Below are 72089 nucleotides of genomic sequence, written 5' to 3' on the forward strand. Positions count from 1 at the left end.
AATTACAAACATATTACCAAAAAATGTACAGGTGAGCACAAAACAATAAAAATAGATTCCATAAGAGATATAATAAGATATAATAAGACTTTTAAAGATGAAAAATTCCCCAAGAATAGGGATTAGTTGTAAGAAATGTGTACTAAATTTGATCATAGGTTTCTAGAAAGCCAGTGGTAAAGAGCTGTCAGGGGGAACTATTGTGTTTTCTAATTCCCACTTAATCATTTATGAGACACATATCATCATCTTTTTCTTGATAACTGCAGAGTTAACAGGGATCCCAAAAATGAATATTGGAATTGTCTTTTGATGTTGATAACCATGACCTAATGGGATCAAATGCTTTAGCATTCAAGAAATGAAGGAAGGAGTCCAATAGCCCTATTTACTGGTCCAAAATGTCTCTAATTTTGGAAACTAGTAGAAATATTAATACTATTAACGTTAGAAATAACAAGTAACTAGTATGTTGGTCTATATATTGTAAGAACCTTGAATACATAATTAAGGATCCTGAAGAACAACCATCTCAAGATGACAGTCAGGTACTTCAGTCACCATAACTTCTTTTTAGTATATACTCTAAAGAGTGCAACAAAAAATAACTATTTGTTTCATTTTTGATACTCTAGAAATTACAAGTATATAAGTGTGCTGTTGTTCTCTTAAATTAGTTATCTTACACAGTTTAAAATGCAGACAGTGCTCCAAATATTAATAGAGCATTAATAGGAATTGCCTTTAGAACTAGTTTACAAGAACACAGGCCTTATATTTTACTAAATGCACGGTATTCCATAGTCATCTTTCTGATTTTTATTAAAGAGATGTAACAGCAACAGTATGAATTTGGAAGCCACATAAATCTGGTTTTTGAAACCTAAGTCCACTACACATTGCCTGACACAGGTCACACTACTTAACCACTTGGCACCTCTGGTTCATAGTCTGCACAACGAAGGTAATAACACAGACCTTGAAGACTTTTGTGAGGGTAAAATTTATGTATAAAGCGCTATTCACAGTCTCTTACACAGAGCTGCTGCTTAAGAAATATCTGTCCGTACACAAACTCTCCACAATTATATAAAATGCAAGAGCTGAATCATTTCTGAGTTTAATTCTGGAGATTATTTTACTAATATTGCTACTGATAAAGGTAATACTAGTGGCAAGAGGAAGTTTTTTTTTTATTACCACTATCAATGAAATTCTATTTTATTTTATAATTTCCTTGGTTCCTCTCTACTTCACTTTTAGCTTCCTCCAATTACACATAATCTCCATGCTTTTGCCACAACACAATTATTAATGAGGGGAGGTAGAAAGAAAGGTAAACTAGTATGTCTCTTGGTATCAACAAAAGCATGCACTCCTAAAAGAAAATCCAGCCACAAGTTAAACCAAATACTTTCAGCAAATCAATATATTTTGAAGCTGTGGCATTTGATGACACCTCAAAAAGTAACCTTTTAACTTTCTAATCATATTATTAAATGACTCCCAACAAACACTATAAACATAACCTTTACCTTCTAAGACATGGTGAAAGTAAAACATAAAGTGAATGTAAGAAATATCTTTGTATTCAGTTTTAAATATCTTTGCATTCTACCTTTACACATCAAAACAAGCCTCATCAATTTATCCTGCTTTATTCAGCAAAAACATACAGCTCCCCTTCTAAAAGTATCTGATTTTAAAAAAAACTTTTGCTATTAGGATGCTAGCAGATAAAAGACCACTCTGTGAACAACATAAATAGGGTTAATAGTATGTAATAATGGTGTCAGTTAATGGTTCTCATGGACACCTTTTATATTAGAGGAATATAAAGCATTATGCATTACCGGTAATAACTTCAATTGTGTTTATGGTAATTTAAATATTTAAAACATAAATCCAAATATAAACTCCTTACCTAAATATAAAAGCAAAAACATACAAATTAAATATGAACAAAGCTATAAAAGCAATAAGTTAAAATTAATATTAATTTAATGTAATGTCTGATGATGCTTTGCCTTAGTCAAATTACCAGATCCAACATTACTGGCTGCTAGAACATAGTTTCTCTCGCATTCAGTTTAACTACACAACTGCTTTGTGTAATGACTTCATTTTCCCACTACTTTCTGAGATGCCTACTAGCCACACAAAGGGCATGACTGGTAGGCAACTGGACAGAGGAGTCCAGAGTTCAAGGAAGCGGTTTAAGCTGAAGATGCCAAGCTTATAGTTGAACACAAATTTTGTGATATTTTGTGAGATCATGGGAGGAATGAAAGTAGTTTGAGAAGAAGAGGTCTCATAGCAAAAGAATCATGATAGGAATCATGATAAAATAATGATTCAAACTCAAGAGAAATAAATGCCTCTGTGTGTCTAGGTCCCCCTGCTCCTTTCACTACTTGTTTATGGGTTTACCTGTATCTTTACTTCAAATTAGTGAAGTTTAAACTACAGGAAGAGGTAACTAGAATCTACAGAACTGTCTCAGCAGGTGACAGTGTGGAATTGGGAGAACTAAGGGAAGAGTGACAGGCACTTCAGCTCACTACCATTGCCTCAAGTGTACAGGACTTCATTTGCTTTAAAATATAAGGAAGCTAAAAAATATTTCACTTAAAGAATTGGTTCTGTTGTTAGAAAAAAAAAATTCTCATTGTATGTCAAGAAAGAGAGACAGGGCTTCCCTGGTGGCACAGTGGTTGAGAGTCCGCCTGCCGATGCAGGGGACATGGGTTCGTGCCCTGGTCCAGGAAGATCCCACATGTCGCGGAGCGGCTAGGCCCGTGAGCCGTGGCCGCTGAGCCTGCGCGTCCGGAGCCTTTGCTCCGCAATGGGAGAGGCCACAACAGTGAGAGGCCCGCGTATCGCAAAAAAAAAAAAGAGAGAGAGACAAACTTGAGTTATATAACAGGAAGTGTGCTGTGAGGATACATGGACATAGCTACAGAAACCCAACAAGCTGGTGCCTAGAGAATAAAAGCCCTGTAACATGGCAGAATCTTTATACCGGTGTTCTGGCTTTACCTTAACTAGGCTACCTATCTCCATTCATACAACTAGAGACAGATTTGCTATCCTTTCTCTTCTTGGTAACTTCTGTTTACTCACAGTTCTGCCTCCTCAGAACTTTGGCTTGTGATCATCACTTAGGGTTCTAATTTTAACCCATGACATCTTTCAATTTTTGCTCCCCTTATTAACCACTAATTATTTCCCTATTTCCCAATCAGTCAAATCAAGGGGGCAGAATTCCATCATCTTCACAAGTCAGATTCTTCAGCAATGGCTGTGGACAGGTAAGACTGACCTAGGAAGGATCATAGTTTCTCACACATCAAGATTGACATCTATAACATAACAATAAGCATAATTTACTCAACATATACCTTGAATGAGAATGAAGACAAAAGTTTATATTTTAAATAATTTACCAAAGGACAACTACTCATGGCACAGTAAGAGAATAGCTGTGACAATAACTACTAGCAAATGTATTAATTTTATCCCAACATAACCTGATCTCAGTGAAGTTTGTAACTGTCATGCTGCCCACTATAATTTGAGAAGCCATTTATAAAAATCAATATACTATACAGGTGACTTCTTAATGAGGCCTGGTATATTTCCTGCCTCAAATGGAAGGGATTTAAGGACCTCAGATCATGATAATATGGGATCACTAAGTCATATCCAAATAAACAGAGAAATCACAGCTGCCAAAAAATTAAAGTGAATGCACTATAGGAATTTCACAATAGCACTTCATATTCATTCCTTTTCATAAGAATGGTTGAGTACGAACAAAAATAAATCAACTTTTTGGCCATGGTAAAAATCAATTTTTAACAAAGATAAATGCTCTAATTTAGAAATGCGAGCTGAGGAATCAAGTGTGGAAGCATTTTTTCGGGGGGGGGTTGCTGCATTGGGTCTTCTTTGCTGCATGCAGGCTTTCTCTAGCTGCATTGAGTGGGGGCTACTCTTCATTGCAGTGTGAAGGCTTCTCATTGCAGTGGCTTCTCTTGTTGTGGAGCACAGGCTCTAGGTGCGCGGGCTTCAGTACTTGCAGCATGGGAGCTCTAGAATGCAGGCTCAGCAGTTGTGGTGCACAGGCTCAGTTGCTCCGCAGCATGTGGGATCTTCCCTGACTAGGGATCGAACCTGTGTTCCCTGCACTGGCAGGAAGATTCTTAACCACTCTACCGCCACCAGTGAAGTCCCAAGTGTGGGAGCTTTTAACTTAGATATAATAAACACAAAAACTTCCATCCCTACTGCTTCCAGGAACTCTAAAAATCTTCTAATCCTGTATATAGCAAAAAAAAGTAACTCCAGAAAAGGATACAATTTTTAAATATTTCAATTTCAAAATAAACCAATTTGGGGCAGTGTTTCCTTAAAATTCTATTTTACATGAGTGGTCATTAAACATGTTGAATGTACAGTAGGGGGCATGAAAGTCTCTACATAATAAAAAATCTTCTCAAGCAGGTGAGAACTCCATATCTTTTGAAAACAAGATTATTTCAATTTATTGTGAACATTGAGCCTTAGTGTTGGAAGTATTTTGATCTCATTCTCCTTCCCTAAGAAATGAGGTCATATTTGTTAGTCACTGAATTCTGTGTATACATTCAATAAGAAACTTCTATTTAACATATATTTGTTCTGTTCACATAGAAGATTGGTATATAACATTTGGCATAATTAGCCAAGAGCCTGAAAAGAGAAACAAGCAAATCAAAAGGAAAAATCAGAATGCCTTTGGAGTGTGCTTGAGGAACTTGTTACCTTGAGAAAGCACACGTCATTTTTTTTTTTTTTTTTTTTTTTTTTCGGTACCCGGGCCTCTCACTGCTGTGGCCTCTCCTGTTGCAGAGCACAGGCTCTGGACGCGCAGGCTCAGCGGCCATGGCTCACGGGCCCAGCCGCTCCGCGGCATGTGGGATCCTCCCGGCCTGGGGCACGAACCCGTGTCCCCTGCATCGGCAGGCAGACTCTCAACCACTGTGCCACCAGGGAAGCCCCACAGGTCATTTTTTTGATAAATACCATCACGCTGGTGTCATGTTATTGCTGCTATTTTCTCATTACTGCAGTTATAACAGCAATATCACTACCTCCATTTCATTTTACCTTTACATGTTTAATGAGTTTTTTTTAATTATGCAAAGAAATTATGAATGGGTGTCATAGTCCCACCCATGAGTTATGTAAATATTTTTATGTTTGTGGTTCATTTTTAAAATCCATATTTGGGAACAAATAAAAGAAGTACTTCATTACCTGTTGATAACTGCACACATGGAACTCATTATCCTCAAAACGTTATTCAACTTGGAACTCTGACAAAGTTTGAGTTTAGGTGGATTCACAGATTGACTCCATTACAAGTTATTTAAAAGATAATATTCTTGGCACAGTGTTCAAGATGGCAGAGTAGAAGGACGTGCACTCACTCCCTCTTGTGAGAGCACCGGAATCACAACTAACTGCTGAACAGTCATGAACAGGGAGACATTGGAACTCACCAGAAAAGATACCCCAAATCCAAAGACAAAGGGGAAGCTGCAATGAGATGGTAGGAGGGGTGCAATCACAATAAAATCAAAGTCCATAACTGCTGGGTGGTGACTCACAAACTGAAGAACACATACCACAGGAGTCCACCCACTGGAGTGAATGTTCTGGGCCCCACATGAGGCTTCCCAACCTGGGGGTGCAGCAACGGGAGGAGGAATTCCCAGAGAATCAGACTTTGAAGACTACCAGGATTTGATTGCAGGACTTCAACAGGACTGAGGGAAACAGAGACTACACGGTGGGAAGGCACACACAAAGTAGTGTGTGCATCAGGACCCAGGGGGATGGAACAGTGACCCCATAGGAGACTGAACCAGACCTGCATGCTAGTGTTGGAGGGTCTCCTGCAGGGGGTCGGGGGGGTGGCTGTGGCTCACCACAGGGACAAAGACACTGGCAGCAGAAGTTCTGGGAAGTACTCCTTGGCATAAGCCCTCCTGTAGTCTGCCTTTAGCCCCACCAAAGAGCCTATAGCCTCCAGTGTTGGGTAGCCTCAGGCCAAACAACCAACAGGGAGGGAACTCAGCCCCATCAGTCAGCAGACAAGAGGATTAAACTTATACTGAGCTCTACCCACCAGAGCAACACTCAGCTCTACCCAGGACCAGTCCCTCCCATCAGGAAGCTTGCACAAGCCTCTTAGATAGCCTCATCCACCAGAGGGCACACAGCAGAAGCAAGAAGACCTATAATCCTGCAGCCTGTGGAACAAAAACCAGATTCACAGAAAGATAAACAAAATGAAAAGGGAGAGGACTATGTACCAGTTGAAGGAACAATATATAACCCCAGGAAAACAATTAAGTGAAGTGGAGATAGACAACCTTCCAGAAAAAGAATTCAGAATAATGATAGTGAAGATGATGCAGGACCTCTGAAAAAGAAAGGAGGCAAAGAAAAAGAAGATGCAAGAAATGTTTAACAAAGACCCAAAAGAACTGAAGAACAAACAAACAGAGATGAACAATACAATGACTGAAATGAAAAATAAACCAGAAGGAATCAATAGCAGAAACACTGAGACAGAAGAACGGATAAGTGACCTGGAAGACAGAATGATGGGATGCACTGCCACGGAACTGAATAAAGAAAAAAGAATGAAAAGAAATGAACACAGCCTAAGAGACCTCTGGGACAACACTAAACACACCAACATTTGCTTTATAGGGGTCCCAGAAGGAGAAGACAGAGAGAAAGGACCTGAGAAAATATTTGAAGAGATTATAGTCAAAAACTTCCCTAACATGGGAAAGGAAATAGCCACCCAAGTCCAGGAAGCACAGAGAGCCCCAGGAAGCAAAATCTCAAGGAGAAACATGCCGAGGCATATACCAAACAAAGTGAAAACAATTAAAGACAAAGAAAAATTATTAAACGCAACAAGAGAAAAACGACAAATAACATACAAGGGAACTCTCATAAGGTTAACAGCTGATTTCTCAGTAGAAAATCTACAGGCCATAAAGGAATGGCACGATATATTGAAAGTGATGAAAGGGAAGAACCTACAACCAAGATTACTCTACCCGGCAAGGATCTCATTCAGATTTGACGGAGAAATCAGAAGTTTTACAGACAAGCAAAAGCTAAGAGAATTCAGCACCACCAAACCAGCTCTACAATAAATTCTAGAGGAAATTTTCTGAGTGGGAAACACAAGAGAAGAAAAGGACCTACAAAAACAAACACATAACAATTACGAAAATGGTAATCGAAAAATACATATCAATAATTCCCTTAAATAGGAATGACTTAAATGTTCCAAGCAGAAGACACAAGCTTGCTGAATGGATACAGAGACAAGACCCATATATATGCTGTCTACAAGAGACCCACTTCAGACCTAGGGACACATACAGACTGAAAGTGAGGGGATGGAAAAAGATGTTCCATGCAAATGGAAATCAAAAGAAATTTGCAGTGGCAATACTCATATCAGACAAAATAGACTTTAAAATAAAGAATGTTACAAGAGACAAGGAAGAACACTAAATAATGATCAAGGGATCAATCCAAGAAAATATAAAAATTATACACATATATGCACCCAACATAGGGCAACCTCAGTATGTAAGGCAAATGCTAACAGCTATAAAAGAGGAGATCAACAGTAACACAAAAATAGTGGGGGACTTTAACACCTCACTTACACCAATGGACAGATCATCCAGACACAAAATTAATAAGTAAACACAAGCTTTAAATGACAAAATAAACCACATAGATTTAATTGATATTGATCAGACATTCCATCTGAAAACACCAGATTACACTTTCTTCTCAGGTGCACATGGAACGTTCTCCATGATAGATTGTATCTTGGGTCAAAAATCAAGCCTCTGCAAATTTAAGACAATTGAAATCATATCAAGCACCTTTTCTGACCACAACGCTATGAGATTAGAAATCAATTACAGGGAAAAAAACCATAAAAGACACAAACACATGGAGGCTAAACAATATGCTACTAAATAACAAACAGATCACTGAAGAAATCAATGATGAAATCAAAAAATACCTAGAGACAAATGACAACAAAAACATGATGATCAAAAACCTAGGAGATGCAGTAAAAGCAGTTCTAAGAGGGAACTTCATAGCAATACAATCCTACTGCAAGAAACAAGAAAAACTTCAAATAAACAATCTAACCTTACACCTAAAGGAACTAGAGAAAGAAGAGCAAACAAAGCCCAAAATTAGTAGAAGGAAATAAATCATAAAGATCAGAGCAGAAATAAATGAAATAGAAACAAAGAAAACAATAGCAAAGATCAGTAAAACTAAAATAAGATAAAAAATTAATAAATCTCTAGTCAGACTCATGAAGAAAAAGAGACAGAGGACTCAAATCATTAAAATTAGAAATGAAAAGGGAGACTTTACAATGGACAGTGCAGAAATACAAAGCATGATAAGAGACTACTACAAGCAATGCCAATATCTATGCCAATAAAATGGACAAGCTGGAAAAAATGGACAAATTTGTAGAAAGGTATAACCTTCCAAGACTGAACCGGGAAGAAATAGAAAATATGAACAGACAAATCACAAGCACTGAGATTAAAACTGTGATTAAAAATCTTCCAACAAACAGAAGTCCAGGCCCAGATGGCTTCATAGGTCAATTCTATCAAACATTTAGAGAAGAGCTAACACCCATCCTTCTCAAATTCTTCCAAAAACTTGCAGAGGAAGGAACACTCCCAAACTCATTCTGTGAGGCCAACATCACCCTGATACCAAAACCAGACAAAGCTACTACAAAAAATGAAAATTACAGACCAATATCACTGATGAATATAGATGCAAAAGTCGTCAACAAAATACAACAGAACCCAAACAGCACATTAAAAGGATCATACACCATGATCAAATGGGATTTATCCCACGGATGCAAGGATTCTTCAATATATGCAAATCAATCAATGTGATACACCATATTAACAAACTGAAGAATAAAAACCATATGATCATCTCAATAGAGGCAGAAAAAGCATCTGAAAAAATTCAAAACCCATTTATGATGAAAACTCTCCAGAAAGTGGGCATAGAGGAAACCTACCTCCACATAATAAAGGCCAGATACAACAACCCCACGGCAAACATTATTCTCAATGGTGAAAAAATGAAAGCATATCCTCTAAGATCAGGAACAAGGATGTCCACTCTCGCCACTATTATTCAACATAGGTTTGGAAGTCCTAGCCATGGCAATCAGAGAAGTAAAAGAAATAAAAGGAATACAAATTGGAAAAGAAGAAGTAAAACTGTCACTGTTGGCAGATGACATAATACTATACATAGAAAATCCTAAAGATACCAGCAGAAAACTATGAGAACTAATCAATGAACTTGGTGAAGTTGCAGGATACAGAATTAATGCACAGAAATCTCTTGCATTCTTATATACTAACAAGGAAAGATCAGAAGGAGAAATTAAGGAAACAATCACATTCACCATTGTAATAAAAAGAATAAAATACCTAGGAATAAACTTACCTAAGGAGGTAAAAGACCTGTACTCAGAAAACTGTAAGACACTGATGAAAGAAATCAAAGATGACACAAATAGATGAAGAAATATACCATGTTCTTGGATTGGAAAATCAATATTGTGAAAATGGCTATACTACCCAAAGCAATGGACAGATTCAATGCAATACAGATCAAATTACCAATGGCATTTTTTACAGAACTAGAACAAAATATCTTAAAATTTGTATGGAGACACAGAAGAACCTGAATGGCCAAAGCAATCTTGAGGGAAAAAAACGGAGCTGGAAGAATCAGACACCCTGACTTGAGAATATATAAATCAATGCAACAGGATAGAAACCCAGAGATAAACCCACACACCTATGGTCAACTACTTTAGGACAAAGGAGGCAATGATATAGAGTGGAGAAAAGATAGTCTCTTCAGTAAGTGGTGATGGGAAAACTGGACAGCTTTATATTAAAGAATATTCCCTAATACCATACACAAAAATAAACTCAAAATGGATAAAAGACCTAAATGTAAGACCAGACACTATAAAACTCTTAGAGGAAAACATAGGAAGAATACTCTTTCATATAACTCACAGCAAGATCTTTTTTGATCCATCTCCTAGACTAATGGAAATAAAACCAAAAATAAACAAATGAGACCTAATGAAACTTAAAAGCTTTTGCACAGCAAAGGAAACCATAAACAAGATGAAAAGATAACTCTGAGAATGGGAGAAAATATTTGAAAATGAAGCAACTAACAAAGGATTAATATCTAAAATGTATAAACAGCTCATGGAGATCAATATTAAAAAAAATAAACAATGCAATCCAAAAATGGGGAGAAGACCTAAATAGACATTTCTCCAAAGAAGACATAAAGATGGCCAAGAGGCACATGAAAAGCTGCTCAATTTCACTAATTATTAGAGAAATGCAAATCAAAACTACAATCAGGTAACACCTCACACAAGTTAGAATGGGCATCATCAGAAAATCTACAAACAATAAATGCTGGAGAGGGTGTGGGAACCCTCTTGCACTGTTGGTGGGAATGTAAATTGATGAAGCCACTATTGCGAACAGTATGGAGGTTCCTTAAAAAACTAAAAATAGAATTACCATATGACTTAGCAATCCCACTACTGGGTATATACCCTGAGAAAACCATAATTCAAAAAGACACATGCACTCCAATGTTCAATGCAGCACTATTTACAATAGCTAGGTCATGGAAGCAACCTAAATGCCCATGGATTGACAAATGATAAAGAAATGTGGTGCATATATACAATGGAATATTACTCGGCATAAATAGGAACGAAATTGGGTCACTTACAGAGACGTGGATGGACCTAGAGACAGTCATGCAGAGTGAAGTAAATAGGAACGAAATTGGGTCATTTGCAGAAACATGGATGGACCTAGAGACAGTCATGCAGAGTGAAGTAAGTCAGAAGGAGAAAAACAAGTATTGTATATTAACGCATATATATGGAATCTAGAAAAATGGTACAGATGAACCGGATGGCAATGCCGAAATAGAGACACGGATACAGAGAACAAAGGTATGGACACTAAGGGGGGAAACCAGCCTGGGGGGTGTTGGGTGAATTGGGAGATGGGATTGACATATACACACTAATATGTATAAAATACATAACCAATAAGAACTTGCTGTATAAGAAATAAATAAAAATTGAAAAAAATAATAAAAGATAACATTCTTGAGCTACAGAAAAATGTTACAATGACAGTACAGTATCATCAGCTCTTCCCAAAATGTAGTTTGTGTGCTATTGCTATAAACCAAGAATCATTATATTCTAATGTTGAAAAGAATGTTACTGATTTTCATTCTTAATTTTCTTTTTTTTTAGCATCTCTATTGAAGTATAATTGCTTTACAATTTTGTGTTAGTTTCTGCTGTATAACAAAGTGAATCAGGTATATGTATACATATATCCCCAACACCCTTCCCTCTTGCGTCTCCCTCCCACCCTCCCTATCCCACCCCTCTAGGTGGTCACAAAGCACCAAGCTGATTTCCCTGTGCTATGCAGCTGCTTCCCACTAGCTATCTGTTTTACATTTGGTAGTGTATATATGTTGATGCTACTCTCTCACTTCATCCCAGCTTAACTTTCCTCTTCCCTGTGTCCTCAAGTTCATTATGAACCTCTGCGTCTTTATTCCTGTCCTGCCCCTAGGTTCATCAGAACCATTTTTTTTTTTAAGATTCCATATATATCTGTTAGCATACGGTATTTGTTTTTCTATTGCGGACTTACTTCACTCTGTATGACAGTCTCTAGTTCCATCCACCTCACTACAGATTGCCGAGTAATATTCCATTGTATATATGTGCAACATCTTCTTTATCCATTCATCTGTTAATGGACACTTAAGTTGATTCCATGTTCTGGCTATTGTAAATAGTGCTCCAATGAACATGGCGGTACATGTCTCTTTTTGAATTATGGTTTTTTCAGGGTATATACCCAGTAGTGGGATTGCTGGGTCATACAGTAGTTCTAGTTTTAGTTTTTTAAGGAACCTCCATACTGTTCTCCATAGTAGCTGTATCAGTTTACATTTCCACCAACAGTGCAAGAGGGTTTCCTTTTCTCTACACCCTCTCCAGCATTTATTGTTTGTAGATTTTCTGATGATGGCCATTCTCACCAGTGTGAGGTGATACCTCATTGTGCTTTTGATTTGCATTTCTCTAATGATTAGTGATGTTGAGCAACCTTCCATGTGTTTATTGGCAATCTGTATATCTTCTTTGCAGAAATGTCTATTTAGGTCTTACACCCATTTTTGGATTGGGTTATTTGTTTTTTGATATTCAGCTACATGAGCTGTTTATATATTTTTGAGATTAATCCTTTGTCAGTTGCTTCATCTGCAAATATTTTCTCCCATTCTGAAGGTTGTTTTTTTGTCTTGTTTATGGTTTCCTTTGCTCTGCAAAAGCTTTTAAGTTTCATGCGGTCCCATTTGTTTATTTTTGTTTTTATTTCCATTTCTCTAGGAGGTGGGTCAAAAAGGATCTTGCTGTGATTTATGTCATAGAGTGTTCTACCTATGTTTTCCTCTAAGAGTTTTATAGTGTCTGGCCTTACATTTAGGTCTTTAATCCATTTTGAGCTTATTTTTGTGTATGATGTCAGGGAGTTTTCTAATTGCATTCTTTTACATGTAGCTGCCCAGTTTTCACAGCACCACTTATTGAAGAGGCTGTCTTTTCTCCATTGTATATTCTTGCCTCCTTTGTCAAAAATAAGGTGCCCATGTGTGTGTGGGATTATCTCTGGGCTTTCTATCCTGTTCCATTGATCTACATTTCTGTTTTGTGCCAGTACCATACTGTCTTAATTACTGTAGCTTTGTAGTATAGCCTGAAGTCAGGGAGCCTGATTGCTCCAGCTCCATTTTTCTTCCTCAAGATTGCTTTGGCTACTCAGGGTCTTTTGTGTTTCCCTACAAATTGTAAAATTTTTTGTTCCGATTCTGTGAAAAATCCCATTGGTAGCTTGATAGGGATTGCACTGAATCTGTAGATTGCTTTGGGTAGCACAGTTATATTTACAATGTTGAAAATGGTATATCTCTCCATCTGTTTGTATTGTCTTTAATTTTTTCACCTGTGTCTTATAGTTTTCTGCATATAGGTCTTTTGTCTCCTTAGGAAGGTTTATTCCAAGGTATTTTATTCTTTTTGTTGCAATGGTAAAAGGGATTATTTCCTTAATTTCTCCTTCTGATCTTTCGTTGTATGTGTATAGGAATGCAAGAGATCTCTGTGCATTAATTTTGTATCCTGATACTTTACCAAACTCATTGTTTAGCTGTAGTAGTTTTTTGGTAGCATCTTTAGGATTCTAGTATCATGTCATCTGCAAGCAGTGAAAGATTTACTTCTTCTTTTCTGATTTGGATTCCTTTTATTTCCTTTTCTTCTCTGACTGCTGTGGTTAAAACTTTCAAAGCTATGTTGAATAACAGAGGTGAGAGTGGGCAACCTTGTCTTGTTCCTGATCTTAGAGGAAATGCTTTCATTTTTTCACCATTGAGAATGATGTTGGCTGTGGGTTTGTCATATATGGCCTTTATTATGTTGAGGTAGGTTCCCTCTGTGCCCACTATCTGGAGAGTTTTTGTCCTAAATTGGTGTTGAGCTTTGTCAAAAGCTTTTTCTGCACCTATTGAGATCATCATATGGTTTTTATTATTCAATTTGTTAACATGGTGTAGCAAATTGATTTACATATATTGAAGAATCCTTGTATCCTGGGATAAACCCCACTTGATCATAGTGTATGATCCTTTTAATGTGCTGTTCGATTCTGTTTGCTAGTATTTTGTTGAGGATTTTTGCATTTATGTTCACCAGTGACACTGGTCTGTAATTTTCATTTTTCATGACATCTTCGCCTGGTTTTGGTATCAGGGTGATGGTGGCCTTGTAGAATGCGTTTAAGAGTGTTCCTCCCTCTGCTATATTTTGGAAGAGTTTGAGAAGATAGGTGTTAGCTCTTCTTTAAATGTTTGACAGAATTCACCTGGGAAGCCATCTTTCCTGGGCTTTTCTTTGTTGGAAGATTTTTGATCACAGTCTCAATTTCAGTGCTTGTGACTGGTCTGTTCATATTTTGTATTTCATCCTGGTTCAGTCTCAGAAGGTTGTGCTTTTCTAAGAATTTGTCCATTTCTTCCAGGTTGTCCATTTTATTGGCATACAGTTGCTTGTAGTAATCTCTCATGATCCTTTGTATTTCTACAGTGTTCGTTGTTACTTCTCCTTTTTCATTTCTAATTCTACTGATTTGAGTCTTCTCCCTTTTTTTCTTGATGAATCTGACTAATGGTTTATCAACTTTATCTTCTCAAAGAACCAGCTTTAGTTTTATTGATCTTTGCTATTGTTTCCTTCATTTCTTTTTCATTATTTTCTGATCTGATCTTTATGATTTCTTTCCTTCTGCTAACTTTGGGCATCTTTTTTTCTTCTTTCTCTAATTGCTTTAGGTGTAAGGTTAGGTCATTTATTTGAGATGTTTCTTGTTTCTTGAGGTAGGATTGTATTGCTCTAAACTTCCCTCTTAGAACTGATTTTGCTGCATTCCATAGGTTTTGGGTCGTTGTGTGTTCATTATCAATTGCTTCTAGGTATTTTTTGATCTCCTCTTTGATTTTTTCAGTGATCTCGTGGCTACTTAGTAGCATATTGTTTACCCTCCATGTGTTCGTACTTTTTACAGTTTTTTTTCCTCTAATTGATATCTAGTCTCATAGTGTTGTGATTGGAAATGATACTTGATACGATTTCAATTTTCTTAAATTTACCAAGGATTGATTTGTGACCCGAGATATGATCTATCCTGGAGAATGTTCCATGAGCACTTGAGAAGAAAGTGTACTCTGTTGTTTTTGGATGGAATGTCCTATAAATACCAATTAAGTCCATCTTGCTTAATGTATCATTTAAAGCTGTGTTTCCTTATTTATTTTCATTTTGGATGATCTGTCCATTGGTGAAAGCGGGGTGTTAAAGTACCCTATTATGATTGTGTTACTGTCAATTTCCCCTTTTATGGCTGTTAGTATTTGCCTTATGTATTGAGGTGCTCCTATGTTGGGTGCATAAATATTTACAGTTGTTATATCTTCTTCTTGGATTGATCCCTTGATCATTACGTAGTTTCCTTCTTTATCTCTTGTAATAGCCTTTATTTTTTAAAGTCTATTTTGTCTAATATGAGTATAGCTACTCCAGCTTTCTTTTTATTTCCACTTGCATGGAATATCTTTTTCCATCCCCTCACTTTCAGTCTGCATTTTTCCCTAGGTCAAGTGGGCCTCTTGTAGACAGCACATATATGTTTTTGTATTCATTCAGCCAGTCTGTGTCTTTTGGTTGGAGCAGTTAATCCATTTACATTTAAGGTAATTATTGATATGTATTTTTCGATTACCATTTTTGTAATTGTTTTGGTTTGTTGTTGTAGGTCTTTTCCTGTCTTGTGTTTCCTGCCTAGAGAATTTCCTTTAGCATTTGTTGTAAAGCTGGTTTGGTGGTGCTGAATTCTCTTAACTTTTGCTTTTCTGTAAAGGTTTTAATTTCTGTCGAATCTGAATGAGATCCTTGTTGGGCAGAGTAAATTTGGTTGTACGTTTTTCCCTCTCATCACTTTAAATATGTCTTACCATCCCTTCTGTCTTGGAGAGTTTCTGCTGAAAGATCAGCTGTTAACCTTATGGGGTTTCCCTTGTATGTTATTTGTTGCTTTTCCCTTGCTGCTTTTAAGTTTTTCTCTTTGAATTTAATTTTTGATTGTTTGAATAATATGTGTCTTGGCATGTTTCTCCTTGGATTTATCCTGTATGGGACTCTCTGTGCTTCCTGTACTTGACTGCCTATTTCCTTTCCCATGTTAAGGAAGTTTTCAGCTATAATCTCTTCAAATATTTTCTAAGCCTCTTTCTTTCTCTCTTCTTCTTTTAGGACCCCTATAATTCAAATGTTGGTGCTTTTAATGTTGTCCCAGAGGTCTCTGAGACTGTCCTCAATTCTTTCTTCCTTATTCTGCTCCACAGTAGTTATTTCCACTCTTTTATCTTCCAGATCACCTATCAGTTCTTCTGCCTCAGTTATTCTGCTATTGATTCCTTGTAGAGAATTTTTAATCTCATTTATTGTGTTGTCCATCATTGTTTGTTTTCTCTTTAGTTTTTCTAGGTACTTGTTAAATGTTTCTTGTATTTTCTCCAATCTATTTCCAAAATTTTGGATCATCTTTATTATCATTACTCTGAATTCTTTTTCAGGTAGGCTGCCTATTTCCTCTTCATTTGTTTGGTCTGGTGGGTTTTAACCTTGCTTCTTCACCTGTTGCATATTTCTCTGTCTTCTCATTTTATTTAACTTTCTGTGTTTGGGGTCTCCTTTTCACAGGCTGCAGGTTCATAGTTCCCGTTGTTTTTGGTGTCTGCCCCCAGTGGGTGAGGTTGGTTCAGTGGCTTGTGTAGGCTTCCTGTGGAGGGGACTGCTGCCTCTGTTCTGCTGGGTGGGGCTGGATCTTGTCCTTCTGGTGGGCAGGGCCACATCCAGTGGTGTTTTTTGGAGTATCTGTGAACTTAGTATGACTTTAGGCAGCCTCTCTGCTAATGAGTGGTGTTGTGTTTCTGTCTTGCTAGTTGTTTGGTATGGGGTGTCCAGTACTGGAGTTTGCTGGCTATTGGGTGGAGCTGGGTCTTAGTGTTGAGACAGAGATCTCTGGGAGAGCTCTCGTCGATTGATATTACATGGAGCTGAGAGGTTTCTGGTAGTCCAATGTTCTGGAGTCGGCTCTCCCACCTCAGAGGCTCAGGCCTGACACCTGGCCGGAGCACCAAGACCCTGCCAGGCACGTGGCTCAGAAGAAAAAGAAGAGAGAAAAAAAACAAGAACAAAAAAACAAAAACAAAAAAATGAACTGACAAAACCCTAGGTCAAATGGTAAAAGCAAACCTATACAGACAAAATCACACAAAGAAGCATACTTATACACATTCAAAAAAAGAGAAAAAGGAAAAAAATATATATTTTTAAAAAATGAAGACGGCAACCAAACCAATAAACGAATCTACCAATGATAATAAGCAGTAAATCCTATACCAAGATAAAAAAAAAAAAACAGAAACAAATTAGACGCAGAAAGCAAACCCCAAATCTACAGTTGCTCCCAAAGACCACCACCTCAATTTTGTGAACATTCATTGTCTATTCAGGTATTCTTCAGATGCAGGGTTTATCAAGTTGATTGCGGGGATTTAATCTGATGCTCCTGAGGCTGCACAGAGTAATTTCCCTTTCTCTTCTTTGTTCACACAGCTCCTGATGTTCAGCTTTGGTTTTGGCCCTGCTTTTGCTTGTAGGCTGCCCCAGAGTCTGTTCCCCATCAAGACAGGAGGAGGTTAAAGCAGCAGCTGTTTAGGGCTCTCTTGGTCATTCAGGCCGGGGGAGGGAGGGCTATGGTAGTCATAATTGGAATGCAGGGCGAGCCTGAGGCCGCCAAGGCCGGTGTGACATTGCAACAGCCTGAGGTGTGCCATGTGTTCTCCCGGGAAACTTGTCCCTGAATTTCAGGACTCTGTCAGGGGCATGCTTCACAGGCTACCAGGGGTGTGGACAGTGACCTGCGCTGGCACAGAGGATTCTTGGTGGCAGCAGCAGCAGCGTTAGTGGTTCATGCCCGCCTCTAGGGTCAGAGCTGATAGCCGCATCTTATGACTGTCTCTGGACCTCGCTTAGGTGGTGCTCTGCCTTCTGTGGGCACACTGGGAAGGAATACCCTCTCCTCACGCACACTGAAACAAAGGTCTCTTGCCTCTCTGGCAGGTCCAGCCTTTTTCCCAGACTCCATCCTGGCTAGCTGTGTGCAATAGCCCTCTTCAGGCTGTCTTCACGCAGCCAACCCCAGACCTCTCCCTGGGGTCTGACCTCCTAAGCCCAAGCCTCAGCTCCCAGCCCCCACCCGCCCTGGCAGATGAGCAGACAAGCCTCTCAGGCTGGTGAGTGCTGGTCAGCACCGATCCTCTGTGCAGGAATCTCTCTGCTTTGCCCTCTGCACCCCTGTTGCTGCGCTTTTCTTCATGGCTCCAAAGCTTTCCCCCCACCCACCCCCAGTCCCTGCCAGTGAAGGGGCTCCCTAGTGTGTGGAAACTTTTCCTCCTTCACAGCTCCCTCCCAGAGGTACAGGTCCTGTCCCTATTCTTTTGTCTCTGTTTTTTCTTTTTTTTTTTTTGGCCCTACCCAGGTACGTGGGGATTTTCTTGCCTTTTGAGAAGTCTGAGGTCTTCTGCCAGTGTTCAGTAGGTGTTCTGTAGGAGTTGTTCCACATGTAGATGTATTTTTGATGTATTTATGGGAAGGAAGGTGATCTCCACATCTTATTCTTCTGCCATCTTGAATGTCTCCTCCTCTTAATTTTCATATTTCACTGATGGGGAAAAAATAGCTTTTAAAAGCTTAAATAATTTTCCCAGTGTCAAATAAGTGGTGGTGGAGTCTGCCCAGGAATTCTTGAGTATCCATCTGATTAGAATTTAAAATCTAGATGGACTAATTCAGCAAGCATGTTTCAAAACAAAATGAAAATAAGAAATCCTAGATAATTTCTGTAGAGGAAATGGTGTCTTGATGAGTGTATATCAATTTTTTTTTTTTTTTTTATAAATTTATTTATTCATTTATTTATTTTTGGCTGTGTTGGGTCTTCGTTTCTGTGTGAGGGCTTTCTCTAGTTGTGGCAAGCGGGGGCCACTCCTCATCGCGGTGCGCGGGCCTCTCACTGTCGCGGCCTCTCTTGCTGCGGAGCACAGGCTCCAGACGCGCAGAGCTCAGTATTTATAGCTCACGGGCCCAGCCGCTCCGTGGCACGTGGGATCTTCCCAGACCAGGGCATGAACCTGTGTCCCCTGCCTTGGCAGGCAGACTCTCAACCACTGCGCCACCAGGGAAGCCCGTGTATATCAATTTTAAATGATGGTAAAAAAAAAAAGGGTTCTACATTCCTTCTTCCTTTTAAACTTTGTATCGTAACTGTTTCATAATGCTTTATATTAAAGCAAATGGGAAGATAAGCTTTCTTCTGTACTCAAGTAATGTGGTGTTATTATCACTATCCAGAAACGGCCTTAAGAGATCATTAGTCCTGCTACTTATGTAGTACAAGGAAAAAGAGGTAATAAATACTTAACATAACATAAAACGAAACGAGAAATGATATTTGGCATAAATTCACCACTTTTTATGTCAGAAATTGCAAACTAGAACCTTTCAAGTGGACTCTGGCCTTCAACTTTGATTGTCTGACCCACTCGTGTTTTATTTCTTATAAACAATTAATTATAAACATTCAAAAACTGGAAGGTTTTAAAGAAAAATACAGATTTTTCCAATTCAAATTCAAAAACACTGACAGTACTTAGATTGCATTTTCATGGTAACAATTCATAGGAGCTGAGCAGCTGCCCTGTAAGGCAGATTATACCCTCTTCAGGTACCCCACAGTCCCCATTACACATTAAATATATTAACTGCCTGGACCTTGTATTCTTATGAGGTTGTAACTGATTTGGTAATCAGTATCTAATAATTACACATGTCAGGTCACTTTGTTCAACTCCCCAGAGATATATGCAATGGTTAACAACATCCATTAGTATATTTTCAGCAGCAAGTAAAATTAATATCCAATTAGAATTGATTAAATAATATAGACATTTATTATCTTGCATGTAAAGAAAGGAGTTTTAAACTCAGGGTTCTTATGTTGGCTAATTCAGCAGCTCAACAGTATCTCAAGCAACTAGAATGTCTCAGTTTCCTGCTTTGCCATCCTGAGTATATAGCCTTGGTTTCTGTGGCTATCTCCTCCCCTCATTCCAAGTTGATGAGCACTGGTCCTGGTGTCACACCAGCCAATGAAGTCCAGAGTGATAAAAGAAAGGATCTCCTGTCTTGTATCTCCTTTTACAATTGAGGAAACATTTCTCAAAATGTTGCCAGTAGAATTCCTCTAACATTTCCTTTTCACCTCTTGACTAAAAGGAAGACCAACCTCTCCTGAAGCACATGGATACTGTATTAGTCAGGGTTCTCCAGAGAAACAGTACCATTAAAATAGATTTACTTTAAGGAATTGGATCACATGATTATGTAGGCTGGCAATTCCAAAATCTGCAAAGTGGGCTGGAAAGCCAGAGATCTAGGAAGAGCTGGTGCTGAAGTTCAAGTCAAAAGCTGTCTGCTAGCAGAATTCTTTCTCAATGGAGTGAGGTAAAATTTTTGTGCTTTTCAGGAACAATGTTAATCTCATCCAAAAAATCCTTACAGGAATACAGAATAATGTTTGATCACATATCTGGTCACCATAGCCCAGCCAAGATGACACATAAAATTAACCATCACACTATACAAAACTTCAACAATCAAGAAGGAAAGGTGGAGATGGATGATGGCTATAGGAGGCCAAAGGTGATTCAGCCTGAAAGACAGATGCATCAGTTGGTTGTGTTGCTTAAACTAGAAGTTTCAAGAATAATCAAAGTGGAAAAAAATGCAAAGGCTACCTTTTTAAATAAAATTCAGATTAATCAAAATTGGTGCCAAAATGAGCCTCCTGATGAGGAGATGATATGGGCTACTTGCCCAAATCGAAAGCTGAAGGGGGCTTCAAAAACAACTCTGTGAATCTCCTTTTGTTATATGGAGGCTGATTCACGGCCACTTCACTAATGCTTTCTTAACACAATTAAAATTAAATACTTAGCACATTTCATCCTCAGCAAGTACCACCAGGAAACTTAGACTCAGCTTTATATACAATTGCATCCATTCTAATAGTTGTCTTCTCCTACTAACAGCATTTAAGAGGTAGAATAGCACAGTAGTTAAAAGTACAGATTCTGAAACCAGAATACTTGGAATTGGATTCCAGTTTGCACTTTAAATGTGTGTCCTTGAGAAAGTTATTTAACCTCTCTGTTTCAATTTTTTTCTGAAAAAGTTTTTATTAATGTAAAATAAGTTAACATGTAAGCACTTAGAGTAGAGCCTGATACATAATAAATATAATCTGTGTTTTCTATTTTATCTCCCTTATAAAATTTTTTGTAATACTTATACTTTGTAAATTGTGCTATGCTTATTTTTTAAAGGAGCATCAAAATCTTTCAGAAAAACAATCTGTAGTCTCTTCAGAGATTGAATGCTCACTTTTCTTTGGGTGTAGAGAAGAGAACCATCTTAAGAGGGAAAATAGGACTTTCCTGGTGGCACAGTTGTTAAGAATCCACCTGCCAATGCAGGGGACACGGGTTCGATCCCTGGTCCAGGAAGATCCCACATGCCGCGGAACAACTAAGCCCGTGCACCACAGCTACTAAGCCTGCACTCTAGAGCCTATGAGCCACAATTACCAAGCCCGCGTGCCACAAATAGTGAAGCCTGTGCGCCTAGAGCCCGTGCTCCGCAACAAGAGGAGCCACCGTGAGAAGCCTGTGCACCGCAACGAAGAGTAGCCCCTGCTCACTGAAACTAGACAAAGCCTGCGCACAGCAACAAAGACTCAATGCAGCCAAAAATAAATTAATTAATTAAAAAAAAAGAGAGAGAGGGAAAAGGGAGAAGACATAGGGATATGAAATAACTGTCTTTGAAACCAAAGGAAACATATTTATAAGAGGAGGTGAAGATGCAGGCAATTTGATGTGGAGAAAAAAATTCTTGGGTCCCAAAGATAAATTAAAAATAAAGAACAGTTTTAGGACCCAAACAGCAGAGGAACTGAAAAGGAGTTCTTCTTATACTCACCCATTAGTTATCTATTGCCGCACAACAATATTACTACAAATTCAGTGCTTTTAACAGGACACATGTATTGCCTCACAATTTCAGTGGGTCAGGAGCCCAGGAACGATTTATCTAGCTCTTCTGTTTCAGGGTCTCATAGAGCTTCAATACAGGTGTCAGCTATGGCTGCAGTCTTAACTGAGGCTCAAGTGGGGAATGATCCACTCATGCCCTTGTTGGCAGCATTCAATTCCTTGTGCTGCTAGATTCAGGAGCTTAGTTTCTTCCTGGCAGTTTGCTAGAGGCTACTTTCCCCCTCCACTGACTTTCTCCTTATGGCAGCTCACAATATGGCATCTTGCTTCTTCAAAGCCAGCAAAGGAGAGAATTTGAGAGTCCTAGCAAGATGGGTGGTATAATCTTCTGTGCTGTAATCACTCACTCACTGATAATCATGCATGTCCTGTCACCTTTGCCATACTCTTCTTAGTCAGAAGTTATAGATCCTGACCATACTCAAGGGGAAGAGTCTGCACTAGGAACATGAATACCAGGAGGCAGGAATCATGAGGACCACCACAGAGTCTGTCTGCCTCAAATTACTAATACTTTCTTCTTTCCAACAATTCTAATCACATAAGAATCATATTGCTCTTTCTCTTTGGCCACTAGGAGACCCAAAGCCAAAATTTTGACTCAGCTTTAGTAACTCTGTAAGACTAAATAGTCTATGTATCTGCAGTGTAAATATCTATCCCCCTTATATTGATCTTCCCTATAAAGAAATGTTTACTGCTGCCATTAATTTATACTTCTTTCATCCCTTTATTTTTTTAACACGTTCTTATAATTTCTGCAAATCCTCTGTAGAATGAGACATGGAATCGATAATTACACCATAAGGACATTGTTAAAAAGAGTAGCTCAGCTTTGAAAAGTTGTGAAGTCACAATGCTACATCAGCTTCTCTACTTTTCTCCATGGTACTGCAAACATCCCATAGGCAAAAAACATGTTCTACACCTCCCTTGATGCCACTTCTGATCTCCCTAATTATAGCATAAGTCATTCAATTCAGTTGCTATACTTAATACAACTTTCACTTAATAGAAATGTCCTTTTCCATTTGACTTGTGTAAGCTCTCTCCTAAAACCTACACTAAGGAAAATAATGCAAGAAACATAACCACATCAAGGATTAGAATTAGCAAGGAAAGTGCTTCAGTTTATAATATGCATTCTATAAATATGTGTACAAGTGATAGCAGCAGGGGCAGGGGCGAGGGCTGACACTGTTTTAGAAAAGCATTACTTTGAATTGACTTCCATGATACATGAAACATTTTAGAAGACTTTACCTTAATTCTGATTAATATGAGTATACGATTTTTAAAAGCATTTCTGTGTTAACTTTATTAAGCATATTTTTATCTCATGTTCTTCAGGTTTTTTATTCAAATGATAGGCATAAAACATCATGAGAATTAGTATCTTTGAAATCACCTATATTTAATGCCAACTTCTTTCAGCAGTTTTTGTTTCCTAGTGAACAATAATTTCATACAATGAGAAAATGAGAAAAATTTTAAAGTATGCTTTCATCTTGTATTTTTCTCAACTTTCTACAAAAATAAGTGCACTAATTATTTTCTGGTTATAACTTTACTCACAGAATTAAATGATACTCCCATATCAAATAGCTATGTTTGATAATGGTGATTACAATCTTCTCTGAGGAGATTATTCAGTTGTAGAGGCTGTTTCACCTCACTTTACACAGACGCAGATTCCAAAGGATTTAAACTTTCTTCTTTTTGGTAAACTACAGTTTCTTAATCACCAACAGCTAAGTTCCTATCACCATAGCTTCCAAATGTGATGTAAGCATCCTGAGTTATAATAAGGTAAGTCTGGTCCAGCACTCAGCAAAACTCACAGAATGTTCTTTAGGGTGTCCCTATGATTTTAAGAGGTAAGAGTTATGTGCATGCTAAATCTAGATGTCTTTTTTTTTTGGCTGCGTCAGGTCTTAGTTACAGCACGCAGGATCTTTGTTGAGGCATGTGAGTTGTTTGTTGTGGTGCACGGGCTTCTCTCTAGATGTGGCATGCAGGTTTTTCTCTCTCTAGTTGTGGCATGCAGGCTCCAGAACACGTGGGCTCTGTAGTTTGCGGCACACGGGCTCTAGTTGAGGCACACAAGCTCAGTAGTTATGGCGCTCGGGCTTAGTTGCCCGGCGGAAGGTGGAATCTTAGTTGCCTGACCAGGGATCAAACCCACACCCCCTGCATTGGAAGGCAGATTCTTTACCACTGGACTACCAGGAAAGTCCCATAAATCTAGATGTCTTTTAAAGAGGAAAAAGGACACCACAAACTGCCTCAGATGGCCAGGGTAGTGTGGAGGGAAGGAAAGGTGATCTACTATAAACCGAGGGAAGGAAAGGTGATCTACTATAAACCCAGACATGCCTGCTTTGGAAAAGTTAATCTTGCTGCCTGTACTTCACGTGGGACTATTTGTCAGTATATTGCTCTCTGTTCATTATAACTCTCATATTCAAGAAGGAGAACTGGCCAAACCAGTAATATAAATGCATTGTATGCGCTACCCTCCCTCTTTATGATTAATTCTACCAGTGGTACAAATTTGCATGAATGAATGTCAGTGCGTTTTCTGCCCTGAACATTTCCTGCTGGCTTCGGTTCAGCCCTGCTGACATTTATTACAAATAATAGCTAAATATTCCTGATTTAATAGCTACAGTGGCCCCACATCTGAAGGTGCTGTCTATAATAAAAGCAGACAAGATGAGCTTATAACAAATACTAATCAGATTGTGTTTGCCCACGTAATGGATAAGCCTCACATATACACTCAAAATATGTAATGGTTGTTTTTTAAATGCAGCTGCTAGAAGTCACAGTTCAAGAGCATATCGGTTGCTTTCTTTTTTCATATCCCTTCTTCCTCCATCTCCTTAAAGTACCAAAGGCCTCTGTGCACAATCAAGATTGAATATTATCCCCTTTTTTATCTGGAAAAATGGGACACTGAACACAGAAGACTGGCTGTGTCCTTTTGTTCATCTTTTGTTACTCCTTCTAAACAAAGGGCATTGTCCCCTGATAAATTCCATTTTCTGCCTCTTATTCAAAGGTAGTTTACACACTAGCTAGGGTGATTCTCACACAATGCAGTGACTAGCAAAGATACAAATAACTTTCAAAGTTCTTTCAACCTGTTGACCCAGGTGTCCCTTCTGAAAGATACAAACTAGCATTCCACACCTCTCACAATTGATAAAGGAGACTATAAAACCTGAGATTACAAAGAGAAGACACAGAGTACCTACTAAAGTCAGGTTTTAAAAACCTTTGGGAATAAAAGGTACTTTTCTCTTTATCCTACCCAAACTTCACAAGCTTCCATATGAAAATTGAAGAAGGTCAAGTTAGTATTGTCTTTTACTTAGCATTTAAACACTTAGGAATTTTACTCACTTGGCCTTAATTGTGAATAATTTTCTGAAAATACATCTTTTTTTCTATTTTTATAGCATTCTTTCCAGAGTAGATGTTGTAGAAAATTGTAATGAGAGGTGATTACAGCCACCAGAATTTTAAAATATATCCCACTGAGATATACTACTTGATTGGCAGACATTCCCTGCAGTGCATAAACTATGTGACACTTGGAAACCAAAGTCTTAAACGATCTTCCACAATGATGAACACCAAAAATATACAACCTGAAGTTTAAGCATCATGGATCCAGGGACAAGCTAGCAGTAGAGCATTTTTGTTGAAGGTCCAACATCATGTCCTATTCTACAAAGCCACCTGTGGATGTCCCCAGTCATAACTTCTAACTCCCACCCTCCTCTGATTCCTCCAGCAGTCCAGTGGTCCAAAAGGCAGTGAACATGGTCTTGGGTCCACTGGCGCTGCTTCTCATACTCTGCACCTCTACCACTACTGCCTGAGTGTACAGCACTTTGCATCAACATGTGGAATGCAGATTCAACAAAATTTTTACTATCTTGATATTCAGAAAGAAACTTAAATTTCCCACCTCACCATATTGGTTGGCACAGTCTCCCAAACTGAAATTTGTTTGTTCACTGTGATCTTCAAAAGACCTAGAAAAGTAGGCAAAATGTATCCACATTGGCCAGGAATACAGACTGTCCTCATTTTACAGACGAGGACACTGAAGCCCAGAAAGCTATAGTGACTTGCCAAGAGTCACACAGTGAATTAGGACAGAACTGTATCGTTGTCCCTGTCTTTTAAGTCCTGAGTCAGTGCTTCCTCCATTATACTAGTCTCCATTCTCACCTCCATTCATTACACTAGTCTCCTATCTCACCTGTTCTCTCCTGGCTAATGAGAACCAATCACTTTACTTGTTTCATCTGTCCTGAGCTGCAAAGTTTGATCAGTGGGTTTTCTGGATTCTCAATTTATTAGATCCATTTGGCCAAACATATGACCAATGTATTATTTTGTCTATGAGCGATGTCGCTGCTGACAATCACTTGATGGTGCCACTGATTTCTAATACACATATCCTTTTCCCCTCTGGATGAGAAATCTTGCTTAGACTGACAAAGATGACTTCATGTGCATTCCTTTACTGCTAAGTGTGACCTTTTCATGGCCAGCCTTCAGTAGGCAGGCATTCAGGCACAAAGTTGCCTTTCTCCCTACAGCACTTCTCCCTACAGCACTATTTTTCTCCCATTTTTGTCACTAACAATTGTGCTCCTTCCAGAAATCCAGTTCACATGCTTAGCACATTGTGATCAGATTCCTCTGTCTCCCACCATTTGCCTTCACATATATTCAGCTTCACCTGAATGTCCATTATAATTCTGGGTACATCTTAAATAAATCTGTTTTAGCAACTGTGCCCTTGCTATGTTCTGGGCTGGGAATACTATTTCCCTATCCCATTTAGGTTCTATTCAGATACTGCCTCTTCTTTGAGCCTTTTCCTGAATATCAGCCAGATGTGACTTCTCTCTACTCTGAGCACTTAATGCCCTTGTCACTTCTATTTTCATAGCACTTATACACTGGCCTACCTGTATTACAGTTATATGCACTAGGTGCTCTAAACCATGTAGTTTATAATTCATCCTTATACTGCACAGCACACAGCATAGGTCCTTACTCTTCATTGGAAAGAAATTTACATATATATTATATATATATATATATATATATATATATATATACACACACACAAAATATTTATTATCCAAAAGTCAGGGACTTCACACTCCCAATGCAGGGGCCAGGTTCAATCCCTGGTCAGGGAACTAGATCCCACATGCTGCAACTAAGAGTTCGCATGCTGCAACTAAAAGATCCTGCATGCCACAACTAAAAAAGATCCCGTGTGCCACAGCTAAGACCCGGCACAGCCAAATAAACAAATAAATATTTTTTTAAAAACGTCATAGCCATGTATTTTAATCCCTAGCACAAAAAAGATCTCTTCTATCATACAAACATCTTTGCAACTCTATGTCAAAACTAAAATGAAGCATATGCTACTTCAATGTTCTGAAAGCTATATGAAAACTGAAGAGAAAGCAAAATGAATTTTACAGTCTAGCATCCTGTACCTGGCAGAAGCTGTGTGCTGAGACCTGAAGCAGAAATTATAGACAGGTAATCAAAGAACTGACCCACCTGGGGTGGGAGGGAAGAGGATGGTTCTAAGAGTATAAAACCCAATCTGAATCCAAAAGCCCAGGAACCAGAAGCTGACATCTAATGTCCAAGGGTAGGAAAGGATGGATGTCTCAGCTCAAAAAGAGAAAGCTAATTCACCCTTACTCTGCCTTTCTGTTTTATTGGGGCCCGCAACAGATTGGATGATGCCTGCCCACACTGGGGAGGGCCATCTGCTTTACTCAATGTTCTGATTCAAATGCTAATCTCTTCCAGAAATACACCCTCAGACACACCCAGAAATAATACTTTACCAGCTATCTGAGCAACCCTTAGTTCAGTCCAGTTGACACATAAAATTAACCATCACAGAATGGCAAGTATTCAGATGTTTCAGTCCGGTATCTATAGCCAAGGTCAGCATTCTAGGAAAAATTCTAAAGAGCTGAGAATATGCCAACAAACAAAGAAACAAACAAACAAACATAATTCCACAGAGGTGATTTCTAATGTATAGTAAAGAAAACTGTAATCTGGTACCAGAGATCAAATTTTCATAGGCAAACAGCAAAGAAAGAGGAAAGAACACTGCCATTAGACAAAGAGAAAAATTGTATCAACAGGGCCTAGATGCAAGTGTTGGGCATGGAGTCTGGCTCCACTCTCAGCATTTAATTCCCTTAGCTGCTATATTGTGAGCAGTCAGGAGCTCTAAAATAACCTAGGCAGAGTCTGTTATTATCCTTATATTTGGCCCAGGAAACACTACTGATTTGGGCCTAAAAAAATGAGCATGAATTTTTAAGAGGCAACACACCTTAGTAGGACAATCACCCAAAGCCTGTCCTCAAACTTTGATGTGCCTATAAATCACGTAGGGATCTCATTAAATTGCAGATTGTGATTCTGTAGGTCAGGAATGGACCTGAAATTCTGCATTTCTAACAAGCATTCATGTTGCATACTGCCTCCAAGCTCAAACTTTGAGTAAGAAAAACCTAAACAACAGCTAAATCGGAGCCCAAAATATAGCACAGGCATATTTTAAAATCACAACCTAATGCTTAAATTAAGTAATGTACATACATAACTTACAAACAGACTGTATAATTTGTTATATTATCTGTAATAACATGTTATATTATTTCAGACCTCAGAATATATATAGTCACTTCCCTTGCAAACATATAACAAAAACTTTGAAGCACTTGTTTTCCATATTTATCTCTCGCCTGTCGGCTTACATTCTTTTTAATAGGTTCCAAATGAGAAATGTTCACTTCACAGATTTTAATTACCTGAAATCCTTTTTTCTTTACTGATTACCAAGAGCAAAGCAGCCTTTTGCGTTAACCTTTCAAAATGTCCAATTTAACTTACAAATACAATATTTTTTTAGCTCAGCGTGTATAGATGATGCATACTGTTTCATACTGCCGTTATAAAAAGACTGTTTTAATTACCCACAAAAATGTTCTTGGGATGGAGAACTGTGAGAGTTCATGAACAGAACTGCCCAACAATTTATTGGAAGAGCACCCAGTATCAACAAAGCAACTGTATCTGTGGTAGATAAAGCATTCTCTCAACTACTGGGGAAATTTGTTTTGACACCACATTAGGATTAAATCAGTTATGCAATATACCATAATAGCTGCCTTTATTTTGTATTTTCAAAAACAAAAGCCTGATTTTCTGGATTCCTGCTAACGGACTAAACATTGGCATAAAGCCTGGAGACATATCAGGAGGAGGAAGGGGGCTGCTGGTGATGAGGTCATCCTGAGGCATTTGAATTCAGAGCTTCCATTATTCCAAATGTTGTAGCTATTCTGGGAAGCTTCAAGGTCACAAAAGCAACACTGCTTGATTGCAGTCACTTCTCTGATTCCTTGAGCAAGTGTTTGCTCCTTTTTACATTGTCTGAGCTTTGAAATTCACATAGCAACTTTATCCCCCCAACCCAATCAGAAGGCTTTCATGCAAGCCATTCTGCAAAACACAAAATCAGGGGGAAAAGAAGCTAAATCAAAAACTTAAATAAAAAGCAGTGATAGAAGGCTTCAACAAAGTCCACACGGGGAATCAAACCTGCTTTTAAACAAAAATATTGACATAGCAATTTAAAATAAATACCAGCCTCATATGCTGAACACTTTATTATTGGCTCACAGGACTGCAAATGCAAGAAACACATTCTTCTCTGAAACACTGCCAAAGGCAAACCTCTTAAAAACCAAACATTGTGACATGTTCTTAAGTAGCTTGCCATCATGTCGATTGTTGCATTTGGTATAACATAACAGCCGCATGTTCATTAAGCCCACATTTTGCAATTAAGGTACATATGTTTTGCTTCTCCAAATGTCTGAAAGCCAGGTGGAACAAGTCAATCGCTCTGGTGACATTGCGCATTTCTACAATGCTGAATTCTAGCTCAGCATTTTGCATAGTATGCCTATTATATAGAAAACAGAATTGCCAGTATGTCCTTTTGTGTAAAGCTGTAAAAGCTCAGAACATCTTAGCAAATATTGGCTATGCTGCTGCTAAGGTAACATGGAGCAGATGTCTACAATTATCCTGTTAAAAAGTTTCATTGTAAAAGACGCTTCAAATAAAGCACCGATGCCAGTAATTGCACATTAATTGGCTTCGTTCCTCTGTGAAGGTATAGCACAGCACTGATGACCTTCTGATTTGCTGCCTTCCAAAGCACACTGTATGCTAAAAATATTGAAAGGTCCTTGTTCTTTCATTGCCTTTTAATCTTTAAGTAATGTGCCCATAAAAATAAACCTAGTGATTCTGTCCTGACATTCAACATTTCTTCAAAATTTTAAAAAGCAAAATAAAAATGATTTCATTATGACTTGGGACTCGTAATACCTAAAGATAAGAGTCAGAAACAGAGTAAAGAGGCTGACCTAACATTAAAATGGTAAGTTGCAGTTCATTGGAACCTTGAAATTGTGAGCACTTGGGCAACTGAAATGTTAGGTGTCAAACAGCTAAACAAAATATGGTTTTTACAAATAAATCCCGGCAAGGCTAGAGTTGTGTGACCTTCCCCAATCTATGCTCTAGGTAGAGCACAGTATAACTCTCATTGAGATGTCAGGAAGACCTAATTAGCTGAAAGCCTCATCTGGGGTGAAAGGGCAATGGGAAGGCAAACCAAGGATTGCTTCAAAATTGCTCTCACTGTGTGTCCACTGGAGAGGAGTTTGGGAAGATTGTATAAAGTGCAAAAGCTCTTTCTGGTATTTCTGACAGTTAAAGTACCCTAAATTGAAATGCATTCCTATATAACAGAAAAAGGAAGAAAACAATTTCTAGGGAGTGTTGATGGTTAGTCTGCTGTAAAAGCCCATGCAACTTGGTGCAGTTTTTTAAAAACTCTGCAAATATTAGATAAACATGATGTATGAAATCTTCCATGTTTAATCACTCACCACTCACCTTTACCCAGTGTCCCACACCCAGCTCAGCAGCATCTTTCACTGTTTCTCTTTTCATTGTTTCAGGGTTTAGAGAGATCTGGTCACTTCTGATTGACCCTAGACAAAAGAAAGAGCAGGAATGGAGATGGAAAGGTGTGAAAATCTGAGCAACTTATGATTTACCTCCCAGGACAGTTAAGTTGGAACAGCACTGGAATAGGAGTCTGAGGATCCTTCAGTCACTAACCAGTGTGCATCTTGGACAACTCAGTCTTTCTTTGATTTCATTTCCTCATATGTAAAATGAAGAGACATGTCTACATACAGTTTTTTTTTTTTTTTTGCGGTATGCAAGCCTCTCACCGCTGTGGCCTCTCCCGTTGTGGAGCACAGGCTCCGGACGCGCAGGCCCAGCGGCCATGGCTCACGGGCCCAGCCGCTCCGCGGCATGCGGGATCCTCCCAGACCAGGGCAGGAACCCGCGTCCCCTGCATCGGCAGGCGGACTCTCAACCACTGTGCCACCAGGGAAGCCCCTACATACAGTTTTGAATCCCTTTGGTGTGACAAGATTCCCACTTCCGCATTTTCTTCAATGTTCTTTTTTTTTCTTTTTCTGTGAATGTAAAATTAGACTTTTTCTTTCTAATTGGGTATAGTTGTTTTACAATGTTGTACTTTCTACTGTACAGCGAAGTGGAGTTCCCTGTGCTACACAGCAGGTTCTTATTAGTTATCTATTTTATACATATTAGTGCATATATGTCAATCCCAATCTCCCAGTTCATCCCACCACCACCACCCACCCCCCTCCTTCTATGTTCTTAAATACAGAATAACCTTCCCTTTATTCAGAAATTTTCATCTATAAACTTATGAGTAATACTCAATGAAAAAATAACTTTGGAGTTTCAATAAATCTAGAAAATGAAAAGGAAATGAATAGGGTATTTGTAACTATTGAAAAGCATCTCAGAATCCAGAAGGAGATCCCATAACAAGGTCTTCAAAGGTGGTCAAAGTTTGGGAAGACTTTGAAAGAGCTGAGAAGATCCAAAGTTATTCAACTCAGATTCCAGAGGAATTCATATCAGAATCACATAGGTGAGGTCCTAATTCATGGTAAAACCTCTTAACCTATATCTCAAGTAAAAGAATACATAGAGATTTAAAAAACAAATATTGAGAGCCTGCTGGGTAGAAAGCACAGTCCAAGTGCTCAAAGAAAAAAAGAAACACAACCTGGACCCTGCCAGCAGGACGTGACTGCTTTGTAAATAAAAATAACAAAAAACCAAAAACCTCCCGCCCTTGAGCTGCTTGCACACCACAGACACCCTGAGGCAATTAGTTAGAGATTACAGTGATGCAGGCAAAATAAACACAGTTAATCAAATCAGCTTACTAAAAGGACAAAATCAGATAGTCTGAGTGGAAAACCATCAACCCAGTCCAGACTAAAATCAGACCATTTGGTCAGGGTGTGAAAGCAAACCAGTGTTTGCTTAATTTAACAGACATTTCACTTTGAACCAGGTGTTTGGCTGACCCTAAGCTTCATCTAGAAAGTGGAATCTGACTTATTTCATTGTATTTGTTCTAAAATAATAAGACCAGACCAAACAAATGGGAAAACAAAAATAAAAGCACATGACTAAGATGAACACAGAAATCACAAAAAATATAAAGTGAAAGAAAGGAAAGGAAAATGAGAGGATTGAGTTAGATGATTTCTAAATGCCCTTTTCAGTTCTTAAAAAAAACCCTTTGATTATATCAAAGATCAGAAATTAGAGAAAATGAGTTCAGATGATCCAAACACCACAAATAACTCCAGGATTATATACGAAATAATGCATTTCAAAGTACATTTATCCAAAGTACTATTTAAATTATTTCCATTCAAAAAATTGACACTTAAGTGGTGGCGCAGTGGTTGGGAGTCTGCCTGCCGATGCAGGGGGCGCGGGTTCATGCCCCGGTCCGGGAGGATCCCACATGCCGCAGAGCGGCTGGGCCTGTGGGCCATGGCCGCTGGGCCTGAGCGCCCAGAGCCTGTGCTCCGCAATGGGAGAGGCCACAACAGTGAGAGGCCCGCGTACCGCAAAAAAAAAAAAAAAAAAAAAAAAAACTTATGTGTCAAATTCAGTGCCAGGTTTGAAGATGAGTAAGACATATTTAACAGTTACATGAAGAACACATGCTTACTTCCACAAACTGACATTTCTTTCTTGTGATCACTTAGGTTACTGCACTAAAAATATCCCAAACATAATGGTGCTTTTCAGCCAGTTATATAATTGTATCACATTTTGATACTTTCTTAAAAAATAGATGAAATTATATCAGATCCATATACTCGACCTAAAATTTCCAATTTCTTTTATATGGCATGTTACAGGTGGTGGGCAAGGAAGAACTGCTCTAAGAAATATAAGTTGAAGCAGACTATGTTTGCATCATAATTAAGGTTCCACGTTTAAAGTTGAATTATCTCTAAAGATCTCTAGATATTCTCCCTTACATCTCACTCTTATATTTATTTTAACTAAGACAGCATCACTCAATTCTAGAAGTTTCTATAGTAATTTGGAAAGATTGCAGTTGAAATGCTTCATTTCCTGGATGCCAAAATAGCACCACCTATGGGCTTATCATAAGACAACACCAGTGGGTAAAACTGCAAGATTGTTTTAAATTAAACTAAAACTTGATTTAGGTGAATTATATTAATTGATGCTGACTTGAGTTTTTTATGGCAAAATATCACTACTATTTCAATATGCTTCTTGTATACACTTACCATGTTGCACTTTGCACACAATGTAAAAATATTCTGAGTAATATATAAATCCCAGAACCTTTAGAAGAAAATGTTATGAAAGATATTCAGATTTTCCAAAAGCATACACTAAAACAAATGTTTTATTATCTTACATATAAAAACTTATCATTGCCTTTACTGCAGAGACTGTATATAACATACTAGGCACTCCAATCATTGAATTTTAGAACTGAAAAATATCTTAGAGACTGTAAAGTCCAGGAAAGCAAAGACACAACACACACACTCTGCCATTCATCTTTCCTAAACCCAAGGCAGACAGCGCCAATCAATTTCAGGTTTCATTTTTGCTAGGCCTAGGTGTGGTCTCCAGTGCCTATCCACACAGCACTCTAGGGTGCCCTTACCAATCATTCACAGCTGGCACAGAAGATGAAATACATTTGCTAACTCAACTCCAGTCCAGAATCCTCAAGGTACAAATAAAGAAATTGAAGAAATACCCCATTTTGCTATTCCATTAGTTTTGTAATAGAACTAAGATTAAAACAGATTTCAAGCTTTTATAGCTATATCTTGTTGCCTTGGAGAACTTTTTTAATAGTAAGAGACAGGAGGTTTGAAATTAGAATAGTTTTAATTTAAAAATCTCATTGCCTTATTTTCATTGCATGGCAGCTGCTGATTTTCGTATACATAATGTGTTATTTTTTATGCTGCCTCTCTTTGTAAGCCAAAAATGCTTCCTAAGAAAAGAATATTAGGGAGTTCTCTGGTGGCGCAATGGTTAAGAATCCACCTGCCAATGCAGGGGACACAGGTTTGAGCCCTGGTCTGGGAAGATCTCATATGCCACGGAGCAACTAAGCCTGTGTGTCACAACTACTGAGCCTGTGCTCTAGAGCCCGCATGCCACAACTACTGAAGCCCACGTGCCTAGAGCCCGTGCTCCGCAACAAGAGAAGCCACCGCAATGAGAAACCCACGCACCGCAACGAAGAGTGGCCCCTGCTCGCCACAACTAGAGAAAGCCCGCGAGCAGCAACAAAGACCCAGTGCAGCCAAAAGTAAAATGAATAAATTAAAAAAGAAAAGAATATTAGTCCCTATCTTAAATATATATATATACTATTGAAGAAGTTACAGTTTGTGACAAATTGACTTCAAGAATTCATGGGGCCAGTCAGTCCTGGAAATAGTTTCTCCTACCTAGCATCTCTCAGGTTTGCTTTACTAATGACCAAATAATTCTGGAGTTGTCCAACTTCACATGAGGATATCTTAATTGGTTACCCTGATGCCTAACAAAGTCTATCAACCATCTTTATGCTATATGAATCACTACATCATCACTCAGAGGCAGAATCCCCTTCCAAGGATTTTGACTTGGTGCCAAACAGGTGATACTTGGGCTCTGGCCCCCATTCTCTTCCTACCCATACATCCTTTTCTCCCTTCCCACTGTGCCATCCAAACATGACACAAATTCAGCCCTTAGAACCTTAAAACAAATAAGAAACGCTTGTTTCCCTTACCATCCAGTTATCTATGCACTCAATAAACATTTACTCTGTATCCATTATGGGACAGGTGCTGTTCTAGGTGGTAGGACTCAGTAGTCAACAAAGTAAAAATCCTGACTCAGTGAGTTTACATCCTCATTTAAATTTTAACAATTTTAACAGCATGTCAGTTGCTGATGAGGGCTGAGGAAAAAAAATAAAGGGAGAACAAGGGTATAGACAGTGATGGGGGAGGCTCTTTTGTATAAGCTGGTCAGGGGAGACTTCACAGAAAACCCATTTAGCCACATAAAAGTCAGGTGTACTTCATGAGAGCTGTTTCAAGGTCATCAAGTGGGCTCAAAGACAAATGGGGACAAAGGATATACAGTATGTATTAGAACAGCCCTTTCTAGGAACTCTAAGGAAGAGCAAAAAATGGAATAAAGAAATTTTTTGGAGTCTTGCTATTGTTATCTGTTTTTAAGACAGGAAAAAGCTTATGTGTTTGTTCATTGGAATGATTTGACAAAAAGCGAAAAATCATGAAGCAAGAGAAAAAAGATTTGCTAGAGCAATGTCCTTAATTAGTACAGAGGAGATAGGGTCTTAAGAGAGCAAATGGCAGGAATATCGGGTGGGGGAGGAGGGATGGAGGGTATTGCCATAGCAAGAACCACATTTCATCCACAGTGAAGGATGAAAGGTAGAATTCATATGTATAGACAGATGTAGGGGGTTGCATAATGTGAGGAGAGGAAGATAGAGGAATTTCTCTTCTGATTACTTCTGTGAAATAATACTTCTCTTCTGTGAGATAAGAAACAAAGTTATAGCTTAAAATAAGAAGGAAGAAATGTTGAAGGTTTGAGGAGAAAGAAGACTCTCTCCTCTACCTGCTAAACAACCTGAACCAACCACTCCCTTGCCCATGTTAACAGAAAAGCATAGGAAACTATCCACTCTTTGCTAATCATCCACACCACTGCCTCCGTACATAATCAAGAGTTGACTGTTCCAGAAAGACTGGCAAATGGTTGGCTTATTACTTTCACCTTGAAAATAGTTTTCAAAAATCACTTAGCCCACATATATGCTTAATATGCTCTCCCTCCCCATCCCCAACCATTTCCTAATTATAACCACATCATTTTAGTGTTTTCTCTGACTTCACTCAGGACATAAGCATCTTTCTAAAACAAAGTTCTTCAGAAATGCATTCACTTGGGAATCAAAAGAGAGGAAAATTACTCATTGTCCTTTAGTCCTTCGAACCAATTTTCTTTAAACCTCATTTTTATCTCTTTAGTCCCTTAATCCTTACTTACTTTAAGTTGCAGTCTGATAAATATGCCATAGAGCTTTAAAGACTGGAAATACATTAGAAAATGTAAATGATGCCATAACATAAAATCTGCTATACTGAAATGAGTACCTGTTATTCTCATGGTATCATACTGATACATAAACGTAAAGCAGTTCACATCTGTGATTATTTCTAACACACAAATTAAGCATGTTTCTGTTTATCTGGAGGAGTGAAAAACAAGGAGGATTGAGGGAGCTGTACTGGGATGTTTCTGGAACCTTTAAACTTACCTTTTCCAACAGGTAAAATATTTGGCCTAAATATTATGGAAAACCTCTTCTGACCAGTGTATCCCCGGGGTAGAAATCTGTTGTAGTAACAAGTCACACTTTGCTTAGGGCAAGACAGTCCCCTTATAGGGAAGAATATAAAAGTAATCCTGCTGACTTCAGCTGCAGACTGAAAGCTAGGGCTGGAAAGATCTTAGACAATCAGAGGGTTCTCTTTCCCTAGGCTTTCTTAGGAAGAGCCTAAAATATCTTTGATTTATTTGGCATTCATTACTGTGAATGACAACTTGATTTCCTAAAATCTAGCTGACTATTACGCAAAGGGTGGAAGAGAGCATTCAGAGGATGGCAGAGTGGAAAGCAAAGGACACCGTAGGGCAGAGCTGGCAGGGTTTGTGATCTCTGGTGGCAGAATTTGAGGGAATATAAAGGTGCAAAGAAGAAAAGTCAAAAACAAGTAGAAAGAAACATAAAGAAAAGGGATAAGGGAAGCTACAAGAAGAGAAAATGAGAAAAGTTTAAAAAGGAAGGTGGTATTGTAATAACAGAAAAAAATTAGCTTAGATCTCTTCCCCTCACATTAAAAGGCAAAATGTCTAACTGATAGATAATTAAATGCCAAAAAACTTAGAAAAAATAGTATATTTTTAATATTTCTATGGGGCACCACATTTCAAACATAAAAGGATACGAAATCACCCCACGCAGCAATGAAGACCCATGGCAGCCAAAAATAAATAAATTAATAAATTTATTTTTAATTAAAAAAAAGAAATCACCCCAAAAGACTGACCAGTTTACTTAAATAAAATGTAAAGTTTCTAACATCAGAACACACCATGAAATAAAAAGACAAATAGTTTCTTTGTATATCCTTCTCTCCTTCCCTTCCTTTCCTGCAAAATTCTGTCCCAAACTGACAGATAAGGCCAAGAAAGATAGTGTCAGAATGGGGTTCTAGGGATTCTGCTGAGCCAGTGAGAAGCCAGAACACTTGTGGGTGAGAAGGGCTTGCTCTAGGAAGCAGGAAGGGAATGGGAGCAGATGGGCAGCCTAGCAAAGCTGCCTGAGCTCAAGCGGGAAGAGGTGATCACGTCCAAGTAAGGGAGCAGCCTGGCACACGTTACTGAAGGCTCAGTAGAGTTAAGAATACATCTAGAGGGGTGGGAGGGGAAAGTAGTAAGATGGGAAACAGGTTATGGAGAGACTGATCAAATAAGTAAATACATGGTTGATAAAAGGAGTCAGGTTTCTCACTGTGGAGAAAGGGCTAACAAATACAGGAAAAAAGACAAGTGGAATGAACCTTGATGTGGGACTGGAATTAAATATAACAGTGTGAACTTAATGATTTCATAATATACAGACACTTGTAGAAATATATGTAAATGTAATTGCGTGTGTGGATTACCTACCTCTCTGTCTACTGAGGACACCTGAGAGCAGTGACACCACCAATACCCATGAGTACAGTACACTGAGCACCCAGGTCTTGTTTTCTGAAGTAACTAGAAGATGCAAGCTATTATACCTATAGTGACTGTTCAGGATGTTAAAATGATGGACACTTTTTTGTACTTTGCTCTTATTCTTTGCTGTCTTCGTTTAACAAGTCTCTAATACCTTTATAATGACAAATAAAATATGTAAGAGAAAAGGGAGGGAGATGAAGGCTCTGTGGCCTATTCTGCAGACCACGCCCCTTTCACAGTCCTCCTTGTTCTTGCCTTCCTGACTGTCACAGCTAAAAAACAAAACAATCCCATTTTCCAGCTTACTTTGGAGCCAGGTGTGGACATATATCAGAGTTCAGGCCATAAGAAATAGGCAGAAATCCCCAGAGATTTTGTACATGAATTAAAGCCTATTAGCCTACTAGTTGTTTTGCTCTCTTGCTTTCTCCTGCCTGGAAGACATATCCTCTCCCAGTAGGTTCAGCAGCCATCTTGTGACCCTTAGTCAATAAGCATGAGGACAAAGGCCTATACACTAAAGAGAACAGAGTGGGAAGATGGAAAGCAACCAGGTCCCCGATGACCTCCTTGAGCTTCTGTGCCAGCCCTAGACTCCTCACCCATGAATTTCTTGTTTCATTAAATCACTAGGCCTCATGTGTTTAAACTGCTATTTATAGCAGAATGCATCCCTAACTGATACATATATTTAAATAAAGAGTGAAGAAGAATAACATAAAAAGTACTTAGACTGTGTACAAACAGAAGGCTTGGGCTAAGGTATCACATGACCTTCATGGCTGGGCTCAGCATGACAATATTGATGTTGTCATTCCAGAATTACAAACATACCATGTGCCTACAAACAAAAAGGGGACAGTTTTCTAAAAACCCCTTCTTCCTTTGAGTGAGAACTACCCGTCTCCTAAAATATGGCATTTAATTCAATTATACATGCCACTCATCTCTTACAAACACTAATCAGTTTTCTGATATCTATTAGATGTAACTCTTTATCCTAAATTCTATAACATTCCTGAGACTACGAAGTGCATTAGCAAACATTAAGGATCTATCCTTGTTCATTGTTTCTTGAATCTTCCTGGTTTTAACTTCAAGGATAGGGCACTTGAGACCAGGACAGGGCTGGGGAATATGGCACCTATATCCTTAAGTGATAGTGGAGCAAATACATAAGTAAACTTCCATCCTTTGGGGCATAGCCCAAAGTGACCTCTTGTGAGAAAACTGCATTCAAGTTTTATGCTTATGTATAAGCTAAAACTGTGTATATTCAACACAAGGTGTAAGAGAAGATATTTGCAATACAGATATTTGGCATAAGGCTAGTACCCAAAATATACAATGCACTTCTACAAATCAATAAGAAAAAAACAAAACCAGAAAACCCAGTAAAAAGGTGGACAAAAAATGAACACTTAACCAAAGAGAGTATCTAGATTACAAGAAAAATATGAAAATATTTCATTCAGGAAATGCAATTAAAATTACAATCAAGTATCACTGCATACCCACTAGAATGACTAAAATTAAAAAGATGGAAAATTCTGTCAAGAACCTGAAGCAACTAAAACTCTAATACACTGCTAGTATGAGTATAAATTGTACAACCACTTTGAAAAACTGTATCTTTTAGAGCTAAACGTATATAAACCTATGACCCAGCAACTTGGCTCTTAGAAATGCATACATATTTTTATGTCATATCAAAGCCATTTGTAATAGTCAAAAATCTGTAAATTGCCCAAATGCCCATCAAGAGCAGAATGTATAAACAAAATAAAGTATATTCACACAATGAACATGATACAAGGAGAATGAACAGTCTACAGCTACACACAGAAAATATTGTTGACTCTCGCAAACACAATGTTGAGGGAAAGAAGCCAGACACAAAAGAGTATTGCTCTATGGTTCCATGTCTATAAAGTTCAGAAACAGGTGGAACTAACCTGTGCTGTTAGAAGTCAGGAAAGTGCTCACTCTTGGTGGAAGGAGGTAGAGACTGGAAAAGTGCACAGTGGGGTTTGAGGGTGCTGCTAATGTTCTATTTCTTGATATGCTATTAGCTGTCATCAGTGAAAATTTACCATCTCTACACTTATGTTCACTTTTCTCTATGTATATTTCAATAAATAGATATAAAAGTTTAAAAATGCACAAACACTTTGCATGCTTCTTTGTAATTTATCTATGTTTAGTATTTTTTTTAATTTATTTATTTGTTTTTATTTTTGGCTGTATTGGGTCTTCATTGCTGTGCACAGGCTTTCTCTAGTTGTGGTGAGCAGGGACTACTCTTCGTTGGTGCACGGCCTTCTCATTGTCATGGCTTCTCTTGTTGCGGAGCACGGGCTCTAGGCACGAGGGCTTCAGTAATTGTGGCTCGTGGACCCTAGAGTACAGGCTCAGTAGTTGTGGCTCGCGGGTTTAGTTGCTCCGCGGCACGTGGGATCTTCCGGACCAGGGCTCGAACACGTGTCCTCTGCATTGGCAGGCAGATTCTTAACCACTGCACCACTAGGAAAGTCCCTATGCTTAGTATTTTTAAATTTAGGGTTTTTTTGCTTCTGGGTAGTCAATAAAAAGTTGATATTATAGAAAGGATAGGTTTATATATCAGCCTCTGTACCACTTAAAAACAACCACATATTCCCTAAGATATCTGTTCTCCAGTTTGAAGGACATGGAAAGAAGTTCCCATTCTCTGCCATGAGATCAAAAGCCATTTGGCAAAACATACATTCTATTCTCTCCAGCCTGATTTTCAGATACACTTACAGTTAATATTCTATCGATATCAAATATGTGCTATTTGCTATGCTGCCCCATTGTGTCATTCCCCCAAATCTTTACTTATCTCCATTATCTAGAGCCTAAGACATAATGAATGCTCAATATTTATTAAAATAATAAAAAGTTGGCATTCAAGTTGATTTTCAGCATTGATAGCTACTCTGTATAATGATCCCTCACTCATCACAGAAGTTTCTGGTGGCCACTCCCCTTGAGGATCTGGCATACCACAAACTCCAGACATTTTTCTGCAACAAACAGAAAGTATGAACCATGTCCTATGGTATTACATGCTCAGATGTCAGCAGTTAGTGTGATACTTTAAAAAAACTACGACAAACACAGTTTAGTGTGTTACTTTCTAGTCATTACCACACATTCTGCACACCCCCAAACCTTCAGTCCCCACCACCACACACACACCAAATGTACTGGTTTATGTTAAAAAAGTGACTCAGCAGATAAGAAACGGCAGAATAGCCTACTTATAAAGTGTGCACTTTGGGGTCAGACAAATCTGAGATCACCTACTGATTCTGCTTTTCTACTCTCGGAATACAAGTTCTTTGACGTAGCAATTTTTGTCTTCTGATTCACTGTTGTATTGTCAGCACCTAGGCTAGATTATGGCACATGACTGGCACTTAATGATTATTTGCTGAGTGAATATTTAAGATTGGCAGCATCAAAAACAGACAGTCACACTTCTCTTCCATACACAGAGCATCTGACATCCCCAGACCAGTAATGCTAAAGTTGCTATGCAATTCAGACTCCTTATGGAGAGAACATGTGAAAAAAAACACAGTCCTCCGTCACCAACAAAATAGAATGCAAATAGTGACCACAAACTTTTATACACTGTACAACTTCAAGATTAAAAAATGAAGAAACATGCAATAAATTATGTGATCTGGTTTTCAGAATAACCATTCCAAATTTACTAAAACTAAAAACAAAAAGGATTACATTTTTCTTTACCAGAAACCTTCTCACTTGGAGAGAATAACAAATAAAGTGAAATTAATTAAAATATTTATCTAGTAATACACATGCAGAGAGGTGACAAGAGTGTTGGGCTTGGAGTCAGATGGGCCTAAATTTTAATTCAGCTCCGGCACTTATTAATAGTATGAATGACCATGGAAAAGTTTCACCTGCAAAAAGAAGTAACTATATACCTCATGCAGTATATAATCTATGAGGAGTAAAAAAGATAATACATTAAAGTTTTAGTACATAATCTGGCAAAGACCAAGTTCTTAATAAATGTTAGATCTTGTTATTAGAGTGTCTTCTTGATAAATATTATGTTGGATATTTCACTTAGTTTTAATTTCTAAAAATATTTTTAGAGGAAATTCAGCAGCATCCACACTTTCAGGAGTTTCTGAACCTGCTGATGTAAAAAAAATCAGAAGCTTATTTCACTCATGGGGTCAACCTTGCATATGAGATCATCAACCAATCTTCCTCTATTATGTTGAGCAAAATTATTTTCCCAAAGTGATCCACCTTTAATCCAGTTGCAGTTCCAAAATTTAATTGACAAATCTAATTACTGTGATGAATTTATTTATAGTCACTATTCAATATCTATTGATAGTTTCTTGACCTTGAAGAATACCATCCAATTAACATGGCAATATGTGTTAATGGATTTTTAAATTACTTCACACTGGATAAAAGGTAAAAGGAAAACAGAGAAATTCATTTTCAGAAAGAAGAATCACAACTGATGAAAACAAGCCTTATACATAGCACTGAATCTGGAACACTAAGGGTTTCCTTCCATTCATTTGATATTATGATGTGAGGGGGTCAGTTATTTTACAGACGGGGTGGTACATGTTTGGGGAATTCTTTCAGAGACTCAGGGCCTAAATTCAGGCAACAAAATGTCTGCTCAACTCCAAGAACAAGACAGCTTTTTTGTTTTAAGAATTTGTTAAATCTTAGTTAATTTTTCAGAATATAAAAAGTTGATGAGTGATTGATTAATAAAAATCACCAACTCCCTGAAATAATGGGAGACAAGAAACCTTTCTTAGAAAATTAAAGGGGAATGACTACATTCATACCAGTGACCCCTAGAGAAGGAACAGTTACCATTCAGTTGGTACTTTCCTCACTGCCTAGTCATGTCCCTTCCCATTCTCCGTATTTATTTCACCCTGTATTTCAGGCCTAATTTTAGACACAGAGTTGGAATCACAGATCATCAGAACTGTAAGGAATCCTAGAAATTATTTACCTAATCCATCATTTACAGGAAAAATGCTAAGAAATTGAGAGGTGAAGTGACTTATCCTTGATCAAGTGATTAATACTTTTGTTTCCTTCTTAATCTCCTATTATACCATAATCCTCTCCAAAAGAGGGATCTTGCATTAGGGTGTGATACGGACTGAATTTTGGTCCCCCGCCAAATTCATATGTTGAAGTCCTAACCCCCAGTACCTTAAGCTATGACTGTATGGAGACAGAGCCTTTAAGAGGTAGTTAAGATTACATGATGGGAAAATAATTTGAAAAAGAATAGATGCATGTATATGTATAACTGAATCACTTTGCTGTACACCTGAAACTAACACAACACTGTTAACCAACTATGCTTCAATATAAAATTTTAAAAAATTTTATTTAGTTCAGAAAAAAAAAGTTTAAATGAAGTGGTAAGTTTGGGGACCTAATTAATTATGAATGATGTCCTTGTAAGAAGAGGAAGAGACACCAGGGACAAATTCCACAGAGGAAGACCAAGTGAGGACACAGTAAAACGACAGCCAAGGAGAAAAGCTTCAGTAGAAACCAAACTGGCCAACATCTTGATATTGGACTCTAACCTCCAGAACTATGAGAAAATAAATTTTTGTTGTTAAAATAACCCAATCTGTGATATTTTGTTATGACAGCCCTAGCTGGCTAATACAGGGAGTTGTGTTCCAGCACCTGGTACAGTAACTGGCACAGAGTAAGTGTTCATTTTATAAAGAAAGGAAGGGATAGATGAAGTAAGGAAGGAAACAGATAGGAGGAAAAAAGGGAGTCCTTACAGATGGAAATTAGTGTCCACAGGACCCAAACCCAATATGTCTAGGCCTTTTCCACTATAGCAAATGCTGTGACACTTTTCAGTTCTAAAACCTGGTAGGCACTTGGTTCATATGTGCCTTGCACAAACTTTCGATCTTTTATGTTTATTTACCATTATGCACGGGCAGAACAGTAATTTCATCATTCATGGGTCCCAAATCTACATGTTTTAAGTCAGTAGTTATATCTAAAGAGAGAAAAAATAGACTTAACACCTGTGAAGTTCCTATTTTGCTTCAATCAGTTTGTTAAGAAATATTTTATGTATCGAACAGAAGTGGGTAAGCCAGGCTACATCTTAATAATTTGCACAGTTATCACAAATTATTTTGCCCTGATATCTAATCTTTTAAAGATAGGGATGGGGTGGAGTGAGGGGGAGATTTAAATATTTGCTTTTTGTTTCGAAGTGACATTTTCTTTCAAGACAGAATACATAAGAAAGGAAATTGTGCCTCTAGAGTTCAGGAAATACTCGTTTTCTTGGCATAAGATAAATTGGAATGGACTATTACAATGAGAACTATCGCTAGTACAGTGAAGTGTAGCAAACTGATGCTCAGTGAGGCTTACGTTACATGAAGATGTTTCAGTCAAATGCACTCAAGTACCGTTTTAGAATGGTTCTTTACTATTCTGAAAGAAGCCAGGTAATAACCTATTTAAAACCATATCTATCCTTTTAATACTTTATTTTTTCCATCTGCAACAAGGGTTGGAGGAGGCAGCACAATTAATGGAGATAAGATGACAACAGACCTTCCCAGTTAATTTGGAAAGCCAGACCTTGACCGGCTGGCAATCACATGGACAATGGTCATCTGCTGATTCTATTTGTAAGGCATCCATGGTTCATGGCTTAGTCCCTACTGATTCTGGGACCCTGTGGATTCCATAAGAGCCTGCCTGAAGGAAAATAATATCTCTAATTCTGTTACCTAAATCTTTTGACAATTATGTCCTAGTAATTCATTTACTTTGTTAGTTTTATCAACATTATTTCTCATCCCATTGTCTAAAGCCACTGAACAATTCAAAGGGAAAAACAGTAATATATACATGTGTATGTATGTATGTGTATGCATGTATGTATGCATATTTGTGTAGGAGTGTGTGTGTATATATCTGAGTATATGTGTGTGCATGTGACTGTCTTAGAGACAAGAGGCAAAGAGAAAAAGAAGGCATGACTGGTACTTCCACTGAAACATTCTCAGATTTGTTTATGCATTCCATTCATTTCAGCCTCAGAAGCCACCAAACCCATCACAAATTACACTAGTCAAAAACTGAGTAATGCTTGTTTTGCTACTGAATCTATTTTTTATACAAATTGCATTTTAATGTTTACCTGCTTAACCTTTCTACCTTCCCTAACATACTTTGATCTACCTATAAAAATCCTAAACACTCTCTAAGACCCACGTAAAATCCTTTTTTATTTTTTATCAGAGTTTACCTATCCAAGTGAGCCCTGTGTTATAGTCTACATAACTTATACTCTAAAGTATACAAACTTGTCAGGTAACATGAGTGAGTGAATAAGTGTAAATACTTGGTATCTGTGTATGTTTCTCATTTGGCTCACACCTAATATAGACACAAGTACATGAAATACTTTTCTTCCTAATTCCACCACAAGGAAAAAAACTCTGGAAGCAGAATGATACACGGCAGCTGACACGCAACATTTATGTGGGAAATAAAAGGGAGTAGTGGGGACTATGGCAAATTGAAGAGCGATGCCACTTCTTGTTTTTTTTTTTCCTTTGTGGTACGCAGGACTCTCACTGTTGTGGCCTCTACCGTTGCGAAGCACAGGCTCTGGACACGCAGGCTCAGCGGCCATGGCTCACGGGCCCAGCCGCTCCGCGGCATGTGGGATCTTCCCGGACCGGGGCACGAACCCGTGTCCCCTGCATCGGCAGGCGGACTCTCAACCACTGGGCCACCAGGGAAGCCCCTGCGATGCCACTTCTAAAGTGAGCAGCAGCTACTCAGCTACAGACAATGCTTCCTCATAAGAATGTAGGCAAAGGATATCCAAATTTCTGAATTATCAAGAGAAGCCAAAATCTGAATACTTATGTAAAATCTCTCAGTTTTTAAGTACTGACAATTAATTTAAAATTCTCTTAAATACACAGAAACTTTTCTAAACAATATGCAGGCAAAAGAGTGTGGTCCAAACACCTAAGGGACAAGTTTAGCCCAAGCCAAGGTGTATATTTGCCACCTCTGGAATATACATTCATTAACACGTACTGCCTTAAGTCATCTCATTTACTGTCTAAAACAGTACGATTGTGTAGCATACACTCTGAAGCCTAGCTGTCTGGGTTTGAATTCTGTTCCACCATTAACTTGCTGTGTTGCCTTGGGCAAAGTACCTAACCTCTCTGTGCCTCAGTTTCCTTCTTTGTAAAATGCAGATAATAATAGGTTTTTTATAAAGATTAAATGAAGTCCTATTAGTACAGAGATTAGGATAGTTTAAGGCACAGGGTAATTATTTACTATAAGATGGTTGTTATTAAATCTCATATTGAATTTTAATTTGCTGTATTTCTTTGACACCTTCTCCCCCACTAAACTGTAAATGCCTTGAAGGTATCCTTTTACACAACATGACGTTTAACATAGTTTCTTTTTAGAAAAGGATCTCAGTATTCTTTCAGCCCAAAATATAGTAGAAATCTTAAAAAGACATTTAAAGAAATTGACTGGAAATCAAGGTCATGCTACTACTTGTCCTTGCCTTTGTTCTATATATTTAAATCTACTGTAAGGCCAGCACATTGCACTAGTCCATGTCAATTTGTTCTATGATCAGTTATAATGAATGTTTTCCAAGTCCCAGACATATAATTTCCTCTTTGATATATTCTATCCAGTCCACAGTACAACAGACAGGAACTATTCATGTCCTTTTCTTTTCTCCTTTTGAAAAGACTAGGAGAGAGTTAAGGTTAGAGAGAACAGTAGGTACATGTAGGGCAGCCTTGTGTGACTGGAGCCCCTGGGTCTTTCTCACCTGCCTTTACTTAAATTGACAGAGGTTACATCACAAAAACCTGACAGGGGGCTTGTAAAAATGGAGCCATTATTATCCTCATTCTTTTCTTCCACTATAATCCTTGTTCTCTTTGAAAATAAAGAGTAGGTTCTAGAAAGGGAGTGTTACAAAACGGAACCCCCATATTTCGCAGCATGAAATTCCGAATTCTCAGACAGGTAACACAAATAGAGTTTTACACTACAGACTAGGATAATGACTGTACCTCAGAACTCTGGGAGATAGGCTCTAAGCATATAAAGTTAAAGGCATGTCTAAGTCCAATCTAAACTTCTCTCTTCCCCAAATTATATTTTAAAATGTTGAATACAACCAACACAAATCATGTGTTACTAAGCAATCAAAAACCTTCTCCTAAGTCTTAGTGGATTGAAAGTAACACAATGGAATGGGACCAGAGAAAGTAAAAATACAAGGTGGTTTAAAATGTGCTGATATTAGTAGTAAGGTTTTTCAGAAGAGATGTTTAATGTTAAAGCAATAGTCATGAATCTTGGACCACCTTGCTGTGTAGTACACATAGGTTACATGTGGGTTTATGTGGAAGAGGTGCATAGAGAGAGAGAATGTGGAAAAGATGGAGTTAAAAAGGAAATGGGGGTTTTGGAAGAAACTTCTCTTGAAAATTTGACTTAAGCAAAGGTAAAATTTGAGGGAAATTAACCATACCAGTATTTACCGTACTCATTAATTTCTTCAAATATTCACTGACTGCTTACTCTATTCCAGGCACTGGGCTTGACTGTGGACAGAACAATGCAAATGAGACATGGCATCTACCCTTGAGGAGCCGCTGATTCTAATATATGTGTACCTGTGTATTGGGAGTAAGCTTGCAAAAAATGGAGGGAGCACAGGGGGCGGGGAGGGGGAGAGGGAGTAGAAGGGGAAGGTGGAGGAGGAAAAGAAGAAAGAGAGAAGGCAAGGAGGGAGGGAGGGAGAGAGAGGTAAAATAAATAAAGAAGAATGTAGGGCTTCCCTGGTGGTGCAGTGGTTGAGAGTCTGCTTACATGGTGTCCCAGTCTGGGAGGATCCCACATGCCGCAGAGTGGCTGGGCCCGTGAGCCATGGCCGCTGGGCCTGCGCGTCCGGGGCCTGTGCTCCGCGGTGGGAGAGGCCACAGCAGCGAGGGGCCTGCGCACCGCAAAAAAAAAAAAAAAAAAAAAAAGAATGTAAAGATAAAGTCAAAGGAGAGATTGGTCAGTTAGGAAACGGAGAAGGAGTGGAGAGAGTAGAAAGGCTTCATGTGACTTAACTCTCTAACTGATCAGGTATTGCTAGGCAGATGGCAGCAGAAGGGTATCACTTCACAAAGTTCATCTCTCGAAATGCTTATTTTGCTTCTTTTCGTAAGTTCCAAAGCCCATGCCTGTTAAGTTATGGGAAAACTCATTTATGCTCTTGCACACTGCCAGGTACGCTACAGCAAACATATCCTAAAAATCACACTTAGTTTGTAAGGAAACAATGGATAGTACTTTGAAAAACATATCCAAAAGTAATACTATCCAGCTCTCTGATAAACTGTATAGACCCCAAACCCAGAAAACAGAAATCAAACACAGAAGAAAATAGGCCTAAAATGATTCAAAAGGCTGTAGATTGGAACCTACAAGAAAAGAAACCAACCCTAGATGATTGAAACAGAAAGAGATTTATTAAAAGAATATTAGATTGATCTCAGACTCACCGGAAAAGTTGGGGAAGCAGAGGTGTGGATATGCAGCCAAGAATAATGCCCAAAATTAGACCACTGACTTGATGAATTGGAACACCATGGCTGCCATTTCATGGCACTGAAGTTTGGTCCTTGCACTACTGGCATTGCTGGTCCTTAACACTGGACACAGGCACTGGCAGCACTGTTCAGGCTACCACTGAGATTCAACCTAGCAGTGCAACTTCCACTGCTGATGAGAGAGAATTCCTCAAAGTGTCCCCTACTCTGGGATGGGCACATCTGACTTTATGGTGCCTAGGTCACATGTCTTTGTCTTGGCTGCAAGGGGGGCTAGGAAAGTATCTAATATTTACACTTTCTATAATGGGAGGTGGATATTCCCCTTCTGAGACTCATAATAAAAAGGTAACTCCCATATTTGGGAATATGGTTCAAATGCTGGACAACCAAGAGGAATGGCAAGCTAAGAGGTACTTTTCTCTAGCAGAAAGAATAAAGAATTTGAAGTTAGCCAAATCTCAACTTGAATAACTCCTCTGCCTTTTATTAGGCATGTGACAACTTCTCCGAGACTCAGTTTCCACATCAGTAAAGCCAGGAAAACAATGTCTGCATTTCTGATTCGTGGGAAGGAAAACACACACACACACACACACACACACACACACACACATACATAGTTTGGAACTGATTAGCCTAGGCATTTTCTCTCTTGGCATCTTTTATAACAGGAGAGACATTTCATTTACCATGAAATATTCACACGTTATTTTGCCTAATTAAAAAGAATGAACAAAAACAACTTGTAAAAATCATTCCTAAAAGATTCAGATCCACTCAAGGATTGTTATAAGGATGTGAAGTAGAGGAGTCTCTATGCTGATTACCTGGCATTAGGAGTTTTCAATGGAACCAAAATTTTGCCAAAAAAAAGGAAAGAAAAAAGGGCTTCCCTGGTGGCGCAGTGGTTAAGAATCCGCCTGCCAATGCAGGGGACATGGGTTCAAGCCCCAGTCTGGGAAGATCCCCCATGCCGCAGAGCAACTAAGCCCGTGTACCACAACTACTGAGCCTGCGCTCTAGAGCCCGCAAAACACAACTACTGAAGCCCACGTGCCTAGAGCCCATGCTCCACAACAAGAGAAGCCACCGCAATGAGAAGGCCACGCACCACAAAGAAGAGTAGCCCCCGCTCGCCACAACTGGAGAAAGCCCGTGAGCAGCAACAAAGACCCAACACAGCCAAAAATAAAAAAATATATAAATAAATATAAAAATAAATATTTTAAATTTTGCCCAAAAAAGCCTAGTTGGAGAAGAGAAGGGCATTCATGGAGAAAAAACAGAAGGGGAGAATTTGTAGAGTGCTGGCACTTTCTCCTTTCCCTTCTCCCCTTTGTGTGAGTAAGCAGATATCTCAGAGAAGCTCATTATATAGCTGACTGTTTGCTGATCACCAGGACCCGAAAACATTTGGGAATAAGGCAAAGATTGCTCTTTTCAATTTCTCCCTGAGCTAAGGCTCCATGGCAGGGACTCTGAGGCTTTGTAAGGGCCTAGAGAAGCCTGCAGAAATAATCTCAGGCAAGGCTTGGTGGTCACTGCGGGAACCCACCCAGAGGGGTTTTGAGGAAAAAGAGGTGTCACTGTTCTCCACAGAATCTCTGAAGTTAGGGGGCTGCACAGAGAATGCCCCCTAGGTACCAAAGCCCATCTCAAGTGTCACACCAGAGACCCAGCATTAGAGACCAGCTGTACCAAATGTTACCAGGCATCTGATGTTAAATGGAGAGAAGGCAATGGCTAATCACAGAGATGCCACAAATTCCTCACAAAGAGCATTCTGTCCCTCACATGAGCAGTAGGACCTTACCTATACCCCAGGCTTCAGCAAACACAGGTGAGGCAATTTTGCTCCCCAGGAGTCTGACTACAACGAGTTGCCTGACAACAACGTATTTCTTCAGTTGAAGGAAATTCTTTCTTACCACAACATTTGAAGATCACAAAGTTCCCATAATGTGTGATCACTGTAAAATTACTGTTAATACTATTTTAATAAAAAAGATACTATCGGGCTTCCCTGGTGGCGCAGTGGTTGAGAGTCCGCCTGCCGATGCAGGGGGCGCGGGTTCGTGCCCCGGGCCAGGAGGATCCCGCATGCCGTGGAGCAGCTGGGCCCGTGGGCCATGGCCGCTGAGCCTGAGCGTCCTGAGCCTGTGCTCCGCAACGGGAGAGGCCACAATAGTGAGAGGCCTGCGTACCTCAAAAAAAAAAAAAAAAAAAAAAAAAAGATACTATCAAGTTGATATCTGATTGGCTAATATTTTTGCCTTTTTTATTTGACCCTACTTGCCCTCATATCTCTATGCACATTTCCTACTTCGACCTTTGTCTTAGGCTAACGTTGTTGGTGACTTGGTGGTATTACCAAGATCTCCTTCAATATGTCTTTGACTCTAGTTTTTGTCCATTATTTACCAAAATCTACACTTTCAACTCAATCATTCTGCCACTTGCCTCGTTCTTATTTCTATCATTAAATATGGAAAATTTTGGCCAAGAGCTAAATTTTCTAAAACACAGAACAGATGATTTGAATACAGATTTTAGCAAGAATTTGAGTATGCTGACAAGCCAGTGGAATGGATTTTTGTCCTAATTACAATGGATTTTTGAAAAAATTATCTTAGCTCTACTAAAAGAACAAATTCTTTTAAATCCTTGCCAAGACACTCAAAGGATTTCCTCTATTAAAAAAATGAAGTAGTTTCCCAAGTTTTCCTGAGAGTTTATAAAGCCACTCTCTACTAACATCTTTCCTCCTTCCATGGTGGCATCAGTGTAGATTAAGGGGAGAACTGAAGTCCATGAAGCACCCCCATCTCACACGGACTCAAAAGTAGGGGCCAGCAAAAAAGCCATGTGTTATATTTACGAGTTGCAATTCATTATCTGCAGTGAGCTTATCAACCAAGTAATGGTAATGTTAAGAAATCAAGACACAATGTCACATTCTAGCTTATCTCTTTATATATTATATATATTATATATTTATTATAATTATATATTATATATATATATATTATATATATATTATATATATAATAATTATATATTATTCCTTATGAAATTTCTTCAACCTATTCTTCTTCTGAATTGTATGCAGAGAAGTAGCATATAGGGAAGATTACAGAGTTCCATGTTCTAGCTCTGGTTCAACCATCACTCACTGAGAACTGGATTCCTTATTCATACACTGGAGGCAGTAATACCCACCCTATCTCTCTAGGAAAGCTTTAAGAATAAAATAAAATAATGCAAAAGTGCTTGGTATACCGTAAAGAACCACTGAAACAATCGCACATATAACATTGATTTTTTTCAACAAACTAGGAGTAGATGTACTCTCTTTTCTCAAAGAGTGAACAGCACTTTTCAAACCCTAATAAATGTCAAGGCTATAAAAGTACAATACCATTTGTAAAGTTCAGCTTAAAGGTAAACAGGGTAGCTTATTAGCATCCACAAGAACTGCAAGTTAATTTTAACCTAATAAATATTCCTGAAAATATCCATAAGAAGATAGTCCATCACGCCAAAAAAAATATCCTTTAAATTAATGTCATACTCTACTGGTTTCTTGGGCATGCTGCTAGCTTACTCTTTTTGCAGAGTTTTATGATACCCCTATCTTCAGCTATAGAGTCTTATCTGGTACACAAGTGAGCTTGGAAGTCAGACAGCCTACATTCAAATCCCTTCTCCCCATATAGCTGTTCTGTGACTTTGGGCAAAATCCATAACCTCTCCATGCCTCAGTTTCTTTAACTGTAAGACAGAGAAAACGTCAATGCCTGCTTCATAAAAGTGTTATGCAGATTAAATGAAATAACAAACATGAAACACTTGGCACAGTATCTGATATACAGTAACATGACGCAAATGCTAGCTACTAATATTGTTAATAATGATCATTATAGTGGCTAATAATTATGATATATTATTAGAACATATTTGTACATTAGGAATCTTCATAATCACTTTAATATTGAATGAGCTAATATATAAGCATCAGCTGTTCTGTAAGGGAGCGAGATGTTTCAGGGCAGGGAAATGCAAACAGGACAATTTCTTACCATCAGTTTGCTTTGAATAGACATAAGTTAGTTATAATCATTTCCTACGTGTCCTTTTATTTTTTCTCTCAGTTGTCAATTAAATTGTCCAGTGTGGCAGAATTCTCAGAAATTTCCATGCTTTAAAGTAGGATTTTGAGGTGCTCTACATAAATAATAAAGGTATAAGGTATACAAAATAAAGTTTAAGAGAGCCAGGAGTTGGAAACACATTAACAATCATATATGACAAGTCACACAAGGCTTTTGAGCATAATGCCTGCGTTCTAAGCTACAAGTGACAACAGTCACAATGCAGGCAAAAGAAGGCATCCATTTTTCATGATTTACAGATTCATGTGAAAGCATGGTATCTCCTCCTAGGGGCAATACTCCCACACACATTAACATATATGGGGTGGAGATAAGAAACAAACAAACAAACAGTATATATGGAGATTAGTATCCTGCCCCTTCTTCAAAAAACAAAAAGGAACAAAACTTGTTTCATAAATGTCCAAGTCCAGAAAAAGTAATTATTTGAGAAAAATAACCTTGTATGTTTATCACTGGAATAACCACAGAAGAGTTTCTAGGAGGCATATTTCAACAACTCTGAACTTCTCTCAGTCCCAGAAAAATTATTTCCTCTTTTAATTTGGAGGCTTTCCACTTGCTGCTCCCTCTACCTGCAACATTTGTCCATCCTCACCCAACTCCTATTTTTACTGGGTTAACTTCTCTTCACTCTTGACTTCTCAGTTTAAATGTCACTTCTACTGGCAAAACTTCTCAGACAACCCATGTCTAGATAAGCTAAGATGCCTTTGCTAAGTACTCACAGGCCTTGTATTTCACCTCAGATGCTCAATTTTGCACTATATCTTACTTAGCCACTTACTCATCTATATCCCCCACTAGAAAGTAAGCTCAATGAAGGCAGGAGTCACGTGCACACTATTATTGCAGCCTAAGCACTTAATACGTGTCTGACACTTGGTAGGTTCCTGTTTACTATTTGTTGTAAAAACTTTTAAATGCTCTCAATTTTAACATCACTTCCAAATTGCATCTAAGCAAATACAGTTATTATGTGCTTTGTAAATAACTTCATTGTCATTTGTTTTCAAATAAATATATAACATGCCATGTTGTGTGGTATGGTCTTCATTATGGTTTTATATTTTTCAGTGCCAACAACCAAGAATCCATTTAGTATATACTTAAAAATAAGCCATCAGACTTAGCTTCATTTTTCTCTTTGCCAGGGAAATAAACTCAAATGACTTCCAAGAGCACTTCAGCCATTTTTGCATTCTCAGATACCAAGGGAGCCACTTACTCTAGGTTTTAGTCAAAAAATGCATGATGTAAAGGAAGGATAAATGGACCAAGAGGCAGAGTCAGGCAAAGTCCTGACCTGGCTTTCCAGTCTTAGCAAACTATGTAAACAGAAAGTTGCCTAACTTCTCCACCTGTCTCATGTGTAGAATGATAAGCCTGGGTCAGGCAATTTCTGAAAGGGAAAAGCTTATATGTCATTAAAACAGAAAGAATACAGTCAACTACTCAAAAAGTTTTTCAAAAACCTGGTTGTTGGAATCTGGATAAAAACAGGGAAACAGGACAAACAATATACTGAGGAGGAAGAGGTCTGACCAGTGGGATCTCAAGCATAACAGGATGTGGAAGTTCACTTTGGTCCTCACCAGAGTGATGTGCTGAGGGACAGGAGACCCCAATGGTGAGATCTGTCTACAGAGATACTTACAACCCTGGGTGGTCATTCTCATTCCCTATTTATCTGATACTGTCGAAGTTCTCTTCCATTTACTCGGGTCAAGTGTTAAAAGATTATGTTTGATTTGTTAAATTTAATCAAGGTTTAATAGATAAAAATTTGGACTCTAGAAAATACACACACACACACACACACACACACACACACACACACTCTCTCTCTCTCTCTTATTAATAAGTTAGTTTACTGTACTATTGTTAATAACTGCTTCACGTCCCTACGGTTCTCCTGGACCGATTACTTCTTTCAGTGCACAAAGATGAATTCTGCAACAAACCAGTAGATCTCAGCTTATAATGTTAGTATGCCAAGATTCTTTCCTCAATTTAGTTTGATTTTTTTGATGGGTTATTATATTGCAAAACAAAAAGGAACATAAAGAGCAGATCTTTCTTGTTGATTGGTTTGGACCAGCTTTCCCAGCAACCATTAACATTGATCTTTTCCTGTTCAGTGATATTCCATGATAAATGTGAGGATTGTCATGTGTAGATGGGGGTAGTGAAGTGAGTTAGGAGACAAAAATGAAGCATCTGGCCCTCTTCTCAGAGCCATCAGCTCTTTGGAGTACTCTAAGAGCCCAAAGCAATTTACTCATTTGGAGGCAATTTTGGAAGGAATGAAACTATAGGAAGTTAGGGAATGTGATTTGGGAGGACACCTGGAAAATGCCCCCTCATCAAAAATCTGATCTGCAAGCCTGCCATAGGGACTAAAATCTCACCATAATAGAGTAGATCTTTGAGTTCAAGGACTTAATTTCTAGTGAAATTTCACAGTCTGATAACATTTAAATAGTAGTGGAACATATTTTAGCCATTTCTAGCCATTAATATAACAACATAAACAAGTATATCAGATAAAGAGTCATTCATTTAGCAAGATTCTATTGATTAGGGCACTAAAAAATTAAATTTAGAATGATAGGGAGATGGAAAGAGGGGAAAAAATAGCTCCAGGATAGAGCTGTCTACTGAGAAGACAAAATCAAGGTAGGAATATCTGAAAGGTGTTAAGAGTTAATGCAGATAATGAGTACTGAAAGGGGGAACTGTCTACTTCCTAATTTGGGTAATGTTTGAAGAAACAGTCCTGGACTTAAAGTAATGTTCAGGGCATTCATTCATTTAACAATTTATTAAGTACCTAATATGCACCAGGCACTGTTTTAGGCACTTAGAATAACCAGCACTCACAAGAAACTCTTAATACAGAAGCAGTCTACAACTGCGAGAACAGAAGCACATGCAAAATACCCAGAGGAAATTATGGCCAAACTTATATAGAGCTTGAGTGAGGTGGCAGGGAAAGTCTTTTTGAAAGAAGTGACATCTTATCTGAGTAATTAGAAACAAGATAAAACCAAACCCATGTATAAGAGCCCTCCAGAACTTTCTCTCAATGAAGACTGGATTGGAATTGATCATCTACTGACCTCCACATGTGTTTTTAGAAGCCTACTGTCTACAGAGATGAGAGTGAGTGTGTATGGGCAGGAAAGACACTAGAATCTTGAAAGGATATGAGTTCTCTGAAGACTTTAAAAGAGAAAGAAAATAAATTAAAAACAAAATCCAATGAAGTTTTATGAATCCAGGTTACTGGAGTCCTAATGTTATCTTTGACGATAATATTCTTTGGCTTTATCGGCTTTTGGTTGTGTAAAGATTGAGCAAATTATATTCTGGAATGTCTAATTTAATAAGAATAAGGACATATATAATAGGATGATAATGAAGTAAGTTCTTCCTGAGAGTATTTGGTAGTGTTCCTTGAAAAATGTACCTTTGACTCCAAAGTCTCCAAACATTTACCTATTTTTCTTTCTTTCAAGACACTTTCCTCTAAATCAGTTGATGACTGTAGACCCTAATTTATAAATAAGATAAAGCAACATTTCAATAATATAGTAGCCTGAATTTAAGCACAAATGCTTTTTTATTATTTATTATGGTATGATTTGGCTAGTGATGTGATTTGAGATAATGAGTTCATTTTGTACCTGAATCTCCTAGCCCTTGAAAAAAGAGCCCTAGCCTCTCTCAAAAGAGCCCTAATTATGCCCAGTTAGAATCACAAAATGATACCTGCTCTGGTCCTCTCTCCAGGGCAGCATGAGATAACAAAATATGGACTCACTTCTATTCTGTGCATGTTGCTCCTGGTGAAACCTAATGATGGAACTGCTTCCTTCCCAACGACCACACTACTACTCTCTTGCCAAGGCAATGGCTTCTTCCCTCCTATCACCTGCATGTGGAGTGATGAACGTTTTGCCCTTTCTAGTCCCTATTCTCCCTTTTTAGGTCTAAGGGTGTATGTGGTGAGGAAGGGAAGGAGAAAAAAATTTTTCTTTTACTTTACTAGTTCTCTCTAAATGACCCAGTCATAAAAAGAGAATGTGCTCTTGATTTTACTTTTGAAACTAAGAAATAAATTTTTGTTGCCCAGAATAAACTTTTGAGAAAAAAATAATAATAGTGTTACGTCAACTGATTTTTTTGTTTGTCTCCTTTGTCTTAGCTGTCAACCTCACTTGGAGGCCCTGGAACATGGTGCGGCAACTGGGCAGAGGCATATGAAACAGCTAAATCCATCTGATGCAACACGGCAGCAGAACAGGCTGAAATGAGATGACCAATGGGCAACCCTCTGAAGGCAGTAATTAATGGATCTGTTACAGTCCTATCTCATACTAAGTTATAAGTTAGGACCTAGTGTCACCTGTATGGTAAGGTGAGAATGTTTTCTCCCTACTCCTTACATTTTCTTCTATGATGTGGGAGATCAAATGGCATGACACTTCTGGCCTTTTGTTGTGTCTCTACTCATAGACACAGATAGAGTAACTTCTCTGAAATCACTAAATTTGCGCAGAATAAACCAGAATGCTTAGCGCCGCTCCTCCTTCTCCACTGACGAACTCCTTCAGGACCAAAGTTTGATGTGGTCAGGCTCCTATGGTGGGGGACCAGGCCTGATTTAATTTTATCTGTGACTAGGTGGGACATTCTGCTTAACTCCAGGGTTCTATTAACAGACCCACGTTCTCCACCTTAACCTTTATTTTTGCTTCCATCTGAGACTCCTTTGTCTCATCTCTCAGTTTGTTTAGAACTTGGGTAGGGAATAAGGTACTATTTCTTGGGCGCCCTCAAAGACCCAAGTCTCCAGTGAAGTCTGCCAAATACAACAGTCTTGAGTAAACTATGCCTTAGGAAGGAAATGTCTCTGTTTTAGAAGAGAAGTGGTCCAGAGAAAGCTGTAGAAACACAGACAACGGATATAAAATTACCTAAGGTGATCTCTGTAGAGGACCAAAGCAACAGTTCAGTAGACTAGTAACAGGGAAAATAATAAACTCTCCAAAGGAATTGTCTGAAGTACCTGGGGAGGAAACTGGAGTTTTAAAACATGGGCTCGGATATTATAAGGAAGGTGAACCTATAAAACTGTAGAATTTGTGATTGACCTGGGTTAAATGTGTGGGGGACAAATGAGTGTGTGCCATTTATTAATCTATTGCCTCTTAGCTCCAAACCCACCCTTCCTTCTCTACTTAAGGTACTGAATCCAGGACTTTATAATGGTTCTCTTTTGCCAGCTGGTCAAAAAGGGGTGCTTAGAGGCCTGCAACTCTGGAATAAGAAGCAGCAGCTGACTGTTCTGCATTTTTGTTTTCTGTTTACAACTGGCAGAGAGAAGACTGAGGTAACGTGGATGCACAGTGTTCCCCACGGCATTCTCTGAAGCATTTACCACCTCCAGGCCAGCCTCAGGGTTCTGTGAGGAGGCCCCAGAGTTCTTCACCCCAGTAGCATACAGTGTATTGTTGTCGACAGTCATGCTCTCCAGTCTGAGGTCGTAATCTCAGCCTTATGGAAGTCTTTCTCTAAATTCCTAAATTCCTTCCTGATTCACTTACTTACAATCATAGAGATGGTAGCTATCTTCTTCAGTTGCTATCTCTACTACACCTTCAAATTTTCTTTTATCCCTTTTACCTACTTAATAATCATTATATTTTCCCTGTTCAAAATATTAATGTGGATTTTGTCTTCTCTTTTTTTTCATTTTTTTCAAAATCGATTTTATTGCAGCCAAAACAGTGGAATTAACTGTACGTAATAAACTATTATATATATATATATATATATATAAAAGTTATAGAGAAGTTATAGGGAATAAAGTTTATTTTGGCAGAGAGTGTTAAAAAAATTAAAGTTGCATACATTAGTAACACAACTCAACATCCTTAATTTGGTGTAAGTGTGACACATTTTCTTGCTTTCCTGTGTTCTGCTAAATCACCATAACCTAAACTGCTTTATAAAATTGATATGCTGAAATTTAATTTTACTGTTTTCGCTTATGCTCTGATTCCTTGTATCTTGACTGATACAAGGTACATTTATAGTAAGAGTCCCAATTTCCTAGTAGCTTTTCTCCATCTATTAATTCAGAGTGTCCAATACCTATAACGTCCAACATCAACACCACAACTGGATATTGCTGAGATCCCACGAAGTGTCACGAAGTATACAGACTTACAAAAAAAGTATACTCATAGTTACATCTCTTTGGCATCAACAGATGCAGAGAGTATCAAACCACAGGGAACCACAATTCCCTAGAGGCCACCACTGGACCTTCATATAATCAAAGCTTTAGGGAATCCTATGGCAAACCACAGTAGGAGTTCTGTTTTGTTCCATTCAGGGAAAAGACTCACAAAGCAATGATCCTGGAGTCCTAACGTTTTACACAGATTTTAGGAAACTGTGCTTTATGATGTTTTTTAAATCTCTCTCCTACTCAGTCTCCATAGGATTTACACATGTGCTCAACAGGAAGCTGAACAAGTGATGGACAACATGTTGAACCTGAGGTTGGCTTTGTCCTTCTGTGGCCAAGGTGCACTTTTTACAACATACTCATCCTTCTTTTTCCCTCAGAATGAGTTCTTCTAAAAGTTCTCTCAATGCACAGGAAAAGTGCCCAACTTAACAGTTTTCCAGACAAATTACATTATGTTTGCATCTTACTTAGAACCCTTCCATACTTGTAAAAATGTACAGAGATGTAGAATAGTATGGCTAGACAGTTCAGTATAATTAGAATATAATATGATAGAGGATAGAGAAGGGAGGAAGAGGCAGGAGATAAAGTCATTTAACTAAAAAGGATTTGTTTATGAGTTATACAACTCACACTCACTTTGAAGACAACAAGAAGCAATTTATATTATTTATAAACAGACTTGAATTCAGAGGATAGATTGGGATGGGGCAAAAGGGGAGATTAAAGCAAGAGAACCCCTTATCTCCCACCTGTCTTTCTAAAGGACAGAGACTATCAACAGAATTTGGGCAAATATTGACAAAATACATTAAATTCCTCTTAGAAAAAATGTTCTCTAACACAAAATAAGATAGAGAAAGCTGTCCTTTTCACTTAATCTGATTTTTAAAATATAACACTGAATATAATCTCTGTTCTGGCAAAGAACAATGAGTCTGATTTTCAATGGATACAATTCATGACTTTCTCATCAATTTTTAAGAAAAATGACCATACCTTCCAAAGATGATATATGAGAATTCAATATACAAAAACATCAAAACAGGAAGCTATTGTTAAATATAAATAGTTGAATTACTTTCTGGGATGAAACTGAAATAATCTTTCTATGTATGTTAGTTCAGTATATTTCCTAAGGTGCATTTACATGACTGATACCTTTTTTCTAACAGTCACATTACTTTTTTAAGTTTAGATCACTGTCCCTATTTAATGAGAAAAAAACTCATTCATATATTAGTTTATGAGTATTTACATCTTATGTATATTTACATTAAAACTTTTGTACAACTAAAGAAGCAAAAACATATTCTAGTTAGTTTCCTTAAGTGAATATTTTTTTAAAATATGTTGTTAAAGAACAACAACAGGGGCTTCCCTGGTGGCGCAGTGGTTGAGAGTCCGCCTGCCAATGCAGGGGACACAGGTTCGTGCCCCGGTCCGGGAAGATCCCACACGCCGCGGAGCGGCTAGCCTGTGAGGCCATGGCCGCTGAGCCTGTGCGTCCGGAGCCTGTGCTCCGCAACGGGAGAGGCCACAACAGTGAGAGGCCCGCGTACCACAAAAAAATGAAAAAAAAAGAACAACAACAACAAAAAGATCTTTATGTACTCAGGGTAAACTGTAGTGTTAATAGACTGTAACCAGGACAAATAAGAAAATTCACAATCTCCTATTGTAATGATACCCTTCTAAGCCCATATGTAAGAAAAAATGTGGATTTTAGGTGATTATTCATATGGCAAAAACATAGTTTACCTTCTGGTGGAGCTGAAAAGTTTCAAAAGATTTTAACTACCTCTTCTTAACTTCTCACGTGACTTTGGTACCAGAACTGCCATTGTGATCCTTGCCTATTTTCAAATCCACAACCAAAGGGTTAATAAACTCTATCCTTTAACCATCCCTGCAAACAGACAGAAAATGATAAATGGCAACACCAGAAAGAATGCTACAGGAAGAGGGACCAAAACATGTGCCCTGAACTGTCTGTTTCATGAACACAGTCCACCCTCCATTATCCTTGGATTCCGCATCCTTGGATTCAAACAACTGTAGATTCAACCAACTGCAGATGAAAAATATTAAAGAAAAAAATTCAGAAGCAAGACTTGAATTAGCATTTACACTGTATTTACAACTATTTACATAGTATTTACATGGTATTAAGTTATATCTAGAGGTGATTTAAAGTATCATCTCTAGAGAGCTTAAATTTTAAAAACTATCACCATTTTATATAAGGAACTTGAGCATATGCAGATTTTGGTATCCGTGGAGGTCACAGAACTAATCCCTCTTGAATGCTGAGAGACAACTGCATAAATTTCTGATTTTGCTTTGTCTTCAATTTTTTTTTTCCAGTTTCTCTCTCTTAGCTCCCACTGCCACCTCTTTCCCCTAATTTCTGGTCATTTGTTTTTGCTATAATAGAATGTGCATTGCTGATAACATAAGAAAATGTTTGTGATAAAATGAGAGTGTATTAGTTTTCTGCTTGCTGCCATGACAAATGACCACAACTGGATAACTTTAAACACCAGAAGTGTATTCTCTCACAGGTTCTGGGGACTAAAAGTCCAGAATCAAAGTGTCAGCATGGCCACTCTCTTTCTGAAGGCTCTAGGGAAGACTGTATTCTTTGCCTCTTCCAACTTTTGGTGGCTACTGGCATTCTTGACATGTGTACCTATTATTCCTCCTCCATGGTCTGTCCCCCCCAGTCTGCCTCCAAGGTCACACTGCCTCCTCTGCTTTTGTGGGTCTTCTCTGTGTGTCCCTTGTCATTGGATTTAGGGCCTACCTGGAAAACGGAGAATGACCTCCTTACCTCAAGATTCTCAATTTAATTATAGTTGTAAAAACCCATTTTCCAAATAAGATTTGGAAACTTCACAAATTTCAGGATGTGTGGAACTTATCTTTTTGGAGATCATCATTCAACCCAGTACAAGTGGCAGGATAAGTAAATGAAAATAATTGACAGAAATGATGTATTTGCATGTGACAAATATTAGTAGATAAAGTCATTATTACTTATATAGTCAATGGGAATTTAATGGATCTAGAGGAGAATAATATAAACATGTACTAAATAGCTGCTATGTACCAGGCAGAGGGTGAATCCAGGTTTTGTATAGCCTGAGGACCTACTTTTTAAAAAATAATATAAAATTCTGCATACAAAAGTAGATTTGAAAGTGAGTATATATTTAGAATAAGGAAAGGCTTCATAACAAATTATAAAGTTTTAAAAAGCTGACAAATAAGGGCTTCCCTGGTGGCTCAGTGGTTGAGGGTCCGCCGGCCGATGCAGGGGACACGGGTTCGTGCCCCGGTCCGGGAAGACCCCACATGCCGCGGAGCGGCGGGGCCCATGAGCCATGGCCGCTGAGCCTGCGCGTCCGGAGCCTGTGCTCCGCAACGGGAGAGGCCACAACAGTGAGAGTCCCGCGTACCGCAAAAAAAAAAAAAGCTGACAAATACCATGAACATAATAAAAAATCCAGGAAAACAACCCAGCACTTTTACCATTATTAATTACCACTTTTATAATACCTCTGTAATACTTTTTCCCTATATTTTAGGTTCATTCTCTCTGAGGGAGAGAATAGCATTTGTTCAGATTTCTCCTTAGCAGTCAAAGGTAGGATCCACATGCACAATGAGATCTACCAGGGTCAGGTTTCACCAGGGACATGGGTAGACATGCAGATGCCTGATGACCCAGAACCACCCACAGTCCCAGGACCACCACCTACAACATGATCTGTGCTTCTTCTCTACATCCTGAAAGTAGAACATGCTGAGATTGACAGTGACCTATGCAAGCGAGGGCCCTGACACTTAAGCTTGTGGGTTTCATCTTAAATTCACTTTTGGAATCAGGTCTTACATATATTTTATTTTAAGGATTACTTTAAAAGTTTAAAATGGTTGTTTAGTTTGAGACGTAGGATTATAAACTCCAATAAGATATTATGAATATTACTTCCAAGTTAGAGCTTTACAAAATTTCAATCACACATGTTGAGTCTAAGAAGATATGATTAGATTTGGCATTAACCCGTGAAACCTACCAGAGAAATAACTAAGATCCCTTACTAATAAATAATCAAGGACAATGTTTATACCTCAACATATATGTATATGCATATATGCTTTAAATACGCCTTTTGATAAACCTTTTCCCTTTTTCAAAAAAAAATTACCTATGGTGCCATAAATGTGATCATACAGTAAGAAAATAAGACTGAGAATAACAAAACAGCATTTAAAGTACTGTCTTTACAACAGTTCACTTAAGCATGTAAGGTGCACAATGCAGCTCCTAAGAATAAACTAGGAGAGTAATCTGCTTTATGCAAAAAAAAAAAAAAAAGAGGAAATGGCATTCTAAGATACAGCTGCATAGACTATATGATGAATATTCAACATATGAGAAACTGACAAATTTATCTTCACTCCATCATTAAGCATTTTTGTGACAAGCTGGGTATTCATCCCATTAGGGGTATTTTTTGTGTGTATTCTTTCCGTTTAATGCTTGCTCATGCCCTTTCCTGACATCCTGCAAGACTAGCCTTTTCTTTTCTTTTCCAAATTTCTGATTACTCACATTTTTAGAAACTCATACTCAGAGAACTCTTTTCAAAACCTTGGTCAAAACTCTTTACTCCATCACCAAAAGCTTGATCTAATAGTTTTTCCCCTCAGCCAACCTAAAAAAAAGGTATCAGAAATAAATGTAAGTTTTTCATTGGCAAATATATATTCTTAATTATTTTTGCTCACTAGAATATCACTTCCCTTATACTTTCACATTACTCCTAGTTCAAAGAAAGATGACTCCTTATTTTATACCAAAGCCTACCACTTCAAAGATTTCAACTTCTCAAAGTATATTATTCTTTTCATACATCTTTTACTCTGTAAACAAGACAGAGCATTTGACTGGGGAGGAGGGGAGGGTACCTCATCCAGTTTTAGATCAATCATTAAAATGACATTCATCTAATAGTTCATTGAAATCAATGTCCAAAATGGATCCCTAGTGTTAAGTTGGGAAACAACACAGGTAAAAGGACTAAGCTTTGATCTCTAGAATCCCTAGTATGCCACACTCACTGAGAAGCTTGCTATGAGATTTTTCTGTAAACTGTAGAAGTTTAACAAAGCTGTGCACTAGAAGATTTCATAGTTCCTTTCCAAAATTTGACAAAAAAGAATACTGTCCATGTAAAAAAAATCTATATGAAACATCATCAGGGTAACATCAGAGTTGTGGCTCCTTCATTTATTATGTATTCAGTGCCTACTTTATGTATTTCACTGCCCCTGAGTTCCCAACCAAACATCAATACATGTTAACACATTTTCAATATTTATAAGCTAAGAGATTAGATCCAAGTGTTATCAATAACAGTCCTGCTATTCCCTTCATACTCCCCAGCATCTCAATTATACTGCCTACCAAGAGGTATCCTTGGAAATTTATGCAGGCTAACAGTTTTTAAAAATCTAATTTAAGTCTGCTTTAGGGTTAGGATCACCAAAGGTCTTACTCCCTTGAAATACTTTTTCTAGAAAAGGTTTTGTTGGACACATGACAGAATGTGTAAACAGGTGGCCAAGCTCAAAACTATATTTGCATAGTGTTCATACCAAAGTTAAGTAGAAATTGCATTGCCTACCAATATAAATAGCACTGACCAGTAAATAAAATAGATAAATGTCAGAAATGCATGTTTGTCTAAACAAAGATGAGTGTGAAATGGCACATATTTATAATAAATATCCAGAAAGAGAACACCCTGTTTCACTGAACACCAAATAGAATCTACTTACTTTGTTAAAACAAATGTGATGGTCTAAGTAAAATGGTTTTTCAAGTGACATTGATTTCCCATTAATAATGTACAAGCATGAAAATATAAAAATCCTTCTATTTATAAAAAAAATGCATATCAGACAAATTTTTGTAAGTATGTCTAATCAGAATTTGATTTGTAAGAATTTAATGGATGCACACTGGCCTACTGTCCTGAAGGAGGAAAGATTTCTCCCTTAATATTACTGTTACAATAAACATTCAATTAATAATACTCGGGCTTCCCTGGTGGCGCAGTGGTTGAGAATCTGCCTGCCAATGCAGGGGACACGGGTTCGATCCCTGGTCCAGGAAGATCCCACATGCCACGGAGCAACAGAGCCCATGCACCACAACTACTGAGCCTGCACTCTAGAGCCCGCACACCACAACTACCGAGCCTGCATGCTGCAACTACTGAAGACCGTGTGCCTAGAGCCCGTGCTCTGCAATAAGAGAAGCCACCACAGTGAGAAGCCCATGCACCGCAACGAAGAGTGGCTCCCGCTCTCTGCAACTAGAGAAAGCTCACAAGAGCAGCAACGAAGACCCAAAGCAGCCAAAAATAAATAAATAAATAAATTTATGAAAACAGAAAAAACAACAATACTCTACCAGAAATGGAAGGATAAACCCTGGCTACCTGAGAGTTTCCTAGAAAGCATTTTTTAAAAAATATTGACTTGTTATCAAACAATATTTTTTAAATATTAGGCTATTTTATTTTATCATTATAGAGTAAAAATTATTTTACTATTGAAATCTATCTGATTTATGTTCCTAATGTACTGACTTCTAATTAATTAAGGTTTTACTGACTGAAGTCTAAAACGGGCACTTGAATTGTAGTATGTGTTTATGCCCCAATTGGAAGGGTTACTCTACTTGAAAGTGTGGCTTTAATTATTCAATAATAAGATATTGCCATGATAACAGGTTATCGTCAGCAAGCATCTGCCAAATAATTTTAGTGTTCTAGAAATTTAATTGAATACTGGAATCAGAAGAATCACAGCTCCAACTAGATGTTTTTATGCTTTATTTCACCTTACCTTCATCCACATATACACATCCTAGTACCTCTTCCAAACTAGATATATTCTCTAAATAAAAGACAGGTAGGGGATGTGTCCTAAACAAAACAAAGATGAAGGTGAGATTGCTGTTTGCCTGACAATAGTGCTGAAAATTGTGATTCAGATAAGTGAAATGTGCTAGAAATGGGTACCAATCAAGTTTTAAGCCACCTCTTTTGGCCAATTCTTTCCTAGGAAGATGGTTTGTTTCTCTCTCTCTCTCTCTCTCTCTCTCTCTCCTCTTTCTCTCTCTCTCTCTCTCTCTCTCTCTCTCTCTCTCTCTCTCTCTCTCACACACACACACACACACACATACACACACACTATGTGACTATCAGGTAACAAATGTTTGAATAGAGGATGCATTCAATCCTCAATATTTTGATAGCTGACCTACTATTAATATGGGCATTGCTTAGAAACAGTCAAATACTTCAACATCGCACTTCCCCAACAACTTCAAATCTCTGTAATCCTAGTAAGAATCAGGAAATGAAGTGTTTTATTAAAGAGCTCAAGGAAGCAAAAGTAGAGGTAAAAAGCTGTGTACAAACTCTGTGTTTTTAAATATCACCCAGTAACTACTTATTCCAACTTCAGATAGAATTCTGTTACGTATAGATATGATTTTTCTGGTCCACAGTAGATTAAAAGCACAAAATTAGAGAAGAAAAGCACATGTTTAAGACACAGAAAAGTCAGCTGATTAAAGACAAATATATATATATAATGTGATATCAAAAATCACTATATGTATATGTCAAATGAAATAACAAAGAATCTCAGTGGTCATTTAGTCTAAGGAGATAATGACCCAATGGCCCCCAAAATTAGTAACAGTACCTATTATACAGTATATATGGATGATGTTCCATCACCTCCAAGTGATTTAATTTGGTTCATTATAGTTGCTGTAGATAGATAAAAGAGTGCTTTTTAATGAAAATTTTCTGTAGAAAATGGTTTAAAAATATACTCTGATAATAAAGTCAAATTTTTGTTGTTATAAAATTTATTTATGAAGAATATTGTACTCATTGATGATAAGTACTCATTAATTGCTGTATCAACTTTAATATCACATACTTTAATACACAAGCATATACAATCTCACGTACCTACTTTGCTTCATGGACTATTCTCTGAAAACTAAGAAAACAAAAGGATATATTAATACCTTTGGGCCTATCTAGAATAATAGGAAATGAATTCATGTCAAGCAAATAACCAGTCTGATTAATGAGCCCCAAACCAATGAGGCTGAAGTAAAAATTAGAGCATAAAGGAAAAACAAATGAAAAAAGAAGGAAAAAAAGGATGGAATAACTTGCCTCAAAGTGTGGCCAAAAAAAGGCAATAACGTATTACAGAAAAAGAAGATCCATATTACATGAAATTCGTATTACATAAAAGAAGATAACAGAAGGAAGAGTAGGAAGAAGGGAGTAAGGTCCAATATCTTAGGATGGAAGGAAACAATCCAGAATCAGGCCCTGCTTAAATGGAAGACTCCAGGGCTCGAGGAAATCTGACCTACGAAGAAAGGACTTTTAGCACTGTGACCTGAAGGTCAGCCTTCAGACCTCCCCTGAGAAATAGAAAATTACTGCCAATGAATACTCTAGCAAAAAAACCCAAAAAAACCAAAAAAACACTTTCTGCATTTCTATTGCAAAGTACACAACAATAAGTCTTGCTACTTTGGCTTTAGGAACAATCAAAAAAATTCAACTATTGTGAAATGATGAACTCATAAAAAACCTTGTCCTAAGTATTAGAAGTTGCCCTGTAAAACTGGAAGATGATTAAAGTATCCTCCTTAATCTTTTTCCCAGCTCTAATAATTTCTTTTCTTTCCTTTTGCCGACTGTGTGGAGGACAAAGCCTGTCAAGATTCATGCCTGCAACACAAACACAACCATCTTCCCTCCAGGTCCCAACCCAACTATAAATCCATCATTTCAAATGACAATTCCATATGAAATCAATATCTTGAAAGGAAGATTGCTTCAACCACTGCAGCGTGGACTGTGGGTACACGCAGTGAATTCAAGAAGACAGACCCATTTGCAGCTGCTGCTCATTCTAGCAGGATTGATTGCAGGTAACTTCCTCAAAGAGGAGGTAGAGGAGCTATTCATTTCTTCTTTTTTTTTCAACTTGTTCCTCTATTTTGGATCTAATAACAGTCCTAAATTATAAACAGCAGCAGGAGATAAACAAACACCCTGGCCCACTCAAAATGTTAAATAATAACTCCACCTGTTGTTTAAAGGTAGGTGTGTTTCTATTCAACATCTCATTTTTTCATATTGCATATTACTAACAGTGACTGTGAGTCACTGATATTACACCTCAGGATACTCCATCCAAAAAACTGCTAACATCCCAACTCATGAAGCTTCTTTGAACACTGTAATCAAACACAACCTAAAAACCTTAAAAGCTTCAAACCTGAGATTTTTCCTGCTTCCAATATTTTAAAATGATATTACATAGGGCTTCCCTGGTGGCGCAGTGGTTGGGAGTCCGCCTGCCGATGCAGGGGACGCGGGTTCGTGCCCCGGTCCGGGAGGATCCCACGTGCTGCGGAGTGGCTGGGCCCACGAGCCATGGCCCGCTGAGCCTGCGCGTCCTGAGCCTGTGCTCCGCAACGGGAGAGGCCACGGCAGTGAGAAGGCCCGCGTACCGCAAATAAATAAATAAATAAATAAAAATAAGATGGCTGAATGAGTGGTGAGGGTTAAAAAAAAAAAAAAAAAAAAAATGATATTACATATTTGTTAAATATTTTACTTTTAAATTTTTTATTTTTTCTGAGTATGTATAATACATGATAATTGAAGACTCAGAAGGGAAAAAGAAAAATGGTTCAATGTAAGCCATCTCCGAGAGATAATCATTATTATATCTTAATTTATTTCCTTCTAATCTTTTCCTATACAATTGTTTTTAGTTAATCTCATACTGAGGATGCAGTCTTATGTCTTTTATAAAACCTTTCAAAACACAAACATTCTCCATAATCATGGACACATCATCAATATATTTCAGGATTGTATAACAATTTATTCTGCACAGTATTTTATATAATATTTTTAAATTTTAAAATGTATTTATTACTATAATTAATCATCTCACTGCTGATATTTAAGTTGTATCTAATATAGAATTTTGTTATTAGACATAACCTCTGAGATAAACACAGGAACGTATTTCAAAGAACTTTGACACATATTGATAAATCACTTTCTAAAAGGGTTGCTGGTATGATTTTAGATCCATATTTTTTTAAATACCTCTTTTTGCTGATCCCTGATGTAGATAATCAGAACTGCCCAGATATCTTTAGGTCAGTGTATGAAATATGTTTTCTCTAAGAAGAGTTGAAATGGAGGATGGTTCTATATTACTGACTAAAGCCAAAGAGCAAAGTGACAATCAGTTTAATCCTCCAAAATTTGTCTTATGGCACATTGAGTTGTTAGGCTCCCTAATACCACAGCTTAATAGTGACCCCATGAAAGTATAGGCAGTATTCTCCACTCTTCCCTCAAGAGCACCCTAAGTATGAAGGAAAAGAAAGAAAAGAGAGAGAATATAGAAAATTAGGAACCGCATCAGACACAATGAATACTTCCACCTCGGACTCACGAAGGTCAGGAAGAGAAAAAAGAACTAACAATTATTAAGTACATGGTTAGTTCTTCATATGTATTTTCATTTGACCAATTTTCTAACTTTAAGAAGAGGCTGAATAGTGTTAAATGGAAAGAATGGTGACATGACAGCCAAGCTAGGGGTTTGAGAGTTGGCACTAACGAGCTCTGTGGCCATAGACAAGCCAGATGATCCTCCTGATTATTAGTGTCTTTTAGAACTGCTTGGTTGGGAAAATTAATGTCTCTAAGTTTCTGCAGCGTTTCAAAATTCTGTGGTTCTCTGTACTAATTTATATGTATCAGGATAAAACCTGTAGATTTTTTTCTCTCATTTTTCTTACTGTTCTCTGCTCATATACTCAAAGATATTCATTGCCAAAGGTAGCGAATAGGATATAGACCAAATAATTCAAATGGATTCTTTAAGCACATTGCGTAGATGTAGGTCTGAAGGTCAAAGCTCTTTCCGTTTGGAGACTCAGCCACTTGAAAAGGGATGATGTCTACTAGAATTTTTAAAATCTGGCTTGGTTTTGCTTATCAGGAGCAAAGAGTGACTCAGAGTAAAGTTTTACAGCGTTGCTTTTCAAACTGCTGGTCAAGGCTCACAAGAAAGTCATGAGGGCTTCCCTGGTGGCGCAGTGGTTGAGAGTCCGCCTGCCGATGCAGGGGACACGGGTTCGTGCCCCGGTCTGGGAAGATCCCACATGTCGCGGAGCGGCTGGGCCCGTGAGCCATGGCCGCTGAGCCTGTGAGGCATGAGCCATGGCCGCTGAGCCTGTGAGTCCGGAGCCTGTGCTCCACAACGGGAGGGGCCACAGCAGTGAGAGGCCCGCGTACCGGGAAAAAAAAAAAAAAAAAAGAAGGTCATGAAATCATTTTCCTGAGTCTACACTAGTATTATTTCTTTTGTTGTTCGTTTTTGTTTTTGTCTTTTTTCCCCCTAATGAAATGGAATAGATTACATTGCAATTCACAAGAGTAAGCTAAGTGTGTGATATCTGGAGTTGATAAGAAAATGTATTTCTCACAAAGAGTTTCTATCAAAAATTTTTGAAAAATACAAGTTTAAATTATAAACTACATTGGGATGGGAGGAGCAACATGTTTATGTATTGTCCAGAACCTTTGTATGTGCCTGTGTGGAATGGGAAAGACAGTTTGGAGAAGCTTGGGGAACAACAGCTACATGCAACTGTTAAACTGTTGTCCCTGGCTCTTCCTTTTCTCAATGAAGGCTTGAAACCCAGAGAAATGGAGTCTATAGAGACCACCAAACTTTAATGAGAATATGAAGGCAGAAAAAGATCCACTTCTTGTCTGGATTTTGGAGAGAGACAGCCTAGCAGTGTGATGCTTAACATGGAGCTGCTGCTTTTGAATATAAATTACAGCAGAGCATGTCCAGACAGAGGAATATCTTGAAATTCATGCCCACTCCATCACCTTTTCTTGAATTCTGTGGGATATGGAGAGAACTCAAGAAGACTCTCCTGCCCAAGTAAGGTACAGAAATAAGGTAAAAATTAAGATATGGCATCACTGAAAGTTAAGAGGATGAGGATTGGGTTGGGGCAGGAAGAGGGAGGACTTACAGCACAGAATAAGCTTTCCAGAATTATCACTGCATTTTGCAGACACTGACAGAACAGATGGCAAGTTATTACAGCAGTGAACACAACAGATAGGAACCCCAGACCATATTCTCTCCCTCCAATGTCAGGAAGATATTTGGAAGCACCCAAGAACCTAGATCATCCTAGGGAAGAATAGTAGGAAAGGAGCCTTGAAGTTGCCTGCATTGATCCAGAAGATACCATTTAAACCGGAAGCTACCTTGATTTGGCAAGAATATTTTCCATCATAATGGAAATGAGGGCTTGGAATACATGTTAAGATCATTTAAACAGAA

This window comes from Phocoena sinus, chromosome 3 (assembly GCF_008692025.1).
Source record: "Phocoena sinus isolate mPhoSin1 chromosome 3, mPhoSin1.pri, whole genome shotgun sequence".
NCBI classification, from domain to species: Eukaryota; Metazoa; Chordata; class Mammalia; order Artiodactyla; family Phocoenidae; genus Phocoena; species Phocoena sinus.